General features: G+C 33.3%; 4 protein-coding genes and 1 pseudogene across 4 annotated transcripts; 2 read left to right on the top strand and 3 right to left on the bottom strand.

Moving 5' to 3' along the window:
• Nucleotides 1-502: 502 nt before the first annotated feature.
• LOC134237397 (uncharacterized) lies at nucleotides 503-1,277 on the bottom strand. Its single transcript, XM_062719502.1, has 2 exons — nucleotides 970-1,277; nucleotides 503-888 (listed from the first exon to the last, which is right to left on the bottom strand). The coding sequence occupies exons 1-2, from the start codon at nucleotides 1,261-1,263 to the stop codon at nucleotides 616-618; spliced, it is 567 nt and encodes a 188-aa protein (XP_062575486.1). The 5' UTR covers nucleotides 1,264-1,277; the 3' UTR covers nucleotides 503-615.
• A 12,166-nt stretch (nucleotides 1,278-13,443) lies between these two features.
• Nucleotides 13,444-15,123, top strand: LOC134237394 (uncharacterized). The gene is made up of 3 exons (XM_062719499.1): nucleotides 13,444-13,639; nucleotides 14,240-14,480; nucleotides 14,631-15,123. Exons 1-3 carry the CDS (start codon nucleotides 13,444-13,446, stop codon nucleotides 15,121-15,123), a joined length of 930 nt encoding a protein of 309 aa, XP_062575483.1.
• Nucleotides 15,124-24,406: 9,283 nt separating this feature from the next.
• LOC134237393 (tRNA pseudouridine synthase Pus10-like) lies at nucleotides 24,407-50,499 on the bottom strand (annotated as a pseudogene).
• On the top strand, nucleotides 31,174-34,198 carry LOC134237396 (uncharacterized). Its single transcript, XM_062719501.1, has 2 exons — nucleotides 31,174-31,210; nucleotides 32,444-34,198. The coding sequence occupies exon 2, from the start codon at nucleotides 32,460-32,462 to the stop codon at nucleotides 34,143-34,145; it is 1,686 nt and encodes a 561-aa protein (XP_062575485.1). The 5' UTR covers nucleotides 31,174-31,210; nucleotides 32,444-32,459; the 3' UTR covers nucleotides 34,146-34,198.
• A 789-nt stretch (nucleotides 50,500-51,288) lies between the features above and the next one.
• LOC134237395 (tRNA pseudouridine synthase Pus10-like) lies at nucleotides 51,289-55,008 on the bottom strand. Its single transcript, XM_062719500.1, has 5 exons — nucleotides 54,935-55,008; nucleotides 54,412-54,529; nucleotides 52,313-52,455; nucleotides 51,983-52,082; nucleotides 51,289-51,374 (listed from the first exon to the last, which is right to left on the bottom strand). The coding sequence occupies exons 1-5, from the start codon at nucleotides 55,006-55,008 to the stop codon at nucleotides 51,333-51,335; spliced, it is 477 nt and encodes a 158-aa protein (XP_062575484.1). The 3' UTR covers nucleotides 51,289-51,332.
• Nucleotides 55,009-55,227: the final 219 nt, after the last annotated feature.

Genomic DNA, 55,227 nt, shown 5'->3' with positions numbered 1-55,227 from the left:
ACAAGTTAGGAAAACTTAGATATTCATCTCTAAACTGTACTCTAAACTGTACATAAAATCTGAATAGCCATACAACATTTACTATTAAGTTTTTTACAATATAAAACCTGTACATAGAAGAACAACAACATTTGTTTGGTTCTTTTTATAACTGAAGAATATCAATTTATTTATATTTAAGGAATAACTGTCTTTTTCTTGGGATTCATGATGTGATCAATGGATGGGCTTGCGTGATAATTTGCATAAACGCCGAAGGCGTTTATGCATAAAATTATCACGCAAGCCCAGCCATTGATCATCATCATGAATTCCAAGAAAAAAGACAGTTATTCCTAATATTTACATGATTTTCTCGTGATTCCGTAAATCACGTGCTCTACGACCTGCCTATTTCTCTCTCTCTTTCTCTCTCTCTCGCCCCGCCTCTACTTACGTCATGCAGTTGACACATTTTTTTAAAAAGTTCTGGTTAATAAAATATAAACATTTAATAAGTATCAAAGGTTCAAAATTTATTGAAAATTTTAGCAATATAAAAAAAACACAAATACTGTACTTTAAATTGGTTGATTTCAAAACAAACAAGTTTGGCCTTATTTCTGTCGCGGAAGTTTATTCTTTGCAAGGATTCACATTGATGGTAATTTTACAGTTCTCAAACCGGGAGCTGTTTAAAATTCCAGATGAATTGGCTTGCATAGTGGATACGTTTAGGACATCAGTGGTGGGTAAATTTGAATGTGGAACGATTTGAAGATTGTGTGAATCACGGTCTGGAGTTTCTAGGAGATTTTGATCCTCGCGTTCATCTAACTTTTCGCCGAGATTTTGGGTACTGACGGTAGTTCTAGACATTGTTGACAACGTTGCGCTGGCAGTTTTTTTCTGTGAAGTAGATAGTTCTCTATTGTAGCTTCTGATAGACGCTTCGTTTCTATGTCCAGAGTAGTACATTATATGTCTCACCTCAAATCCAGCGTCATTCATTGTTTGTATGGCTGTCGCCCGCAGACAGTGTGCAGTGTACCGCTTACATCCGGCAGCCTTGCAAATTTCAGGAAGGAAATTTACAAATGACCGTTGTTTCATAGGCTGATCTGTATACCATACATTACAAGTATTGAAAGAAGAAGAAAGGGCTTCTTTGGTGCACTTATTGAAAAGGTGGGTTGCGTTTTGATCAGTTTTTGACATGAAGAATTTTAGCATTTCCACCGGACACGTCCTGGATTTCGTTGCATACATTCTCTTGTCGTTCATCGCTTCAACATTCTGTAGACCGCCTTGGTAATTTTTTTGTTTTGTTTCATGATTCAAACATACGTATGTTGAGCCCTCTTCGTCGACTTTGAAATTGAAGGAATCTACTCTGAGTTGGTGATGGAACTCCAGTCCCCTGGACACAAAATGCACGGCAATATTAAACCAAACAGCCAAACGTAAATTTATTGGAGATGAATACGCACTTTCAAGGTAAGCAGATATTTTTTGTAAATCACTTTTTGGAATGACCTCCGTATGAGTTGTTGGGCGAGAGTTTCCTGTACTCATTCTTTGCTTTAGAAGACCGGTCAGATATTTATTAGCCATTTTAAATGCTTTGTCATTAACTATGTCAATATTTCGACCAATGTCGGATAGATGTCTGTTGATGGCGCCTCGCATGGATTTCATAGTGTTTTTGTGGTACTCAGTATGTTTTTTCTTTGGGTCATGTTGTGGCTTTGCCTCACAGTAAAATCGACCTAGTTTTTCTGCCAGTTCTTCCTCCCCGACTGTAGCCATATCAAGGGGTACACCAAACGTTTCTATGTGCCAGTCTACAAATTTAATATACACACAATGATGCTCATGTTTTGACAGTTATGTACTTGAAAATAATAATTTAACTGCATAATATGGGTTATTTTTGTTGTGTTATATGCTGCAGGAGAAATAATCACTACAATACTTGTTAGGATCTTTAACCCCCATCTGGTATTTATCTTTGTGGCTCTCGATTGATTTAAATCTTTGATCTGAGCTAATTCTTCTTCAGTTACTCGTTTAAATCGCAGTTTTCCGTTGCTTTCTGGAACATCCGGAGGTGGTAGAGATGAGTCTACGGGTTCAGGATTTATTACACTGCCTTTTGTGGCCTGATCGGGTTCGATCTCTGTTATTGAATAGTTAGATAAGAAATTGTCAAAATCGGAATCCGACATTTCAAGAATGTCTATGTTAGGATCCAAATCAAAACTGCCAAACTTAAACTGATCATTGGATGCTTCCTCTGCCATCGCTGCTTTTTTAGAAATGATCGATTAATCAGACGATTGTTAGAGATTAACAGACGATGAACAGACTACCATAGATTAATTTTCTTGGGAAAAAAATTCTCTAAATTTTATCAAAAACATAACAAAGGTCATATGAAATTGATTTTTATTAGTGTTGTATGCATCAAAGACAAGATTGAGAAAACACTAATTTTTATATTGTGTATTACTACGCCAAACACAGCGAAAGGGGGGTCCATCACGTGATTCTTTCTTTTTTAAGCCACGCCCATCAAGGAACCAACAGCTTCATGAAGAAATGAATTACATTTACAATTGGTAATTTTATCTCGGACAAAGACATTGGAAATGTAAATATTTAATAATATTGATCAAATATCAAGATGATAAAATGTTGATCTTGTTTTAAGTAATAATTTCTATAGATGATAAAATGCTGCTGCTATTGTTTATAATCTTGTTTTTTGAAAATAACGTTTTATTTAAAAACAATGCTGTTATTTCATTAATTAAAAAAAAGGAGACTACAGTACTGTAAAAGATGAAGATACGGATATTTCAAGGAATAAAATAAAAAAAATCATTAAAATTTGGTATTAAATGTATGAATCTGTGGAGGAAAGTATGTATATGCATAGGTTCATACAGAATTTAATCATATAGATATCACATAGATTTCATAAAAACATATTACAGTGTATATACATGAATTAATTGTTTTCTTGGGGGAAAAAAATGGACCCTCCCAGAAAAAAAATTTATATAATACATCTTTATATATACTCACAACAAATATTTATCAATATATACATGTATATTAAATTATCATTGCATATATACTTTTTTCTATAAGTGCCATTTTGACCAAGTGCCGTTTTGACTAAGTGCCGTTTTCATTAAGTGCCGTTTTGACCAAGTGCCGTTTTGCATAATCCAGGTGCCATTTTCACTAGGTGCCGTTTTTCCCAGGTACCGTTCGAACCATAATTCCTCCAATATTTCGATGCAAATATTTTTCATCATATATTGCAATGAAAATTTTTATAGAAATTGCATTTGATTTTTTTTTAACAATTTTTCAAGAAAATAATCATTACTTATCTTCCTCTTAATCACCGGTCGATTAATCTTTAGAACTAGCTACCGGCTGTCATTATTTATACATTGAAATTAAATATGTATATTTCATTTACATCTGAAAATTCTTCTTCTTTTTTTTTTTTTATTTCCACATTTTAACTTTCAAATAACAGTATACATGTATGTATATAATCATTGTGGATTTTTATTAAACATTCACTCACTGATTCTTCCACCTCACTCATCCATTTCAGTATCACCTATTTATGAATTGTACAAAAAGATGAAACAATATACATATATATGCATGTTTACATATTACACTGTGTTTACTATCACTATAAGTATATTTATAAACAAGAGGCCCAGGGGCCACAGCGCTCACCTGAGCATATCGGGCTTGAATTTACTCCCCCACCCCTTCCAGGCGTTCATCATTTGAACAAACTAGAATCTACACTACCTGAGGATGATTCCATATAAATACCCCGGGTATCACTAATCATAGCTTTGAAGTACTTGAAAAGAAGATTTTAAAAGGTTTCCCTATATATCCCTATGTAAAACTTGGGTCGGCCATTTTGGCCCCACCCTATCCCCAGGGCCGGGGGTCATGATTTGAACAAACTTGAATCTACACTACCTAAGGATGATTCCACATGAGTTTCATCTTTCCTGGCCCAGTGGTTCTTGAGAAGAAGATTTTTAAAGATTTTTCCAATATATTCCTATGTAAAACTTTGATCTGCCATTGTGGCCCCACCCTTACCCCAGGGGTCATGAATTGAACAAACTTGAATGTACACTACCTCAGGATGAATCCACATGAGTTTCATCTTTCCTGGCCCAGTGGTTCTAGAGAAGAAGATTTTTAAAGATTTTTCCTATATATTCCTATGTAAAACTTGGGTCGGCCATTTTGGCCCCAACCTTGCCCCTGGGGTCATGAATTGAACAAACTTGAATCTACACTACCTGAGGATGCTTCCACATGAGTTTCATCTTTCCTGGCCCAGCGGTTCTGGAGAAGAAGATTTTTTAAAAATGCCATTAATTTTTAACAAATTCATGATTATCTCCCCTTGGAAAAGGGCGTGGCCCTTCATTTGAACAAACTTGAATCCCCTTTACCCAAGGATACTTTGTGCCAAGTTTGGTTGAAATTGGCCCAGTGGTTCTTGAGAAGAAGATGAAAATGTGAAAAGTTAACGACAACGACGACAACAACGACGACAACGACGACGACGACAGACAACGGACAAATTTTGATCAGAAAAGCTCACTTGAGCCTTCGGCTCAGGTGAGCTAAAAAGAAAGAAAAAAACCAAACAAACAAAAGTAAAAGTTACTATGTCCTTTTATGAATGTTATACAAAGCTGATCATTTTTCAAATAGATTGTCTAACAATTGCCATCTCTTTTTGAACTGGGTGTCTTCCATATTTAATGCAAACAAGTATTTTTCGAAATTATAGTATTTATATATTACATTTTTTACTTCGTTGAATATCAAAGGTTTACAGTTTCTAGATTTTTGGTATATATACTGTTTTACAATCAATATAATGACATTTAAAGATGAAAGATGTGTTTTCTTTGCCAGAAATACCTAATATAACAGAAGTTGGGTCTAAGTTAATATTTTTTCCGGTTTTTTGTAAAATCCATTCTTCTAAACAATCCCATGTTCCTTACCCCCCGTTCACACATAGACGCCGCTTCTACTACGATCAAAGTGTGGTCAAAAGCGTGGCCGATCGTGACAAATCGCAGGAGGAACGTCGTGGGGTCGTCAGAAGCGTAGTATGATCGCAGTAGAGTCTTCATGATCGGAGAGCTCTACGCTCTCATCACGCTTATTTTGAACATGTTCAAAACAAGCGTAGAGGGATCGTGGCCAACAAGAATCGGGGTGAAGTCGTAAAAAGAGCGTAGTAGAAGCGTCGTAATCGTACAAGCAGCGCGGAAGCATCGTAGAGAGATCTTCATGATCGTAGTAAAAGCGCGGTGAGAGCGTAGGAACTTACCAAGCACGCTCATACAACGCTCCCTCTACGTTCGTACTACGTTCTCACTACGATCTCTCTACGTTCCTGAAGATCCTACGAAGACCTACAATGACCTTCCGCCGATCATATCACGACCTATTAGACAAGAGTTTGTACTTATACCGCTGATATTTGACCAATCATCATCTGTTAACTACATGTAAAGGGTGATACTATACTTGATGATCATTTACAATTGAGCATTTTCACATCTTGTTACAGTTATAATAATTGAAAATGCCCTAAACCATGTGGTATTTAGGCCGGAAAAAAACTGCGGTCGCAAAATATGTATCATCGCTAAAATTGTACTACAAAAATCTTCAGTTTCAAGATATATTTACATCATCACCAAAATCGTACTAGAAGCGTAATGCAATCGTAATATGATCGGCACCACCGTAGTGACATCGCGGTACAATCATCTAGGTCTGTGTAGCGTCGTAGTATGGTCTTCAATGTCGTAGTGGCTGCGTAGCGTAAACGCACTAAACACGGCTGCTTGTCGGCAACGGTCTGCGTAACATCGTAGTAGAAGCTTGTAAGCAGCGCGTTTGACGTAGGGACATCGTAGTATCGTCGTAGCGAAGACCATAATTTGCCAAATTGCTCTATTTAGACGCCGATCGGCTGCGATCTGCCCCGATCCAAAAAAAATTCAGATCGTGGCTTGATCGGGATGATCGCCGTAGAGTCGCAGTTCTGTGTGAACGGGGGGTTAACAGGAAGACAGTAATAAAAAAGATACTTCAACGTTTCCTGTTCAAGATTACAGACAGTGCACAGTGGATTATCTTTAATTTTAGATAAAAACAACAATTTACAAGTTCCAAGAATTCTATGTATGATCTTATAATTAAACCATTTGAGATTTGAATCTTTACTTGTGTTTGTAAAAAGATCTCTCCAGTTAAAGTCATTCTGCAAACATAAATCTCTTGTCCATTTTGTGACACATACAGGTTGGTTATAGCGCTTAGTTAAAAAGAAATTGTATAATGATTTACAGCCGGAATCATCACGACAAAGGACCTGAATATGTGTAGGAATGTATATTCCAATAGCTGATGTTCTACATTGTTTAACTTCAGGCCATTTTTTCAGAATGGAAAGTCTAAGCCCTTCATAATTAGTAAATGGGATTAAAACATCATAATTAATTGACATACAATTAAAGGATAACAAATTACCTTCGGTATACATCTGAAAATTCTTACTTGTCAACAATTTGTAAATCCCTGACTTTGATATCAGCTGACTTGTTGATTTCCTGAAGAAAAAAAAATACTAAAAATTAAACATCAGCTTTAATTTGTGTTCAAAAGTCACTTTTTGGTTATAGGAAATATGTGTAGGATAATTTGTACTATGAATGTGTTTATCATTTTAAATTTTAAAAAACTGGATATATGAGTATTTATTTTTGCTCCCCCCCCCAAAAAAAAGCTTCAAAAACTTTCCAACAGCTAATAAAATAAGTATAAACGAATAGCATAAAATCAAAGTAGCACTTAAGTATTGCAAAAATACTCTAGGGTTATTGAACTTATATTGGTGAATATTATCACAAGTTGGCTAAGGTCGTGCATTTGTAAGCCAACGAATGCCAATGTTCACCAATTTAAGTTCAATAACTCCTTTATTATATAGCTAAAATATTTCCTCATAATTTGTAGTAATTATTCCAACTAAAAAAAAATATTAATGATTTTTAGTTTCTGTATTCAAATTAATGCCTGTCCTGTAAGTGTTCAATGTCGCATTATTTCAATGACCTTAATATCGAGCCTTATGATTTGCTTATTTAGGTTTTAATGGGTCTAATACATTTCTTAACTCATCTTACCTAGATGCCATTTCCTTTCTTTAATTTAGTTCAGAATTTGACCAGAGGACTTGATACTGAACATCTAAAATTCTCTAGATTTTTGGTAGTACTCTATTAGAGACTATTTGTTACATGTAGCTATTTAATAAATATATTTAAAATAGAGCTAAATTAAAGTAAGGACGTGGCATCTAGGTAAGATGTATTTATTTTTCACATAAAATGAAATTATATATTAAAAATTAAGTACGTATTAGACCTATAAAACCTGAATAAGCAAATCATATCGCTCGGTAGGGTCATCGGAATGATGCGATATTGAACGTTTACAGGACAGACGTCAATTTGAATACTGATACTAAAAAGTCATTATTTTGAGTTTTTTTAGTTGAAATAATTAAATATAAATTATAAAGGCTCGTCCATTTGAACAGCCAACTTGTGCCAATATTCACCAATAAAAGTTCATTAACCCTATAATATTGCCTTTTGTATATCCAGAATATCTTTAGCCAAGAATTCAACTCGATGGGGATCATCCATTTCTACCACAAAAGGCCTTCCTGCAAAAAATAAAAAGGTTTTAAAAAACCATTATTATTATAATAATTAAGCTTACATATAGAAAGCAAGTTCATTAATGCCTACATGACTGTATGCTTCATGTAGTTTTATTTGTCTGAACTCTAAAATGCATACTCTCAATTCAGAATTCAGAATTTTCAATGAAAAAATCACATTCTTTATATTTAAAAAAAAAAATTAAGTTTTAACAAAATGTTGAAATAATTTTAGGATTAAAATATTTTTACAGTTATAACTACAGAAAAAGCTGATAATTGCTGCACTGCCTTACTGTAACAGTGCATTACAAATTTTTGTAACTGGCAAGAAAAAAACTAGTTGTCAACTGCCCTTCTTGCAGAACTACATATAGCTCTCTGCTTAAGAAAATTTGGACATATATGTCTGAATTTTCTGAAACAGAGAGATACAATTTTGAAGCTAGATGTGTCCGTGTACATGTATGTTTCCTTTGAAGAGTTTAGAACTTTTAAAATTATTTTCCCATTCAAAAAGGTCCCAGATATCCATCAATGTCAACTACATTCACATTCTTCACTTTAATTGTGAACTAATATCTTATTTCAAACATGACATTGCAATGGCTTAAAATTGCTTAATATTATGTTTCCATATGTTCTAAAATACTTTTATTAATACGTAACAAACAACTTTTTAAATTCTTTCAGAGAATGCAAATCTTTGACAAAAAAGAGCTTGAGATGAAGAAGTATGTCTATTACCATAACAACAAATTATAAACATTGTTTACATGAAAACTTAGCTAACTAGTACAGTATAATAAAGGTACAAAGATTTTAACAAACTATTATGATTTGACACAAATGAGGCTTTTTGCTCATTTACCAGTACCAGAAATTGTCTCTCAATTAATTTGCAATATAATTTAGAGACATGTTAACTTTTCTGTTCTATGGGTATTGTGTCAAGCTGCATTTGATAAAAAGAAATAGGGGGAAAAACCTTCAATGTATAATGGGCATCATTCTTGATCATTTATAAAAACACAAAATTGTACAAAATTATTATACGTACTTAAAGAATTTTTTTCTTATACTTTACCTTTCCCTAGCATTCTTACATCAACATCTTCTCGTCCTGATGAAGAAAAATGCTGTTCTGGAAAATATCGAAATTGAAGTACCATTATTACATGTACATTCAGAATTTGCTAGAGACCTATAGTAAAATTCATTTAGTACGAACATCGATATATTGAATTCATGGATATAACGAATTTTCTTGTGGTCCCCGGCCAAATTCTTTAAAATTCTTTGTAAAATTTTACAGTTATAAAGAACTCTGATATAACGATTTTATGGATATAGCGAACTGATTTTGAGTTCCGTAGAGGCTAAAATTAGTGAAATGTTTTTTTTGATAATACTCTTACAGATATCTGAGTATAACATACCGACCTGTAACAGGAACCAGATGTTAAATCTTTTATAACAAATTTTCAAACATCTTGAAATTTCATATATTGAACTGACTTTATTTTTAGTAAGTGTTTTTATATAAAATTTAATTCATTAAAAAAATAGTTATCCAAAATATGTCATGTAATAGTTTCTTCACTAACATATTTGGAAGTAAAACGTCAAGGAAAATGTGCATTTTGTGAATTCCCTATAAATAGTTATAAGAATTTGTATACATTGAATTACGGATATAGAATATTAAATTCACAGGTCCCAAGGACTTTGCTATAACAAAGTTTTACTGTATTGGTTACAAAGCTCGCTAGAATCAAAATCACATTTTTCTGATAGAAGAATATATCTGATTTTAACAATTTTGGTGTGCCTCAGTACATGACATATTCAATATTTTAAAACATATTTTACATTTTTTTTTACATAAAGTTAATATATGTATAGGGATTCACTCTGTAGTTTGATGGGTATGCCAGGTCATTACATGTAACTAAAAGTTGGAAACTTGGATTAATTTATGGGCTTCACTTTAATTGATGCTTGAATTTAGTTATAGATTTGAAATATATTTATCATACGAGTAAGATATAGAATATTTACAAAGCTTGGCAACTTTACAATGTTTAATTGGTTGACACTTGAAAACAAGCTATAGGTATATTTTTTCTATATTTCATAGTAATAATTTTTGACCCTGATGAACTAGCTAACACTAATCAAATATTTCCATTTCTAATTCTTCTCTCTGTGATAACTTTAAAAAGTTAGTGGAGTTAATTCCTTGATAATTCTACCGGAATGTAAATTAGGCAGGTCAATGGGTCAGAAGATAAGAAGGCATAATATGCGTGCAAAGCTCGTGAGCATCTGTCTCTGAGTCTTACGCTAAGGAGGCAAAATATGCATGAAAATCTTGGTGGCTGCAGTTGTGTTTGACGTCAGTGGGCGAGGACTATATTGAAATTGGGATGGGAATCCTCGTGTAATTTAAATCTATGTCTGCATTGTAAAGTCTAAATTTACAATTTTATTTTCACAATGAAATGGAAATATAAGGAATCACTGTCTACTTAGTATATCGTGTGCCAGGGACATCAACAATGCCCTGGCATACTATACTAACTAGACAGTGATTCCTTAAGGAAATTGTCTTAATAATCCACAAGAAATTAATAGTGAGTATTAGTAGTACTTTGCAACCAATAATAAAAAGTGCACATGTATATATCATGTTAGCAGGGTACATATTCAAAGAGTGACTCGTGAAACTAAAATTCCCATGTAAACCAGGCAATATAAACACCTTACAACAGGTAGATAACACAGGTATGGAGATCACATGATCTCTGACTACAGGTAGATAACACAGGTAATCACATGATCATGTGACTACATAGAGAGGATCAGTGAGTTGACAGAGAACGCCACTACTGTCTAAAACCAGGTAATAATTATGGATTTAAAAACAGATAAACTTATATGCATAGTATTTTACAATTACATATTTTCATCTTTAAAAATACTTTGAATCAGCAGAATTTCTCAAGAAAAGGGGATTATTTTTTTCACTTTGTATTTTCTTTTTAAATTCACAGTGCATTTATTTTTGAAAATACGAAAACATCAGTCTATTTTGTAAAGTTTTTGGCTTACAATCATTACTTAAAGGCTTTTCACAAAAGCTGAACTCTTTCAGAAAAGTAGTTCAATGACCTAGTCACTCTTTCTTTTGTTTTGTTATTAAGGAAGTAATTATACAATAAACACCCTAATCACAAGTTACAGGTACTATAGTCTGTTCCACATGAGACAAACATACATGTACGTATATTTACATTACACGTGTTTCCTGCATATAAAGTATTTGGAAAACTGTTGCATTCGAAACGCCATAAAACGGACTGGGTGCCAAAAGGTTAATTAAGGCATGCGTTTTAGTTTGACATCACAATTGTTTAACGCCGTGTAACGGGTTATTTTAACTGTTGTCAATTTTTACGAATTTTGGCTAAAATATGGTGATTTATTGGTGTGTGCAAACAAATTGAGTAACATGCTTGTGTGCATTTCTTAATTTGCCTCTGCACACTTTTGCAGTTATGAGACTATATCTTTCAAAAGATAAAGATTCGTTACCACGTTACTCAATTTGTTTGCACACACCGTTGCGATTATGAGACAATATCTTTGAAAAAATAATGATTTATTGCTTGAATATTATAAAACACTTACAAACCTGCTGCTTTAGCCAGATTGTATATAATTATACAGCTTGAAACAAACAAGTATGACATTATTTTTCAAAGTCTTTGGACATGATCAGTGTAAATTACTGATTACCAGTACATGATTCTGAACATGTACTACATTTCCTTTGCTGGTTATTGACTACAAGCAATGGAGAATGATGATGAATCCTTTTCTAAAGCGACAGTCACTTTTACTATATACTACTACTACTATACTAATACTATATTAAATTTCAGTCAACTTAGCATTGCCATCATGTTAATTAATATATTTATTGAATCCAAAGAATGATTGAGAAGAAAAATGATCTATTGAATGAATCTATTTTGAAATCGAAGGTAGTTACGTTTTTTTAGACTTACCTGTAATACAGAAAGTGATGCTCTCAGTTACGAAAGCCCAGAAGGCTCATTCGAGATTCAAGTTTCGAAATACGAGATTCAAAATTCGAGATTCGAAATTCGAGTTTCGAGATTCAAGATCCAGATTAATCAATCAAAAGGCTCATTCGAGATTCGAAATACGAGATTCGAAATTCGAGTTTCGAGAATCAAAATCCAGATTAACCAATCAAATGCGGGTTCAACATTGATTACTCCCCTTTATTATGTTTAATCTATCAATAAATCGTTTAATATATTTATAACAAATGAGTCATTTGATTAAATTACAATGCAAGAAAGAGTGTTATATATATTAGAAGGAAAGTTAAATAATCATTTAATTTTTGATCAGCAAGATATACTTCAATTTATATTATGACTTCTTAAATGTTAAATAGAATACATATATCAGGAATATATATATTTTTGCATTGTCTACTTTATATAAAGGGTTGTTGACATAATAATAAAGTTATAAATAGTGACAAAAGATTAACAAAATCCTTGTAGCCTTGATAAATAAAAACCGAGTATATTTTAGTCTTTGACCATAACGCTATGGTCAGAGACTAAAATATAAAACCATAACGCTATAGTTCTGCAGCTAATTTAGACTAATCTACTGTTTAATATCAGATAAAATGAATGCTGCATTTATTCTAATTCATATTTGCAATCTGTATTGTATATATAATTGTTTTAACTTAGTTCAAGAAATCAAAGCCTTAGATGAAGATAAGTAATTAAAAGCTTTATTTTAATGTATTCCCTTTATTAGGAAAACTAGCGCGGTTTTTATTTATCAAGGCTACATTGCCTTTCAAATTTTTAAAGTAACATTTTCAGTGTCGTAAAAAATATGCAGGTGTTGCGGGTAGGGGTGGGGATTTTGTTAATCTTTAGACACTATTTATAACTGTATTATTATGTCAGCAACACTTTATATACAGTAGACAATGCAAAAATATATATATTCCTGAAATATGTATTCTATTTAATATTTAAGAAGTCATAATATAAATTGAAGTATATCTTGCTGATTAAAAATCCAATGATTATTTAACTTTCCTTCTAATATATATAATACTCTTTCTTGCATTGTAATATAATCAAATGACTCATTTGTTATAAATATATTAAACGATTTATTGATAGATAAAACATAATAAAGGGGAGTAATCAAATGTTGAACCCGCATTTGATTGGTTAATCTGGATTTTGAATCTCGAAACTCGAATTTCGAATCTCGTATTTCGAACCTCGAATCTCGAATGAGCATTTTGATTGGTTAATCTGGATCTTGAATCTCGAAACTCGAATTTCGAATCTCGAATTTTGAATCTCGTATTTCGAAACTTGAATCTCGAATGAGCCTTCTGGGCTTTCGTACTCAGTACCAATGGACAGACTATACATTTAATTTACCAATTAATTGCTGGATTAGCTAAAATTAATAAGGCTGCCATTTTTCTCAGCTACTATGCTGGTACTTTAAGCAATTACAAATACTGTATATTTTTAACTCTATCTTTCAGAGTCACAATCTTAATAATGGACCCCCGTACCAGAGCCCAGGATGTGATGCGATGTGACCTGTGTGAGACCGCTATGGTAAAGATACACTGTGATACATGTCTTGTCAATCTGTGTACAGCTTGTGTAGGAATACACTTCTCTGCTGATTTTGCAAAACCTCATAAAATTGTTGATTTCAAGGACAGAAAATCTACCCCTCTCTATCCTGGATGTAAATTGCATAAAAAACAGCAATGTACAATGTACTGTAATCAATGTGACATTCCTGTCTGCACTAAATGCATTGCATCGGATCAGCATAGAGGTCATAAGGTATCAGAAATCTTACAAGTTGTGGACGAGAAAAAAGAAAAGATTATCAAAGAACAAACTGAACGACATGAAATAATTTATCCAACCTATCAGGACATTGCATCTGATGTAGAAAACAGAATGAGTCAGTTAGAAAAGGAATATGGAGATCTCTCAACGGCCATAACAAAACATGGAGAAGACTGGCACAGAGAAATTGACAAACTTGTCCAGAAACTTAAAACTGAAGTTGACGAGATGAAAAACACACAGTTACAAAATCTACAGAAACATCTGGATGAAATAAATAAGAATATTTCTAACATTAGGGATGAAATCAATTCAATTGATTTTGCTTATGATTCTAACAACATTTCAAAACTGTTTAATATTACAATCAATGTAGAGAGATATAAAAATCTTCCACAACAAATTCTGCCACCTTTACCTAAATTTTCCACAGGCAGAATTAATGAAGATCTTGGTAAAATATTTGGAACCTTGTGATTGAGATCTTTAGCTTCAGATAAACATGGATGCAGCATGAAGACAACACAGAAATCACCAGAAGCTAGATCCTCTCCTCCGGTCAGACAGCTGCTTGATCAACCAGAGACTGTCACCACCATAAACATTGGGTATGAATTCCTTTTTAATGTGGTCTGTCTAAGTGATGAAGAAATATGGACAAAAGGAGTTGGCAACACCATGAAACTCTACAGCATCAATCAGGGATCACTGCTCAAGTCAATCACAACAAAGTCAGGATATGAGCCATGTGACATAGCAGTGACAAAAAGTGGAGATCTAGTTTATACTGATCCCTTGAAAAGAACTTTGAACATTGTGAAGAATGAGAAGATAGAGGAGGTGATCAGACTACAGAACTGGAGACCTATGGGTGTCTGTAGTACCTCCTCTGGTGATCGCCTAGTTATCGTGGAAAGTATTGATTACATGCAAACAAAAGTCGTCCGTTACTACGGTTCCACAGAGAAACAAACCATTCAGTCTGATGATAAAGGTAAACCTCTCTATTCATCTGGTTTTTGTAATATCACTGAGAACAGGAACCTTGATATCTGTGTGTCTGACCCTGAAGCTAAAGCAGTAGTGGTGGTCAATCAGGTCGGGAAATTGAGATTCAAGTACACTGGACATACTCCTGCTCCAAAGAATGAACAATTCTATCCACAAGGAATCACCACAGACATTCAAAGTCACATCCTTACGGCTGATAATAGCAATAAGTGTGTCCACATCATAGACCAGGATGGACAGTTCCTCCGTTACATAGACTGTGGACTGGGTGATCCCTGGGGACTGTGTACAGATACAAATGACAATCTGTTTGTTGCTCAACTTAGGAAACAAAAAGTGAAGAAAATCAAATATCTCCGCTGAAAACCTACTTCTACTAAATACAAGTAAAATTCTAGCATGTGTGTGCATCTTAAAATTATTCATAACTCCGTTATACCAATATTGTAATACAACGATACTTGTATTATAATATCATCAATGTCATATCCATGTTTTATTAAATAAACATGTATGTCTCAAGAATTTATAAATGTTTACAATTTACTGATGTTAATAGAGCTGAATAGGGATTTATTGTATGAAAACTACAAAAGAAAAACTTTTTTTTTAATTTCATAAAGTATGCAGTATCACATGGAGTTCAGTGTATCATCAGGAGTTTTGACATATTGCTATAGATACAAATATTTCAAAGTATATTGTGACGTCGTGTAACGTCAAAAATGTTGCGCTTTAGAACAGTTCATTGTGATGTCATCACGTTACGTTCTTGACAAATAATGCGGGAAAATTGTAAATTGTCTACTATGACAGGGCATTTAGCTTTGGTTGAAACAATAAAAAAAATGGCCTAATGGCCGACCAAAGCTTTTCCTTGGTTTCAAGTTCTTTTTCGGAAGTCTTGTTGTAGAACTTGTATATAGGAAACACTGTAAAATTAGGAAAAATGGTTTCAGCTGATATGTCCGCTCACGGCAGTGCACTGGTATTCAGTTTGACGATGCCGTCTTTGTAGCCTGGTCAGTTCTCTGTTTTTTATTCATAAATGAACTTTTTTCTAGTAAACTTAGCCTTCTTTGTAAAATAAATTCAGTATTTATTGACCCCATATACAAACCTAATGATTATATTTGACACATGTCAGAATCTCATGATCTTAAAAATATGCCTGTAAAACAATTTAAGTGGCTTGACCTTGGTTTATAATCACTTGCAGAAAAGATGAAACTCCTGTGGAATCATCCTTTGGTAGTGTAGATTCAAGTTTGTTCAAATCAAGACCCCTGGGGGTAGGGTGGGGCCTAATGGCCGACCAAAGTTTTACATAGAAATATATAGGAAAATTCTTTAAAAATCATTTTCTAAAAAATAGCAAATCCATCATTTGTCATGGGACTTCTTTGGATTTAAACTTTACAATAAAAACCATTTTCTACTTTTTCCTAGCCTTTGTGCTCAGGTGAGCGATGTGGCCCATGGGCCTCTTGTTAAAAAATCTTCTTCTCAAGAACCACTGGGCTAGGAAAGATGAAACTCATGTGGAATCATCCTCAGGCAGTGTAGATTCAAGTTTCTTCAAATCATTTTTAAGGAATTTTCCTATATATTTCTATGTAAAACTTTGGTCGGCAATTTTGGCCCCGCCCTACCCCCGGGAGTCATGATTTGAACAAAGTTGAATCTACACTACCCGAGGATGTTTCTCCATAAGTTTCATCTTTCCTGGCACAGTGGTTCTTGAGAAGATTTTTTAAAATATGCCACCAAATTTTCAGTTATTCCCAATTATCTCCCCTTGAATGAGGGTGAGGCCCTTCATTAAACTTGAATCCCCTTCACCCAAGGATGCTTTGTGGCAAGTTTGGTTGAAATTGGCCCAGCGGTTCTTGAGAAAAAGTCGAAAATGTGAAAAGTTTACAGGCAGACAGACAGACGGACGCCGGCCAAAATGTGATCAGAAAAGCTCACTTGAGCTTTCAGCTCAGGTGAGCTAAAAATGCTATTAATTTTTCTCTAATTCATAATTATCTCCCCTTGGAAAAGGGCGTGGCCCTTCATTTGAACAAACTTGAATCCCCTTTACCCAAGGATACTTTGTAGCAAGTTTGGTTGAAATCGGCCCAGTGGTTCTTGAGAAGAAGATGAAAATGTGAAAAGTTTACAACAACAATGACAACGACAACGACAGACGACGGACAAATTTTGATTAGAAGAGTTCACTTGAGCCTTCGGCTCAGGTGAGCTTAAAATGTTGATGCAGTTGCACAGCTCTCATCAATATCTATCAGCATATGAAGTTTGATGAAAATATCTTGAACAGTTTCTTTGAAACTTAGCTTTGAACAGAGCTAAATGCAAAGTGTGACGGAAGGACGGAAGACGGACATGACAAACACTATATGCCTCAGCCATAATCAAGGCGGGGCTTAATAAAAATTTCCTATGTTCCTGATGTCCTATGACATTTGCATTTTGTTTCGATTTAAAGAATCTAGACATACCAACAACTCTCATTTTATCCTTACATATAAAACGTACAAGGATACGGGCCGGTGTCGCATAATATTTGGTCCGCCTCGTTTAAAGTTCCGGCCGGACCTAATACGATAATATATTTGGTCCGCCTGGCTCTATAAGAAAAGGTCCCCCCTCGGTCTATTTTACAAATTGTATGCGTGTGTTCATTCGATATTAATTGAAAAACTATTGTTTTAAAATTAATTGGGGATATAAAGTGGTATTAATAGCAAGTGTTTCCTCCAAGATAAAGTAGTAAACAACAAGTAAGAAATTAATACATTGTATACTTATAAATAAAGGAATGTACATATAGATGTATTGATCGTGTTTCCTGTCGGGAAGATGGGACATGCTTATTTTGTCGTTTAAATACACTAATGTCAACATCATTAAAAAAATATATTAAATGTTCATACATTTACCTTCACCGTCTGTTTACTAGTAGATTAATCAGTATGCAATGAACAGATGAATGTTCGTTAGTCCAACACAGATCATTTAGTTACACCTCTTTCCAATAAACATGATAAATGTCTGACTTCACTCGCAAAAAAATCACATCTTTCAAAATATATTTCTTGATGATATTAATAAAAAAATCTGTCATTCTTTACGTTTAATATTGTTGTCAATAACTGGAAGGTCACTGTGACAGGGGATTATGTCACGGTGTACTACCCTACACCGTTATTGTAAAAACAACATGCCTACGGATTGGCAGTTGGGGGTTAGCCTATAATTGTCGTTTAAGAAAACCTAAAGTACCACATCCCATGTGTTTTTATAAGTTAACACTGTTTCTTACCTATTCAAAGGCTAATTACTATATCTATTAGATCTTTGCATTTCATTTCCTGAATTTTGCATTGCATTTTCCGACAATTTTTGTTATTATTTCGGAATCTTACATTTTTATTTTCATTTCCGACATTATTTAGCCCCCCCCCCCCACATTTTGGTTTTTTTTTTTTAAAAGAGATACCTTTATGGCAATTTAAGATTATACATATATAATAAAGATGGAAATGGATTTTTAACAGGGTATTGTATATATGTATTATATAATATTATTTATTTTAAATCACAATTTTTTGAATTTAATCATTACATACACTCTGTATGCAATATTATGTCTAGTTATAAGAAAAGGAAAGTTCACAATACCTACATCTGCTCCAGGGTAAAATCAATTAAATTTCTTGACAGCTTTAAGCAAAGCCTTTTATATTTAAAATATTTTCTTTGAATATCTAAAATATTTTACTTTAAGAATTTTTATAACGGAAGTATGAATTTTTTTTTTCATTGCCGAAAAAATACTGACATGAATTTGACAAATGTCGGAGATTAAAACTTTAAAAATGTAAAAACTGTCGAAAATGAAAAATTCATTTTTTTTTTTTTTTTTTTTTTTTGGAAAATTCTGAAAATGAAATGCGGCCTGTTTACTAAATATTACTCCGGGACAAGGTAAATGTGCATTAATTGGTGAAATTAAACCAAAGTCGATAAATTGCTGGATTTATAAATGCCTTTATCATTCATATTTAATATATACATGTTGCTCATATAAAATCTCTTTGCACTGCATGTATAGGTTACATCATAGAAGCCGAGTAGTATTGTTTATATCGTTTTCATGGGGCGTGGAAATCGAGGGCGCGGAGCGCCCTCGATTTCCACGCCCCATGAAAACGATATAATCAATACTACTCGGCATCTATGATGTAAGCAACTTGTCGCATGTCTGATGACGTAAATTTCATTGAGAGTGTCAAAATTCAAGAATAACAAAAAGATTCATTTCAAGCTAGCTCTCCAACATGTCGGACGTTCTTAGTGAATTTGACTTTGAGTTTTTAACTGAGTTTTAAGATTTTGACAATTTATTTTTGAGCCAGGCACTCGACAGATATGAAATCACAGAAACAAATGAAATAGCAAGGAGTTTAACGATAAAAAGTTTGGAGATTTTACCGTAAGTTTCAAATTTTCAAAATGGATTAATCTTTTGAACGACTGGGAACTTTAGACCGAGTTAAATACATGTATTTTAATTTAGTTAAAGACTAAGAAATAGCTATACATGTTCATTTTTCTGTGGTTATGAACTTGTGAAATAAAATCAGTTTTTTTTCTCATGACCTGATTTCTGCCTCCTGCAGTGATATATGAAGGGGCGTGGAAAGTATTATCGCATATGTGATATGGGATATATCACCACAGAAAGATCAAAGAAAATCACCGCAGATATGCGACAAAAATAATATACTTACACTGATGTCCCTTGGACACGAAGAATATCGGTATTGTACATATATATCCCACATTTTTTTTCCAGAGAAAAGAGCAACGGGGGGGGGGGGTGGCCCCTGCCCCCTCCCAACTTTTTATCCCAACTTTACTTCTTATATTGGAAATGTTCATTGAAAGGCTTGTTGCCCCCCCAACCCCCAACCCCCAGCCCCACTTTATACTAGAGGTAATTGGTATGGTTTGTTCCCATCTCGCCTTAACTGTAAAATTTAGCATTCCCATTTCGCTTTAGTAAGCTCTCGGGTGAATTAAGGTGATGAAGATTTAACATGTTATATAGCATAAAGTATTTTTTGGTATTTCACGTATTATTTTATTCACAGTATTCATAAATTTCTATTAATTGTTAAATCCAATCTAAAAATTTTTATCATTTACAGTTTTAAGTCAACTTAGTAGTAATATTTACAAATACACTGTACTAAACTTTTTAACTTTTTTTTTACCTGTGTTTCACAATCAAGGCGAAATAAGAACACACCATTGACATCATTGAAATGTAGTATTGGATGCAAAAAATTGGTACTGAAAGAAGTAGGCCTTGAAAAATGTTGGCATTCTGAAATACAGAGGGCGGACCTTTTCTGATAACAGCGTTTTAGGTCCGCCCTGCCTCTTTCTTTAGTTTTTAAGCTACGAAAATAAACCCTGTCCAAAAATTTCCCTTTATGACATGAAGATATCTGAAATACAGAGGGCGGACCTTTTCTGATAACTGCGTTTTAATGTCCGCCCTGTGTCTTTCTCTATTTTTTTAAGCTATAAAAATAAACCCTGTCCAAAAATTCCCTTTAAAACATAGAGATATCTGTAAAACCGAGGAAGGACCTTTTCTGATAACTGCGTTTTAAGGTCCGCCCTGTCTCTTTCTCTAATTTTTTTAAGCTGCGAAAATAAACCCTGTCCAAAAATTTCCCTTTATGACATGACGATATCTGAAATACAGAGGGCGGACCTTTTCTGATAACTGCGTTTTTAGGTCCGCCCTGTCTCTTTCTCTAGTTTTTTAAGCTATGAAAATAAACCCTGTCCAAAATTTGCCCTTAAAACATAGAGATATCTGATAAACCGAGGAAGGACCTTTTCTGATAACTGCGTTTTAGGTCCGCCCTGTCTTTTTCTCTAGTTTTTAAGCTACGAAAATAAACCCTGTCCTAAAATTTCCCTTTATGACATGAAGATATTTGAAATACAGAGGCCGGGCCTTTTCTGATAACTGCGTTTTTAGGTCCGCCCTGTCTCTTTCTCTAGTTTTTAAGCTACGAAAATAAACCCTGTCCAAAAATTTCCCTTTATGACATGAAGATATCTGAAATACAGAGGGCGGACCTTTTCTGATAACTGCGTTTTAAGGTCCTCCCTGTCTCTTTCTCTAGTTTTTAAGCTACGAAAATGAATCTTATCCAAAAATGTCCCTTTATGACATGATAACTGTGTTTTAAGGTCCGCCCTGCCATGTTCTCTTTTGTTAATTATAGAATTTGTACCCGTCCATAATTTTTGCTATGCAAGAAGACGATATCTGAAGTACAGAGGGCGGACTTTTTCTAATAACTGCGTTTTAAGGTCCGCCCTACCATTTTCTCTTTTGTTAATTATAGAATTTGTACCCCGTCCAATTAATAACTGCGTTTTAAGGTCTGCCCTACCATTTTCTCTTTTGTTAATTATAGAATTTGTACCCCGTCCAACTAATAACTGCGTTTTAAGGTCCGCCCTACCATTTTCTCTTTTGTTAATTATAGAATTTGTACCCCGTCCATAATTTTTGCTAAGCAAGAAGACGATATCTGAATTACAGAGGGCGGACCTTTTCTGATAACTGCGTTTTAAGGTCCGCCCTGCCATTTTCTCTTTTGTTAATGAGAGAGAGATGTGCCCTGTGGCAGCGTTGTATTATATTTCTCCAACCAATATCGGATATAGTCAATATATAAATATCTAAAATTGTATTAGGTAATATTCGGAGCAGCACATGCGTAATTTTTAGCATATGTAAAAATCGACCTCAAGAATTTCTCATGGACCAGATTGTATTGGTACTTAACATGATAATTAGTATATTCTGTTATATTGTCATTTAACCAATCAAGCCACGCTTCCCTTTTAGAGTATGTCAAATCAATGTATTCTTACTGTTTTCTGTGTAAAATGTTGATAAATTTTTTTATAAGAATTCTACATTGGATATCACTCTCCACCAGCTTTATTTATAAAAGAACTAAGTATAATAGATGAAGATAAATTAAATTATTTCAATTGATTTATTAAAAAATGGACTGTAAAGGGTCGATAACATGTAAATGTACAAATTAGTTATTTTTGCAAATTTGTAGCTGAACACTTGGCACGTCACCGGAACACACGCAGTCAGTTTATTTCTGGGTACTGTTGCGGGGGGGGGGGGGTGCACAGATTCAAAATACACAACATATGAAGAGGAACATTAGTGATGCCATGATGGATCCAACTGTAAACACATGTATATATATGCTTTATTGTTTTTTTATCATACTGATTTTCCCCTATATAAAATTAAGTGATTACATCTGAACAATTCCCTAGAAATCGCTGTGCATCGGCTAATCCTCGTGCGTTTTCTTCTTCTTTTTGAGCTAATCCCTCAGTCGAAAGCTAGTCATGCTAATTCGCGGTTATCCGTAATCCTCTAGTTCTTCAATAAAAACAGTGATAAATGAAGGACCAAAGTATGATTATAAACGGAAAACAAAGGTAACTGTAAAGACTACAAGAAACCAGAGATTTACATTCTTTATTCTTTATCGGTCTAAGTATTACACTCTAAACTTGGGATAAGAAATTTCTTTAAAGTCGTATAGGGCATATTTTTTTTATAAGTTCAGACTAACTATTATAAAATAGGTCTTTCTATTTATTCTGGTATATACTTTTTATAAAGATGGGACCGCTGCATTTCATTTCTGGAATTGGTATAGCATTAGTATGTAGAAATGGAATTTTGAAAGAATTTATTACACACATGCATAAACATCTGCATAAATTTAAATTTAAAACCTGATATCTATATATGTACTTGAAGCACGAAGTCCAGTAAACAGAGTTTAATGAGCATGTAGTTTTTTCATCACATTTAATGTTCACTAAATTAAATATCAAAGACTGCTCCGAACTTATGTCTAAGACATTTGATTTACTATACAGTCTATAATTTATCATTTAAAATTTTTCATTACCGAAAAGCACCTCCTGAAAAATTGCACTTTAGAATGTCGGAAATGAAAGCTTAAAATGTCGGAAATATAATCAGAAAAAGTTGAAAATTTAAAAATAAACAAATAAATAAAATTCCGGAAATGCAGCCTAACACATTGACAACGAAACAATGAAAACCACACAATTTGAATCAATCACGTTTCATAGATATCAGAGATTTAAAACAATGACTGATTTTATATCGACTCATAATTTTAATTACAGGCACAGTTTAAAGTCAATTTGACCAATAGAAACGTGTGGATATTAATAAGAGTTCAAAATCAGTGAAAATTTAATTTGAACGTAAATATCAAATCTCGTGTAAATCTACGCTTAATCTCGTATTTTTTATTTTTCAGCCCAGATACGCCATATTTAGCTATAAATTTTCAAATAAAGACTTTACATGTATATAATTATTTATTAATATAAATGTCACAGTTCTGGAGTGAACGCATGAATATTTTGTTCCCTAATAAAAAAGAAAATCTACATATATGCAGGGGCGTGGTATCCGGGGGGCCAGGGGGGGGCCTGCCCCCCCCCCCCCCCCCACTTTTTTTCCCAACCTTACTTACACTATAGGAAATGTTAATTGAAAGCCTGGTTGGCCCCTTCACTTTTAGAAATGTACCAAAAATGTAGTATAAGAATTGGTACTAAAAGTAGTTGACACTGAGAAAAAGTTAACCTACCCCCCCCCTCCCCAAGAAATAGGATTTTCGACTTTGGGCAACTTTTACCTGTTTTTTTTTTTGTTTTTTGTTTTCTTTTTTTTTTTGCTTGTCAACTTTTTCAGGTTAGTAAAAATTTTTTTTTCTCTGCCTGGCCCCTCCACTTTCAAAAACGATGCTACGCCACTGATATGTAAAGCAATTACATGACCATAAGGTTCACCGACCATTCAATGACAGCGCCATCTGCCGCGGGCTCTACCTGTGGGTACCTGTCAGGTATACAAATACGTCACACACCCATTGTTTTATTAGCTATACACACCGACAGATTTAACACCTTTATTCGTACTGGTGTTTTCCCACTTAGCCAACATTTTGAAAAAATACGGGTAAAACACAGGTAAATCTGTGTTGGCTAAGTGGGAATGGGGTGTAGGTGGAGAACAAAAGAAATTAATTACAGGTAGACTATAGTCTGTTTTAGCTATATGCTAAATAAATAGTAAATAATTATTCGTACTAATTTACACAAAGCTTATTCAAGGGAAAAACAAACACTCGCATAATAATGATGGCATTATTTTTTAAGAAATCATGGCCCTATACGGCACTGCTTAAAGCACACTAAACGAAATGTAGATTCTTGTCCTAGAGATACGTTGTACAAAAAATAAAACACATCAGGGTAAATTCTTGTTTTATCATTTACTAGTCTAAACAAACTCGTTTTAATTTCATATGATTAAGTCAAAATTAAAACATTTTGAACCACCCGGACCTTAAAACATAGGCGGACCTTTTCTTAGACGGACCGGACCTTTTCTTATAAAAGGCGGACCAAATATGTTATCGTATTTGGTCCGGCCGGACCTTTAAACGAGGCGGACCAAATATTATGCGACACCGGCCTGTGTTGAGAGACTCAAGGTGGAATGAAGGTCATCTATTTTCTCCGCTGACACACTGTACACAATTCTCTCCCTTGTCGCCTGAGGGCGCCGGTGTAGGACTCGAATCGGAGTCTTTTGATAAATGACAAAAAATTGAATGCAAACAAAAATAACTGATTTTTAACTGAGAATCCTTGAGCCAAGAGATCTTGCCATTTCATATATTCTTGTCAATATTTTTGTACTCAGCATAAAATTACAAAGGAACTTTAAATAATTTGTAACCTAATAGAGTTTGATATTTCGTACTCTTTCATTAAACTGGTGCTATACAGGACCCAGTAATTTGTTATACATCCTCAACAACCAGGTACCAAAGAATGGTGTTAATAAATTAATGAATTTGTCAACAATGTTTTACAAAGTTTGACACAATTTACTATGTTATGTTATTTTCGTAATTTTCATTGGCTGAAAGAACGTCACGTGATATTCCTCCTATTATAATATTATATAAGGAAATTATTTTCGTTATTTTCATTGACTGAATGGACGTCACGTGATATTCATTCTTATGTGATAACGAAAGCGCATCGGCGGAAAATGATAACGCATGACACAGCGTTTGGTTGCACTGAAGTTACGTAAAACATGATGTCAAAGTATGAGAAGCGTGTTTTTAACCATTGTGACGTAATGACAGCCAAGTCTGTTTAGTTAGGACTGTGTTAGTGCATTTACTTTGAGTGAATATATAATATATCTATTATGGACTTCAGTGAACGGTCAATATGTGGTTATAAGGACTCATGGCAATTGATATTGACCTCAGACACAAAAAATGATAGCGACCTCGCAGGCTCGGTCGCCCTAACCACATATCAACCTACATTGAAGTCCATAATTGTATAATATCGGCACGAAAGTGCAACCATGGAAAATGATATCGCATAATACACCATTCGGTTGCATCAAAGTTACGAAGAATGTGATGTCATAATATAAGAAGCATGTTTTAATTATTGTGACGTAATGACAGCCGAGTCTGTCCAGTTAGGACTGTGTCAGTGCATTCACTTTAAGTGATTATATAATTTAACTATTATTCTCTTCAGTGCCTCACAGGCTCGGTCGCTATCTTTTTCTCTGTCTTCGGTCAACATCAAATGCCACAAGTCCATATAACCACATATCGACCTACAGTGTATAATTATATATTTGTATAATATAATTGTATAATATAAACCACTGCTCAATACTGCAAAATACCTTGAAACAATCTTATATATTTACATTTGTTGTTTTTCTACAAAGCAATCAGTGAAATTGATTTGAATACAATTTTGGTCTATACTCATGCGTAGAAATATACACTGAGAAACGCGCGTTAACGTGACGTCACATTGAGGCTACAGCAACATTAAGTAAATGCTACAAAATAGGGCAGTGAGAAATTCAAATATTGAGTATATTTTTGGTGCTTCAAAACATGTAAAATGTAAATATAAGGAATGATTTTAAGATTAATATGGATTATTGGTGTGTAAATCACACAAACTTGCACGTAGGCATATTTTCATGAAGTGCTAGCGGGCTTCATGAAATATGCCTACGTGACAAGTTTGTGTGACTCACACACCAATAACTCACACTAACTTAACAAGAGGCCCATGGGCCACATCGCTCACCTGAGAAGCTTTGACCATTCTGTTCTTTACTAGATTTCCCCCTTGTAATACATATTGTGACCCCACCGTACCCCACTGATCATAATTTAGACAATTTGAAATCTACACTACCCCAGGATGCTTCCACATAAGTTTCAGCTTTTCAAAGATTGTCCAATATATTTCTATGTAAAACTTTGATTCCCCATTGTGGCCCCGCCCTACCCCCCCCCCCCCCCGGGTCATGATTTGAACAATTTAGAATCTACGCTACCTCAGGATGCCTCCACATAAGCTTCAGCTTTTCTGGCCCAGTGGTTCTTGAGAAGAAGATTTCTAAAGATTTTTCCTATATATTTCTATGTAAAACTTGGATTCCCCATTGTGGTCCCGCCCAACCCCCGGGGGTCATGATTTCAACAATTTAGAATCTAAACGACCCAAGGATGCTTCCACATAAGTTCCAGCTTTTCTGGCCCAGTGGTTCTTGAGAAGAAGATTTTTAAAGATTTTTCCTATATATTTCTATGTAAAACTTGGATTCCCCATTGTGGTCCCGCCCAACCCCCTGGGGTCATGATTTGTACAATTTAAAATCTACACTACCCCAGGATGCTTCCACATAAGCTTCAGCTTTTCTGGCCCAGTGGTTCTTGAGAAGAAGATTTTTAAAGATTTTTCCTATATATTTCTATGTAAAACTTGGATTCCCCATTGTGGCCCCGCCCTACCCCCAGGGGTCATGATTTCAACAATTTAGAATCAACACTACCCCTGGATGCGTCCACATAAGTTTCAGCTTTTCTGCCCCAGTGGTTCTTGAGAAGAAGATTTTTAAAGTTTTTTCCTATATATATATATGTAAAACTTTGAATCCCCATTGTGGCCCCGCCCAATCCCCGGGGGTCATGGTTTTAACAATTTAATATCTACACTACCCAAGGATGCTTCCACATAAGTTTCAGCTTTCCTGGCCCAGTGGTTCTTGAGAAGATTTTTTAATAAACCCACCCTATTTTCGTCTTTTCTTGATTATCTCCCCTTGTTAAGGGATTTGGCCTTTCATTTTAACAATTTAAATTCCCCTTCACCCAAGGATGCTTTGTACCAAGTTTGGTCAAAATTGGCCCAGTGGTTCTTGAGAAGAAGTCGAAAATGTGAAAAGTTTACCTACGGACAGACGGACCGATGGACGGACGACGGACACGATGTGATCAGAAAAGCTCACTTGAGCCTTCGGCTCAGGTGAGCTAAAAACATTCCTTAAATATTTACATTAGCTGTGTTTTTCTACTAACCCAAGAGTGAAATTGAATTGATACCATTTTCGTGTATACTCACACGTAGAAATATACAGAGAAACGTGCGTTAATGTGACGTCACAATGAAACTGCAGCAACGTTAGTAAAAATGCAATGATATAGGGCAGCAAGAAATCCAAATAATAAGTATATTTTTGATGCTTCCAAACATGTAAAATGTAAATATAAGGAATGTTTTTAAGTTTAGTGTTAATTATTGGTGTGAAAATCACACAGACTTGCACGTAACGCGCTTCATGAAATATGCCTACGTGACAAGTTTGTGTGATTCACACACCAATAATTCACACTAAACTTAAAAACGTTCCTTAATTGAACACAGACTCTACCTTGACTTTCTGAAGCTTGTTAAGTTGTTCCTCAGACAGAGATTCTTTAGACCAGCACAGAGCAGAATAAGTCTTTGTTTTCTCTATTTCACCTTCCTTCAGTTTATCTACATCTTTTCTTTTAATGAAAAGTAAAAATAAATACAGAATTTCTTCTAACATTTTATCACCAAGGTACATTATAACTCTGTTTTTCATATCTCAAATACATGTACTCTAATTTGATGCCTCAATGAAAACGATTTTCAAGAAATACAATATTTTAATGCAGGTATTTTTTACCATACACTGCAAAAAATTGCATTTGATTTATCATAACAATTTTCAAAAGAAGTAATTATTTATGTTCCTCATATCAAAGGGTCAATTAACCTTTAGACTGAATATTTCATTCACATCGTAAAATTCTTACTTGTCAACAATTTGTAAATCCCTGACTTTATTATCAGCTGACTTGTTGATTTCCTGAAAAAAAAAGCACTACAAAATTATACATCAGCTTTAACGAGACCCAATCTACTTGATCTACTTGATGTGCGCATAAGTTTTCATACAGCATCTTTTCAGGCACGTCACAGTACACTTGACTGCCGTCACAATTGAATATAAAAAAAGTCACAGTTAATATGACGTCATACTGTGCTAAAATGTTTCGCTAATTTTGATACCTGGTAGCTCTATAGACTGTGCAAGTTAATTCTTGCATTTCTATTACTTACATGCTTTAAAAAATAAATTCTGTGATTTATAAACATCTTTGGAGTATAATTTAATTTGAGGTATCAATTTCTAAGTACGTATAGTTTCATTAATTTTATCTTGTTTTATTTAAATAAGTGAGTTAAAAAAAACAACACTGCAACCAAAAGTAAACGATTTTAGTCTTTCTCCTTGAACATGTTGAAGTGTTTACTGACCCTTTTTGTTTTGTTAAAATTTTGTGCATGGATTAGCTTGACTTTAAAAAAAAAATAAACAACTCTATGAATCATTTAAATGCCACCCCCAAAATATTTTATTTTTCTATAAATTACTGTACATGTACATGATATTAGTAAAATTTGTAATTTTGTTGCCTTTTACCCCCCCCCCCCCCTTTCCAAGTAAAACAGTGTATTCAGAAAAATAAAGGATGAAGAAAAAGCTATTTCATAATGTAAGAATTATAGAATTTTTAGAAACTAATACAGAATTACAAGCATTTGTTGATGTTCTATAAACCCATGTATGAAATATATAGTGTGATAAAATAGGTCCTATTTTGTGTTTTGATATGCACCCTTTTCACTACAATAAAGGGCAATTTCTTTTCATTTTTTGAAAGATGAATGGAAATTGCATGATATATGTGAAAAACAAAACATTTCATCATTTTTTTTTAATTTGTCCATTTCTTTGTTTATTGTGGAGTTTTTGTATGTATTTATGTATAAAAACACAAAAAATGGCCCATATCTTGCAAGTGCGCCTGTTTCACTACAATTAAGGCAATGTAACAAAAGTTCATTCTAATTTTCCTTAAAAGAATACATACAAATATATTTCCAAGAATTAAAATTTTTTATCAATCCATTTTCGTAATTTCCAACTAGATTTGTCCTCGTTAATTTATTTCAAAAGTCACTTTTTGTGGTTATAGAAAATATGTGCAGGATATTTTGAACAATAAATGTGTTTCTTATTTTAAATGAAAAACATTTTTTTTTTTTGCTTCCCCTCTCCCTTCCAAAAAAATATGTCTAGAGACTTGCCAAGAGCAAATACAATAAGTGCAAACTAATAGCATAAAATTGAAATACGAAGTCTAACTTAAGGTTTGTAAAATTATATATGTATATACTGCCTTCTGTATTTCCAGGATATCTTTTGCCAAGAATTCAGCTCGATGGGGATCATCCATTTCTACAACAAAAGGCCTTCCTGCAACAGGAAAGGAGTTTTTTGTTAAATGGACAAAATGAAATCACTATATTGAATTGATAATTTTACATAGATGCAACTCAATTACACTAGCAATATAATTTTTAGAAACATGTTTTCTTTTTATGAAAATTGTGTCAAGCTGCATAATGAAAAGAAATAGGGAAACCCACCTTCCATTTATAAGGGGCATTAACCTTGATTTATAAATGATGCATAACTGTCTTGATAATTTATAAATTCTCCATAATTGTCTTGAAGAAAACAATAGAAATGTTCACTTATATAAATATCTTTAAAGTTAAATATATTTGAAGTATAAATATTATACCTTATACAAAATTTAACCTACACTTTACCTTTTCCTAACATTCTTACATCCACGTCTTCTCGTCCTGACGAAGAAAAGCGCTGCTCTGAAAAAATATCAAAATCAAAGTACCATTATAACAAGTACATTCAGCTCAGTAGAATAAAATCCACATTTATTTTGTGATAGAGAAATACACCGTAAACGTATTACGTTTGGCGGTGTATTCTTTTTAGCGCTTTTGGCGGAAAGATACTTCCGCTAATTCAAGTTCATCGCTAAATGTCTTAAACATTGATACATGAATAAGAACATCAAGAAATGCGCTAAATCAAATCTCACTAACTTGTTTAAAAATAATTTTCCGCTAGATATCGTACACACCAAATATAATACATTTACAGCATCAAATCCTGATGTTAGTTTAAGACCATGCCTTTTAAAAAAAAATTGTGTGCATCAATATACAAATATTAACATTTCCAACTTCTTTCCTTTTTGATAGCTCTTTAAAAGTATAGCATGTTACAATGTAATTTCTCGATATTTACAACTGTATTGAATGTTAATTTCACCAAGTAAATGGGAAAACGCCTAATTAATAATGCACTTCCAGCTCTCATTATATCCAACATAACTATGCAGACTATGGAAATACATGTAGAATACTTTATATATTTTTTATTATCTAACATTTTAAAAAAATATTCTATTATCTATTCAACATTTTTAGAAAATATATTTACATTTTCACTTAAGGGAATCACTGTGTAGTTTGTTGTGTGTACATTAATTATGTGTAACTAAAAGTTGGAAACTTTTCATAGGTTTGTTTGTATATGTTTCCAATAAGACCCTAATAGGCCAATGATTTGACAAAGCTTGGTCACTTTACAATGTGAGACTTAACACTTGAAAACAAGACTATAGGTACCAGAGATAGGTGTTTTCTATATTCCAAAATAAAATTTATTGACCCCTGATGGACATACACTGATCCAAAATTCCACCAGAAATGAATTTTATTAGTTCTTTGCAACCAAGAAAGAAAAAATGTACATGTATATATATATTAAACTTAGAAGGGTACATAATCTAAGAGTGACTCAAGAAATTTAAATTCCCAGTACAGGTAGACCAGGAAGTATAAACACCTGACAACAGGTAAATAACACAGGTGTATAGATCATGTGATCTTTTATACGTAGAAAGGATCAGTAGTTTTATTGACTGAGGACGCCATTACTGTCTAAAACCAGGTATATGTATTAATTATGGATTTAACAACAGATAAACTGATGCATAGTATATTAGGAATACATATTTTCAATGACATATCTTAAAAAATACTTCAAATCAGAAGAATTTCTCAAGAAAAGAGGGGATATGTTTTTTTTACTTTGTACTTTCTTTTTAAATTAAGTGTATTTTTTTTTTAAAAAGTATGAAAACATCAGTCTAATTTATACAGATTTATTACTTACTCACTCACAGAAGCTCAAGTCTCTTTTAAAGAAGTAATTCCACGACCTAGTCACTTTTTCTTTTCTTTTGTTATTAATGAAGAAATTTTATACAATAAACACCCTAATCACAAGTTACAGGTACTATAGTCTGTTCCTCATGAGACAAACAAATATCAGTTAACATTTTCAAACTGCTATTTTAGCCTGATTGTATATGATTATACTGTATACAGCTTGAAACAAACAAGTATGACATTATTTTTCAAATACTTTGGAAATGAACAGTGTAAATTACCAGTACTGATTACCAGTAAATGATTCTAAACATGTACTAAGTCTTGGTCATTAGCTGGTTATTGACTGCAAGTACATTAAATTTGTGTAAACTTAGCATTAATAATATACTTGCTGAAAGCAAAAAAAAAGATCTATTGTCAGAATGAATCTATTTTGAAATTGAAAGTATTTACGTTTTATTTTAGACTTATACTTAAGGTATGTCACTCGTGAAATTTGTTAAATCAAGGATTTTTTGAGAAGTATATTTATGATAAGTACTCATATAGTGTAACTCAAAATCAAAGAGAAAATAGAGGGTCAGTGTGCATCTTACTGATCTATGGTACAATTAAGTTGACCTTTTTGCGCTTAAATTTTAACTCTTTGGTTAATTACTTTAACCTTTATTATATTTTATCAGATGTAACCATGGCAAAAAATATAATTTTACTTTACGGAAAATGGTTTGAATAATTTTTATCATTGAAAAAATATTGCAAATTAATGCAGTAAATTTTTGTGTGACCTTTTTGCACTAAAAAGTAACATATTCGGAGATAATAAAATCTACATAAGCAATAAAACACTTTCTGATGACTTAAAAACTGTTGGACAGACAATATATATTCATTTCATCAACTAATTGCTGGATTAGCTAGCAGTACTAAGGCTGCCATTTTTTTTCAACTACCAGGCTGGTACTTTAATCAATTACATGTACTGTATACTGTTAACCTTATATTTCAGAGTCACAAGTTTAAATATGGACCCCCGTACCAGTGCCCAGGACGTGATGCGATGTGACCTGTGTGAAACCGCTGTGGTACAGATGCACTGTGATACATGTCTTGTCAACCTGTGTAAGGCCTGTGTGGGAGAACACTTCTCTGCTGATCTCTCAAAACCTCACGCTATTGTTGATTTCAATGACAGAAAATCCACTCCTTTATACCCTGGGTGTAAATTTCATAACAAACAACAATGTACAATGTACTGTAATCAATGTGGCATTTCTGTGTGTACAAAGTGTTTAGCATCTGATCAACATCTGGGTCATAAGTTATCAGAAATCTTACAAGTTGTGGATGAGAAAAAAGAAAAGATTCTCAAAGAACAAACTGAGCTAAATGAAATAATTTATCCCACCTATCAGGACATTGCCTCTGATGTACAAAACAGAATGAGTCAGTTAGAAAAGGAATATGGAGATCTCTCAACAGCCATAACAAAACATGGAGAGGACTGGCACAGAGAAATTGACAAACTTGTCCAGAAACTTAAAGCTGAAGTTGATGAGATGAAAAACACACAGTTACAAACTCTACAGAAACATCTGGATGAAATAAACAAGACAATGTCTGACATCAAGGATGAAATTCATTCAATTGATCTTACTGAGGATTCTAATAACATTTCAAAACTGTTTAGTATTACAATCAATGTAGAGAGATATAGAAATCTTCCACAGAAAATTCTGCCATCTTTACCTAAATTTGTTCCAGGCAGAATTAATGAAGAACTTGGTAAAATATTTGGAACTTTGTCGCCAAGTACTCTTACTTTAGATAAACATGGTTACAGCATGAAGACAATACAGAAATCACCAGAAGCTGGATCCTCTCCTCCAGTCAAACAGCTGCTTGATGAACCAGAGACTGTCACCACCATAGACATTGGGTATGTCTACCTTTACAATGTAACCTGTCTGAGTGATGAAGAAATCTGGACAAGTGGAGATGGCAAAACCATGAAACTCTACAGCATCAATCAGGGATCACTACTCAAGTCAATCACAACCAAGTCAGGGAATTCACCATATGACATAGCAGTGACAAAAATTGGAGATCTAGTTTATATTGATAACAGTGATAGAACTTTGAACATTGTGAAGAATGCGAAGATAGAGGAGGTGATCAGACTACAGAACTGGAAACCTCAAGGTGTCTGTAGTACCTCCTCTGGTGACCTCCTGGTTATCATGTATAGCAATGATAACATACAAACAAAAGTTGTCCGTTACTCTGGCTCCACAGAGAAACAAACCATTCAGTTTGATGATCAAGGTAAACCTCTCTATTCATCTGGAGGTAATTTCAAATACATAACAGAAAACAAGAACCTGGATATCTGTGTGTCTGACAATATAGCTAGAGCAATAGTGGTGGTCAATCAGGCCGGGAAACTGAGATTCAGGTACACTGGACATACTCCTGCTCAAAAGAACAAACCATTCAGTCCACGAGGAATCACCACAGACAGTCAGAGTCACATCCTTACAGCTGATGATTACAATGACTGTGTCCACATCATAGACCAGGAAGGACAGTTCCTTCGTTACATAGACTGTGGACTGAGTGTACCCCGGGGACTGTGTACAGATACAAATGACAATCTGTTTGTTGCTCAATTCAGGAAACAAGAAGTGAAGAAAATCAAATATCTCCAGTGAAACCCTACTCCTACTAAATACAAGTAAAATACTAGTAGGTGCATTTAAAATTCTCCCGTCGCCTCATTATACTCTATTATTATTGTAATATGTACAACAATACTTGTTTTATAATACCATCTATGTTTAATCTAAGTTTTATTAAATAAACATATATGTCGTAAGAATTTATTAATCTTCGCATTTTACTTATGTTGAGGAGGCTGACTGGCGTTTTATTGTATGAAAACTACAAAAGAGAAACTCTTTAATTTTATAACGTATGCAATTTACATTGTACATGCCAAGTTTAGGAAAAATCTACCGTCAGGGTATTTTTAGAGAATTTCTCAGTAGTATTGCGAAATGAAAATCTTCTGCATGTCAGAAACAATTTTTATGGGTTTAACATTTAATATGTTTTACGGTGTGACCGTTGGGGCGAGTGCAGCTATGTACTATAAAAAAAATCTACCTACCAACACACCCACCCACCCAACCACACACACACACACACGCACACGCACACGCCCGCCCGCCCGCCCGCACGCACGCACGCACACACACACACACACACACACACACACATATACACTGGACAAAATTGCTAACGCACCACCAAATGAAAGTAAAATTTTACTTTTCAAAACTTGTTTAAGTTGTATTTGATATATTATTATGCTACAAAATCAAATATAAAGCATTTGAATGTCTTAATTGATAAATAACTACAATGTTCACTGATGTGTGACCATTTAATAAAAAACGTGAAAATCGTGTCTACACTAATTTGGAGGGATAAATTTCTAATTTTTTCTTGGCATTTTTGTTCTTTATGTTTGTACTAATTAGAAAATCAGAAATAAAATTATACCGTATGCGGCATTTGATCCCAGAAGAGCGTGATAAAACAGACAATATGGTGCCTGAAGGGGGGTTCCTTTCGAAAGATATGTGAAAAATTTAAACAATGAAAACAATATCTATTCTTCTGGTGAGAAATTGTTGAAAATAGATTAGAAGACATAAAAATGTTCACTCTAGATAGCCAAGCCATTAAGTAAACACCACACAACAATTTCAATGTCGTTCCACAAAATTGGTGTAACCGGAAGTTGAGTGGACTGGGCGTGGAAGCCTAGGCATTGGATGACTAGCAGGCGATTTAATAGTCAAATGCTGCATATTATTCGAATTTTTTAAAGTGGGAGACTGTTTCTCTTGTAACCTCAAGTACCATCATCTGTAATTATATAGCAATACACATATCTGGGCAAAAAAGAGGCACGCAATGCATGTCGGGAATTGGTTTTGGGCAAGAAGATCATTTTAAGGTTTTGTTCTGACACCAAGACAATTCCCAATCTCATTGTATTGGAAAATATGACGTGTTATATATACTCATACCGATTAGGAAAATGTTCAAATCACAAAGAAGAATTTAAAGTGGTGCTTTAGCAATTTTGTCTAGTGTATATATATATATAATGCCTATCATTCAAGAAAAAGAAAGAAAAAAGAAGGAAACAAAATAATAACAAGCTAATTCAGAGAATTCGTGTCCCCCGCTTAGGGAAAAAGTCGGCTCCTCCTGACTGAATTTGTAGAATTATTAAATGTATACATGTATACTGAAGGAAATAAAATACATGTATGTCAATATGCATATAAAGATTTGATTGCTTATTCTTTATTATGTGTACAGAAGATTTTTTTATATGGAATATTTATCACACTGTAATGATGATTTTATAACCTCATAAATTTTTCATTTCACATGCTGAATACTATCATTTAGTAAAAAAAAAAAGTATTTAAAAAAAAAAAGAAAGGTTCGACCGAGATTCGATCCCGGGACCTCTCACATTTGAAGCGAGAGACATAACCACTAGACCACGGAATCGCTTTACGCGGAGTGAAGTATATGCAGAACTGAAGTCACATACATGTATATATTCATGTTTTCATGTTCGGTATTCTCAAAATTTTACACAATCCATGGTGTTTGATTTATTTAGCCTTTATTAAACAGTTATAATAGATGTAATAAGAACATAAAGTCCGCCGAGAACCTGTTTTATACGCAATAACTCTCCTCGTGCCCCTGCGCTAAAAATAGCGACATGTAATACTATAAATACTAATAATACAAACGGGGCGGGGCACTTTGATAGGGGCGAGAGACGTCCTAGGGAGTTTTGGTATAAAATTACATTGCATAAGCTCAAAATCTTCTTGAAATATCGCCCGGAAATGATAATGTTACACACAGACAGAATGTATAAATTTACGACCTTGAACTTTGACCTTTTGACCTCAAAATCAATAGGGGTCTTCTTTAGGCCACAGGGAGTTGTTATGTAAAATTTCATTGCAATAGCTCAAATGGTTCTAGAGATATCGTGTGGAAACGAAAGTGTTTTAACAGACAGAATTTGCTTATTTATGACCTTGACCTTTTGACCTCAAAATCAATAGGGGTCTTCTTTAGTCCATAGGAAGTTGCTGTGCTAAATTTCATTGCAAAAGCTCAAAGGGTTCTCGAGATATCGTGTGGAAACGAAAGCGTTACAGACAGACAGAAAGACGGACGGACGGACGGACAGACGGACGGACGGACGGACGGACACACAAACCCAAATTAATATCCCCCACTTTTCAAGCGGGGGACAAAAAGAAATCACTTCCTAAAAATCGGGATCGAGATTCCGAACTTCTTCGAAGTTTCCGACAAAATCGGAAATACCTGAACCGTTAAAGTGACGAAAGTATGACGTCAGATAAAAAGTCTTGTTGACTTAGGACACAGACGTAGTTTATGGCATGGAGATTGTATTAAATCGTTGTTTGTAATTTTTTTCAAGTAAGTTGTTGCTATGTTTTAGCTACCCTGTTGCTATGCACCGCAAAGGATTAATGGGAGTTTGGAATTTTTTCACGTGGACTCATAAAAATTTCTTGGAACAATGTGCACGGTGTAGTACCTAAACGGCTGCTATCGGAACAAAATCGCGTTCATTGTTGCTATTCGAAAATTGTACGGCTGCTAGCAGAAATAAATATGTTGAAAACTCTTGGAACAAGTTGTAAAACTGTAAAATCATGACCCCAAATCAAGATAGTCTCTGAAAAGTCCGGGTGCATGGAACAAGTAAGGTATTTGTATAGATGTTGTCATGTGTAATTTGCAGAATAGCCCTCTAATAATTTAGAATTAGTAAAATTTCCGAAGCCTGTACCAAATCTTAAGTCAATAAATACCCAGTTTTCATGCTTTTTAAATAATCTATTATTCAGATTGTGGGTATTTCGGTTCTTGAAGATGCGTCAATCTATAATAATACTTAGAAATAAATTTAAAAAATTGAAAAGTGTATTTTAAAAGAGATTTTTAGATGAAACACGATTTTTTGAAGTTACGGTTTTTATCAGAGTCTTAGCATATGTTGCACCGGTTAATAACTGAAAACATCGCATCGGCTGCTATTTGAAAATTTTCCTTATATTAACAGAGATATGAAACAAACTTATGGCAGCAAATTTCTAAAATATACATCTTAAATATCCCAAAGTGCATGTGAAATAAGATGTCTATATATGCAGTTGACTTTTACCAACTTAACTCATGGGTGTAACTTCGATTTTGAAAAGGGGGGCAGAAAAATTCAAATCTATATTTAAAAAAATCTGACATGTAAAAAAAAAAGGGAAATTTTCAAACTTCTTTCAGAGCCATTTTTTTCATGTGCTACCGCCTACCCTTCTTTGACTATACTGCAATAAAAAGGGGGGCTTCAATGAAAAAATTTCAATATATTAAAAGTTACGCTTGGAAGAAAGTAAACAGGTCTTTAGGTCTTTCAATGAACATTTTACAAAGTAAAGGTTATGCTTGGAACAAAATGTGGAGGGGGGAGGGGGGGCACGCGTCTGTAACTCAAATGTTTCGTTTTTTGCAAAGTAGAGCTGATCTTTGAAAAGCATTGCTACACAATTCAAAAAGAAAGCTTTATGAAAGGACACGTAAATCAATTTGAAATAGCATATAATATATATATATATATATATATATATATTCTTTTAAACAATCATTTCTTTATCTTTCTCAAGTTAGAGTCTTTGGGGCTTTTTGTAGCCAACATGTACACTTAAACATGTATAATATCTAGAAAAGTCAAAGTATAAGCTTAAATTGTCAAATATTTCTAATTCCATATTTCTTTTTCGAAGAACGGTGATGCATTGGTTCGTTGTACGACTAACATGCAATAATTAAAACATCGACCCTCTTTCCCCCCTCGCCCCATTAGGCTTTTAGGAGTTCTTTAAATTATATAGGTAAGAAAAGACAAGCCCCCCCCCCCGCAACGGAAGAAAGCGTGGTTTTTATATTGATGTTTTCCACTTCTTTTTACTGTCAAAGGACCTGGGTGAACATGACGTGAGATAAGCCCACAGCGCAACAAACATGAAGGTGAAAAATTTAATCTCAATTACATGTATATCAAAATTTTCCTTAATATTTCATCTTACATTAAAGTATACTTTATGTAAAATCTCTACAACTTGCATAAATTTCATGAAGGTTGAAGTTATTTGCTTATGAAATACTGTACACACACGAAAGAGGCTAAAACGAGTCATTTTTTCACTCTATAACACTATTTTTCGATATAAGTGGGTCTTCTCTCCATTTTTTTGAGAGTTAATCCTCAAAGTTTGCATACAAACATACATATGTTGGTTTCCAAAATTATGGAGCAAAGACCCACTATACCTTAAAAATACAATGTTATGACATAACTTTCGTATCTTTTCAAGAAATACTTGAAATCCCTTAAGTCAATGGTCATACCACAAACATGATTTAAATGCTACACTTCATCAGGACTTCTGTAGCGTAGTGGTTATGTGCTAGTCTCAATAGAGAATGCAACTCAGGATTTTTATTGCCAGGGTTCGAACCCAATGGATACCACATTATTTTTTGTTAATAAAAGAATAAATTTTAATAAAAAATTTTTCTCAAAACATTTTGTTTATCATGATTTCATAAAAAAACAATGATAAGAACTTTACTCTAAATACTAAATTCACAATTTGAATATGATTTTTATATGTCTGAAGCTAGTGGGCTTTCTGCACGCTAAGTTCACCCATCTCCTTTCTTGTAAATCGACTTAATGTGACTCTGGGAGTCTTTGACAATACTACAGCAAAGATTTCTTTTCTAAATCACAGAAAATTCTCTTAACAAAAAGGTTGCAAAAGGAGCAGACCTACCCCCCCCCCTTTTTTCCCTTCAACGTGCTTTACCCGATGTGCATGCACAGTTTATGAACGTCCTACGTACATAAATCGTAATACAGTGGACCTTCAGATATCCGGACGCCAGATATCCGGATGCTTCAGTATCCGGACGATTTTTCATCGGAACGAAATTTGAAAATGTTATTCTGTCTTGTTGAACTGGTGATTCAGATATCCGGATGCTTCACATATCCGGACAAATTGTCTGGGAACCAAAGCGTCCGGATAAATGAGGGTCCACTGTAAATGTAAGCTCCTATGAACATACTACTATATAACTTTATGTGAGCTTTATTCATTTTTCAATTCATATTTTTTTAATCAGATAAAGAGATTGCTAATTTGTAGGTTTATGTTTGGATTTGTAGAGGTGGGTTGCGTAAATATTTGAGACAAATTATCTCTCGTGGTTTGTGAATCGATAATTATGATTTTGTGAAAATTCCACATCGTAAATTTAATCAATCTGGCACAATTACATAGCTGGAATATAATAAATTGAATGGTCACATGGTTAAATGGATAACACAAAACAGACACATGTGTGTGTGAGGGTGTTTGTGTGTGCATGTGCCATAGGCGTCGGAAGCAAATTGAAAGTTGGGCGGGGGGGGGGGGGGGCTACACCAATAAAAAAAAAGATTAGCATAGGTTTTCAGTGCATATATTATGTCTACATGTATCTTTGCAAAAAAAAAGTGGGAAGGCTTAGCCTTCCTCTGTTCCAAAGCCTTTGTGTACAGGGTACAAACTCCACTATTTACACCATACATATAAAAATACGATTAATTCATTATATGATCGAAAGGAACATACATGACGAGTCAATTATTTAGAAAGAATATATATATAGTTTTCTTACTATAATTGCATAGCATATGTAAATTGAGGATGTGATTTCATGAAATTTGAAAACTTAAACCTTTTCCAATAGTTACCGGTGCCGTTGTCTAATAGTAGCCGTAACATAAGATTCTCTTAATAAAAACACTCTGGCTTTTCAGAAACCCATCGAATTGGACAATGATATAAAATAACCAATAATATTTACAAATACACAACAAACTGTCAGTGGCGGATCCAGAAGTTCATGTGGGGGGGGTTTGAGGCCCAAAGGGCCGAAGGGGGAGGGCATGGGAGGGGGTGTCCCCCTCCCATAGGTGGGGGTTCGGCCTCCCCCGAGAAAATTTTGTTTTAAATGGTTCTAAATGGTGCATTTTCCAGCATTTTGGGGGTACTTTTTGTAGCTTTTTTAAGGACTGATCATCACAAACTTTTAATAAAATGTTTTCACTTTAATTTAACTTAACTTTAATAGACTTTGCTTTAAGAAAATGTTAAATCAGACAATTTTAGGAATGCAAGCAGTTGATTTCAAGTTGTCTTAGTTTACTTTAAATGCACCTACAATTAATTTAGTCCTATGTCAAGCTGACTTCCAAGATACAACTAATATACCAAATTTTTATTAATAAACACTATAAAAAATTAAAAATTGAATTCTTTTCAGAATCCCTAACCTGTGCTTTTCAACTTACTTGAGTATATACTTTCAGTATTATTTGGAATATAAACACACGTGTACAATTAATGAAATTTCAAACTGTCATAACTGAAGTAAAAATTTACATAAACTGGAGAATCTGTCAAAACTATAGAGGGGTTTGCTAAGCCAACCTGGTTTTGTAAAAAAAAATTATATTAATTTAATTTTAAAACGGTAAAAAAAACCCTGAATAATAGTTTATTCATAGTTTAAAAAACATGCATTTTATCAGCAAAAGAATATTACTGAGCAGCACCGTAACTTTGCAGTTTTCTGTTGTTGGTACCTGATCACATTGTACTGTGACCTTGTGACTTCACTAGATGCACAGACTACCCGATCTCTCTGTTGATAACCTGTGTATTGTGTGCGTTCAAGCGGAAAGTGATTTCCTGTTACGTAGTGGATGTATATTTCACAGTTGTACAAACAAAGGGTTCATGTTTATTAGAGTCTTATCAATGCAACAAAATGATAAAATGACACTTGTAAAAAAAAAAAAAATCAATGAGCGGGGGGGGGGGGGGGTTTCCAACCCCCCCCCCCCCCAAACCCCCCTGAATCCGCCCTTGACTGTCGATTCATTTTTATCAAATATCTAAAACTTCTGACGCAATTTTAATATATTTCTTACGGGCATGTAAATGTGCCAAACGCTTTCGACAGTTTTCGTCTTATATATCAGCATTCCTTTAAGGTAAGTCACTCGTCAGCTTTTTAGAAAAGTTTACGCAGAAGCTTTTACTTCAAAACTACTTATTAAAATTCAATTTTTATTACATATTTAAATTAAACAATGTAATTTTTTTAACATTCAATGAAAAAACTGCTCAAAAATCTACAAAGAAGCAAGATTTCTGAGGGACTATTTCTTTTGGTGGAAGGATATTTAGCAGAAAATTTTGCAAATCTGCACTTTTATAAAATTTAATGTAATGGAAATTTAGCCTCACATACTTTTACTCGGGGAATATTTTCCGTTTTGATATTGCTAAAAATATTTATATAGGTCTTAATTTATATTTTTAGACCAAGTTTTACACCTTCCCTCAACAAACTTTTCCAAAAAATGAAAATATATTGAAGAAGTCAAGATCAAATTTACACCGTTTTTTGCCTGAAAATCACACATTTTGACAAATATTTCAAAATTAACATCACTGACCCCGCCTTTTTCTTTCATTATTTTAAACTACTCCTTACTTGTGACTGATCAGCACTTAAATCGTAAAAAGTTTGATATAAGAAATTTTTTTATTGCCTATTAAGTTTTTTAATACCCCAGATATGTTTTTTTAGTGCAAAAAGGTCACACAATAATTTACGCGCATTAATTTGCAAGATTTGTTTAATGATAAATATTATTCAAACTATTTTACGTAAAATAAGATTATATTTATTGCCATGCTTACATCTGATCAAATATAATAAGGGTTAAAGTAATTAACCAAAGAGATGAAATTTAAGTGCAAAAAGGTCAACTTAAAAGTACCGTAGATCAGTAGGATGCACACTGACCCCCTATTTTCTTTGCGATTTTGAGTTACACTTTATGAGTACTTATCCAAAATATACTTCTCAAAAAATCCTTGATTTAACAAATTTCAGGAGTGACTTACCTTAATTCATTAAAATTCTTAATATACATGTTAGTATCAAAATGTATGTAACGTTCCGTAAAGGTGAAATTGAAAGGAAATCTCCCTAGTTAATTTCATGGTGAGGATACGTGAATATATACCCAGGATTTTACCTGTAAATCTAAACTTCTGCTTCAGTGGTCCACAGATTTCTTCCTCCACGGATGACTGACTTTTCCTGCCTCCGGCCAGAATCCACGGAGTCTGACTCAAAGTGCGGCTGTACTTATTGTATCTACCTGTGGAGGAATTAATATTAATAAAAGATATGAATTCACAGATTTCAATCTTATTTCTATTTATTAATAACTATATACATGTAGATCTTTAGGAATTGTAAGCTGTTTTGATTTTTAAAAATTTTTAGCCTGTGACCTTCAACTTTTATAAATAATTTTAGAATAAGGTCAAGCCACTTTTATTTTAGAGGCATTTTTTCCCATCTTGAGACTCCAATATTTGCCCATAATAATCATAAGGTCCATATGCAAAGTCAATATATACATGTATGTGCATTGGAATTTATCCTGCAAAGAATGCTTAACCCCCTTCCCCACAGTCACGCATTTTAACGCATATACCGTTGGCCCACAATCACGCATTTTAACGCATATACCTTTACCCCACAATCACGCACTTTAACGCACATTGCGTTTTTTGACGTTTTCTGCTCTGATACCGCGTAAAGTTTTGATGGTATGACAATAAATGATAAATAATATATTTTTTAATTCCATTCTAATATAGTTCGCAAATAAGAATATTTTTACTCGTTTTGATATGTCCGAGTCGTTCGATTTATTAGACGAAACTTGGGATGCGAGACAAATTTAGAAGGTATTTCTTTTGACACTAAATAAGCTCACAACTTGAACCACTGGGTTGGTGATGTAGATATCACCAATCTTGTGTGATATGGGACTCTTGATCCAGAATTTATCAAATTCAACAAATGAATATTTTATGTAATAAATTGATAAAGTGCGTGCAAAAATCGACAGAAGGAACGGATAAATTTACAAAAAAAAAGAAAGATTTAAGTTAATTGATACTCATACAACTGAAGAGAAAAGATAATTTTGCTCATAAAATAAAGCTTTATTTTAATTTACGATTAATCTTATTTCTTGTTCGATTTAAATTCAAATTCGTGAAAATACAACCTTATTGTTTCTGCCTTACACAGCAATAAAAAAAATACATACACAATTAATTGAAAAGGAAAAAAAATAAGAAACGGCAACATCGTGTTGAAAAAGATGTAGGTTAATTTAAATTTGGAAGATTTCGTTACGAGTCAACGTTTCCAATTAATATTCTTAAAAAAGTGTTGCACTTACTCGTATGTATTGATTTTTAAAAATATACGTACATGTATATACATAAAACAAGGTAATCGGGAAAATTTCATGCAAGTATACTACACGCTTGTTTGATATTTTTTCAAACGGGACTTGACAAACAACTAGTATGTGAGCCAATGTTCGCTAGTAATACCCCGCTATGATGTGAAAATACACTGATATGTTATATGTTAATTAAAATTTACACAAGTTCAGTTACGGGCATATGCACGGACAAATAGGAAGCTGACATCAGATTCATACAAAAATAAATCCCATCATATAATATGCCACAACAAAGTATGTGCTAAAATTTCAAGCATCTGCAAAAAAACTGCGACGGAAATGTGTTATGTATTGTACGACAGACGCACGGATTAACAGGCAGTTAACATCAGATTTAAAAAAATGGATCCCACAATATAGCATGCCTCAGTGGAGAATGTGCGAAAATTTCAAGCTTCTGTGATGAGTAGTTGCTGCGAAAACTGCGATCAAAACTTACGGACATACACACAAACAGCTAGACAGACGGACAAACACACAAGGGTAAAACAGTATACCTCTCCCGCCTAGTTTTATGAGTGGGTAAATAGTTCCTTAGGAATATTTTTGATCCGCCTTGAGTACGTTTATATTGTCAGTATATTGAAAAATATTCACTCATCCGCTTTCGCATGTAGTTTGAGAATATATACATGTACTCTGTAGATTCAAGTTTGTCATCACTGCATACACTAGACATGATTGGTTTAAGAAAAACTTAATAGGGGAGTAAACTTTCCATAAGAGGACAACGATGTGGTCTGATGCGATTCTTCCACCGGCTATATGTTTACGTTATACACAGAAAAAAAATCATAAATGTCGGAAAATAAAAGTTAACTAAAAATTGCCAAATAAACTATGAAATATCGGAAAGAAAAAGTAGTAAGAACACATTTTTTCATTACTGAAATATATTGAGATAATTTGTTTATTTTCCATTCTGATTTATATGAACATTTATTTCGGTCAGAATTGCATATCTTTTACAAACACAATCAATTACTTTTTATGCCGTTAACTTGTATATTTTGATAATATGATGATCATAGGGATAACCGAGCAATCACAAAAGTATAGATATTGAAAAATCTGTGTATCTACTATGCAGCAACTCCTGATAGATCCTGAGTGATTGATTAAATTTCATTGTGTACCATGTTTCTTAATCTGACTATTTTCTGCAAGTTTTTTTTAGATACACTATTCTTTTTCTAAAAGTGGACAGGTTTTCGTCTGCATCGACGCTGCATGTTCATAAAATTCATCGTGTTCAATATGATAAAGAAGGCAAAATGAAGTAATTTCTTTGACAACACTTGGAAAAATTGTGGAAATACCTACTAATATTAATTTCTCAATACCTACAGCTACCATTAATGCATTTCCAAAGAAATCTTTTCAGAAGCACTCCTTGATTTGATCCACAAATAATCGGAATACTTCGGGCACCATCGGGAAAAATGTCCAGTACTGACCGCTACGTCCGAGAAGTTCTTTGCCTCTCTTGTAAACTATTACATTGTTTTTAAAAATGTGTTAAAATTCCATTCTTAAGAAAAGAAATATTGCATTTCGATGGGTTTTTTTTTTTATTTTTTTATTATTTATTTATTCTTTTTTTCTTTTTTGCAAATTCACCTTTAGCCAATAAAAAAGTTTTTTCTTTATTTCATGGCTTTTTATTTAGTAATCCACGTGTACCTGTAGGTGTAAAGATTCCTCAATCTTCGCTAGCCAAGGGTTTCCAATCTACCACAGTAGATTTCGGATCGAAAAACCTTGACTAGTAAGGATTAGATACCGTATAACGCTAATTTTAGACTGATTATCCGACGGCAGTATTTGATCCGTATATCAGTCAAAATATTAAAAAGATGTGATCAGTTAAATTTTAAAGCAATATGAGCTGCATGTTTGACATCGGAAAATTTTATTGCAAATTTGTGATTAACTAATTTAATGACAGAAAAATAAATCATTTATAAACTTCTTTTGTTCATATTTGCGATGGAAAGTTTTTTATTAGCTTTGATTGAAGCAAAATTTAATTATTGTCGTCCTGTACAATAATAATTTCTTATATAAAACTGTATATTCGCTTGTACAGAAATATTTCATCTGAAAAAATTTTAAACTTTATTTTGGGCTTATTGGTCATAAGGGTTTAAATTACATTCAACTTAATCATAATAGCACATTTTACCAGCAAAATAAAATTTTCAAAGATACAGCTCATATTGCTTTAACTTAAAAAATGAAAGTTTCCCTCGACAATCAATACGCTACTTTATTGTTCAATATAGAATTAAGCGATATATTCCAACAATATTTGTTTTGTAAAAACAAATAACTCTTAATAAAAAAATTTAAATATGTTGAAAGCTATAACTTCTTTTTTGTCCTACAAAATTGGTAAAATAACTTTTATAAATATCTTCACAAGTGATAATCATTCTTCTCAAGACCTCATTTCTATTTTTATTTATAGTTGAAGATTCTGCAAGTTTCGATAAAATCGTTATGCATGGACCAAAGAAATAAAAAAAAGGGGGGGGGGGTCCTCGTTGTTTAACACGAGCATAAAATGACACCTTGTCTGAAAAATCAAATAATTATTTTCATTGAGGTTTTAGGTTTAAATTTGAAATTTAAAATAAATAAGTTGTAAGCTAATATAATAAATTTAGTTTGTACCATTCCACATGAAAGAAATATTTAAACAAAATAAACAGGATAAAATCACCATAAATACTTGAATTCAACATTAAAGATGGTTGCATGGATATTATGGCGATATATACGACAACCATTGCTACATACATCGTGTGAATATTCATCTTCAAAACCACGCCTTTTCAGCACGTAATCGCAAGTGCGCTGTGGGGAAAAGGATAACGTCATCAAACAGTAACAAATGTAATGCTACTATTACGTCACAGACGGCGTGATAGGCAAAGAGTTAACTATGGAAAAAAATCATTATGAAAGAAAAATAGAAATCTAACCAGCTACAAAGACAGCGTCATGGATACACTTGATTTCATCACATTTACAGACACTGTTCTCATTGCTCTTTGGGACGCTGTAGTTCCTGTTAAATAGATAATAAATCCTTGATATCTTGCACCCACCAAGAATAACAAAAACAAAATAAAAGAAATACATTTTAAAGAACTTTTAGCACTTATATTTTTTTCATTGACAAATAATTTTACAGAAATAAGGTCAGATCCAGTATCCCAAGCAGGATTGATAATGTGCATTCTTAGATGCATCATCCAAACACGTTTGGTATACATAGCACTACAGCAAAACTTGCTATATTCGTAATTCGTCTAAAAGATCAATCCTTGATTCATACAGCTGGGGATTCAAGATGACTTCCCTATATCTGTGAATTCGCAATATCCGTGTTCATACTAAATGAGTTTTACTACAATAGTTACTTCAGAATGGAATTACTCCAAAAACATTCATACTCAATTACTCATCCATGAAATCAAGGCAAGATCAAGCCTCTAAAGGAAGTTTGGAAATTTACATTCCCCAATACATCATCCATGAAATTTTTTTCTAGGAAAAGCTTATAATTACTTGGAAATGAACTTGTTCCCAAAAACTTTGGCATGGATGCTGTAGAGGGGGTATAACTTATAAATCATTGCACAAACCTCCTGAAATATCCATCTGTGATGTCTGATAAAACTTTGGCTACATTAGTCCTTGTGTAGGTGTCTCCATAATTCTATAAAATTGAGGAAAGTTTGCATAATTAATATTCTTAATAAAAATATAGATATTTTTATCACAACCAGCATCATATAAATATTCTTGAGCACAATTTCTTATTATATATTTTTCCCTTCCTCCTTAGTAAACTAAACATATGACTATTGTATATTTCCAGCATGGCCAAAATGATCACCACAGTACTGCTGACATTGTTGGTGATAATTCAATTACACTAAACCTGCATTTATAGTCAAACTCACCTTTTGTTGGTATTTTTCCTTTTTCTAAATAATGCTGGACTGTGGTAGGACCTACAGAAATTTTATAGTTGAATATTGTAAGAGTAATCAATGTTGAAAAACTACTTTCACTTGTATGTGTTAGATGACCAATATGTTATTGAATACGTAAAAAATGTGCATTCTTTGTTGTCGGACTTGTCGAAGGTAAAGTTGAGAATTATGCAAAACTTGCTCTACAAAAATAATTACATAAGTAATCAAATGTTACAAAGCTTGCCTTTTGATGTTCCTAAAATAATGTAAAGTTAAACTCTGTTCTGTTCTGGCAGTGTGCATCCCTAAATACAACACATTTCAGGTAAGATCTATAGATGCTGCAAAATTCTCCACAATTTGTATACTTAATGTTGTGTTCTTCTTGTCTGCTGCTGTTTAATTCATTGGATGTGTAAAATTAACCTTGAATTCAAAAGGTGCATTTAGAGCAACTGCTAAAATAGTACCACTCCTCCATTTCCACACATCCTTAACTGACATTATGACCTCTATCAACTTACACTCCTACAGAGATCTGAAAACAGACATATAGTTCTTCTAAGTAACCCAAGCCTCATATCACAATCAGGGATAATGGAATGGACACAATGATGGAGAATTCGGAAATGGCCAGGTAAAATGTACTCACTTAAACTTTTCATTTAGCAGCAGAAGGAAAGCATGCTAAGACAAAAGATAGAGGTTTTATAATGAAACAAGTTAAAACAACTTTTTTCCTGTCGCATCATATACAAATTATATGTATATGTAAATGAAATCCTTTAAATCTATAATATTAGATATATACGAGGGGTTATCAAAAAGTTCGTGGACTAGCGCCATAAAATTAAAACCGCATTAGGTACATCGATGAATTTTAAAATATCTGGTTAGCATCCTCTTTTCTATGTATAGAATAAACCGCAAATCATAAATTTTATTCTTTAATAAATTAGTAATGTTTTTGTAAGCTATGGTATGTCCAGGCGGCGCAACCTCGAATACGACGTTTTTTCGACCAAAGTGTAACTGAGAAAAACTCTTTTGGTCTAAACATTTGACATCCAAAAATCTCGTTAATTCATGTATATGTTGGGACACTATTGCTTCATAAAATATGAAATTTTCACCTCATTCTGAAAGTTTTATGAAAATTTATCGTAAATTTGACATGGAGTGTCCAAACAAATAAGTCCTTGAAATTGACGTCAAAAGGGGGAGGGGTTTCATTTTCCAACATTCTATAAAGTTTTGGCTCTGAAAAAAGTGGTATAGACCTAGGAAATGTTTAAACTGGCTATGGAAAAATTAAATGCATCCAGAGAATTTGTTTTTTAATGCCAAAAGAGATTCAGAGAGAAAAGGGATGCACAGATAATGTCGATTTGTAGTCAAGGTGTGAAAAATCAATCACGTCAAAAAATGACGTTGATCATATGTTGTAGATATTAAACTCCCAAAAGCAAAATATGCTGGCACAGTCGAGCGAGGATCTCTCTGAATGTATAAATTCATTTGCAATATTGTATACATTTAAAGCCGCTGTTCCTGACATCGTAAAGTCATATAAATAAGATGGGTTTAAGTCCTTACTCAACTCCAGGGAATCGCATCAAATTAAGTGTATGAGGTAGAAGAAGCGGACATTGAAAAACAATGACGTTGTCGGACGTCATGAAACTAAACGGCAACGGCGCCGGTTAATCATATATTGTCGTTTTTATTTTATCATATTTTAACAAATAATGAACGAATCAAGCTAAAATTTCCAACATTTCTTTATTTTTTGTTGTTTTATGTCCCTTATAAATTTTGAAAGTACAGACTACATAGTACTAATTTTATAGCCTCAGTCCACGAACTTTTTGATAACCCCTCGTACATGTATATTAAATATATATCTTGATCTTCAGTTACATACCTCTCTAAGAAGTGAAAACACGGGTGTGGTCGGTGAAAAAATGTATGTTTTGAACTGATGATCACTGGATTTAACTGTCTCCACGATCTGTTCAAATGTGGCAAGGGAAAATTTATAGACACTTCATATACATGTAGGTACTATACAAATTTATATAAATTAGAATCTATTAAAATGTGGCAAGAAGAAATTTATTCAGGTTCTGCATACAAACAGTGAAGTTTACTAAGGATGGTTTAACTCAAGATCTTGTCACTTACTCTGTTAAGAAACTCTTCCTCTAGGTACACCTGTAGAATCCCCAGACAGGCAGGACAAGGGAGGGAGGTAAAGAGATCCTCCTGGCCATCTGTCAGTGATATCACTTTCTGGGCCAATTCCCAGGAGGGTTCCATAACATGCAGTTTATATCATTACCAGAAAACCTGCACTATTTAAACTTTCTAGTACCTTGGTTTTTTTCTGATTAGTGGTAGTATTTCTAGAAACAAAATTTATATCACTTGAATGATTAAATGTGTTCTTTAATACATACAAGAAGATGCTTTTCTTGTCCGATTTGTCTCAAGAAAATTTAATTTGAATAATGCCAAGCTTGCTCTACAAAAAAATAAAAACACTGGTGATCAAACATTACAAAGGTATTATCTATAAGCAAGACAAAATTGCTTGTCAAACAAATGTTCTGGTAGTATGAATCCCTAAATACATTTCTAATTGTTTGTTTCCGTTTAGATATAGATATAGATACTTGACAATGGATCTCCTCAAAGTACTTAATCTGTTCAATCAAGCTGTAAGTACAGGTCAGATCCAGATTCTATAGCATATCTTGCATTACTTTGATCCAATTAGGGCTTAACGTCTTTTGTGAATAAAAATGCTCCAAATTCTAGTCTATTCACTCATGTGGAAAATGTAAGTTATATTCAGCATCCTGAGAAATATGGTGGTGTGCATGAGCTCTATGTTGTGATGGAGTAAGTGGAATAATAAAAATATTTGTATGAAAGCACCAGTCAACACTGGATACAAAAACTGGTTGAAATTGTATCAACAAAAGGATTTGCGAAATGTCGACTTTAAACTAGATCGTTTATACCCATACAACATCAACTAGTTTTTCAATAATCTGCCTCAGTTTAGATATTGACAGTACTCTGAACAAACCTTAGTATATTGAATCAACTGGGAGACATTTATCACCATATGCAGTTGATAAATGGTACTATATTGCTACATAATTAAGAGAGTGGTGAAAGTCATTTGGTTTCTAGAATGTGAATGAAAATGTTTGCAAGCTTCAGGCATACAAACTTCTCTTTAAGAAAGAAAACACAAGGATTGAACTGGGGTATAAATTTTATTTAGTCTAAGATACAGGAATCTGTCAGCTTTCTTCTAAGCTTGGAGGCCAATCCAACTCAACACTCTATGAAATATAAACAAATAACAAGAATATAACAGCCGTTTGCTTTAATTTTTTAAACAAATCTGTGAATAATAACTCTCATTCAAGTCATACTCCAATCACCCTTCACTCATTGGTATGTAAAAAGACAGTTATTAACGTACCTAAATCAAAGACTATTTTATATATATGTCAAAATCTTATTGTTTTTATCAATATCGAGTAATTGTTTTTAAACGAAAAATAAAAAGTTAGAAATTTCTGGTATTTATCTTACCGGTATATAAAATTTTGAAGTCATAGTTGGATTATTCTTATCTCAAAAACACCATCTAACAAAACAATTGAATAAACAATACTTTGTGATATTTTGACTATTTATAGCCTTGAGGTTTGGATAAAGAAGTTTTATTTTAGGTTAATGCATATTTTTTTTCCTTTCTGCAAATCTTAATTTTCCTTGCTCCAATTGACCAAATTGGAATAAATTTTGAATCTGCATTTAATGTACTTAGAATATTATGATTATTCCAAAAACAATCTCTTCTACATACAATTTTAATCCAAGTTTAATCATATACCTCACAGTTTACATCTAGACTACTTCTCTTTGTTAAGTTCAAACTCACCTGAACATCCAGTTCCAGAATATCACACTCCACTCCAGTCAGGGTTCCAAGGTTTGGAGTGGTTCTCCCGAAATCTCCGTGAACAAACTCTTTGATGTAGCTTATGTTTAGTCAAGATTCATATATATTCAACACACCCGCATCAAGCTTTAAAATTCCATACTGCATGCTTAATAGTTAATTAATACACATACGTGTATAAACATTTCAAATTTGATTCTATATGTTCCTGATACTGTATAATTTTTGAATTTCTTTTTATTAAAGGAGACTAGAAATATCCAGATTCCTCATTTGATTTTTTATAAATACATGACCATACAAGGATACGTGCCCGCTTGTGTTGAGAGACTCAAAGTGAAATGAAGGTCATCTATTTTCTCCGCTGATATGCTGTATACAATTCTCTCCCTTGTCGCCAGAGGGCGCCGGTGTAGGACTCGAATCGGAGTTTTTTGATAAATAACAAGATCCTGGAAGTAGAATGCAAAGCAAATCACATTATTATATGACATTTATACAATTATTATTTAAGGAAAAACTGTCTTATTTTTCGATTTCATAAAGTGATCAATCGATTGGCTTGCATGACAATTTGCATAAACGCCGCAGGCGTTTATGCATAAAATTATCACACAACCCAATCGATTGATCAACTTCATGAAATTGAAAAATCTGACAGTTATTCCTTATTTTTACATGCTTTGATTCCGCCAATCCACGTGCTCCAAGCGCTGTTTCTTTCTAGCTGTTTGTCCCGCCCTGCACGTGGTTTTTTTTTTTTTGGAACCATGCCAATACATTGATGGGAAAATAAATTACATTTACAATTTGTATTTTTATCTCGAACAAAGACATTGGAAATGTGTAAATATTTAAGGATAAATAACACAAACTTTTTCAGAAATCCGTAATATTTCTCATAGATTTACTTATGTATTGAATTCATATTTTTGGCTGTCTTCGGTCCTATAACACACCTGGCCATGCCAACAAATTGAATACCAAGCGTTAGCGTGGTATGATAATTTGTCGGCATGGCCAGGTGTGTTATAGGACCGAAGACATCCAAAAATATTAATTCAATGCTTATATTTACATTCTCTAATTTTCCTTCTTCATAATTGATTATTTCGTCCATCTTAAATGTGATTTTAACGCCCTTCAAAACTGCTGTGGTTAATAGATGTAAGAGCCGTTTGTGAAGTCAAATGACGTAAATTGACATTTCAAAGTTAAATAACGCAAACAAACATTGCGAGGAAAAAAAGTGACAAATTAATTTTCTTAATGCACATAACGTTGATTTTTACGTCAATTTTACAGGGTTATAGTTTTTTCATCAAATTGAAATGAAACATTTAACATTTTGGTGTCCCTAAAGTATTGAAAATGCTTATAGTTCCTGCTGTGAATTCTAACACGCGGTGACAAGGTTTCGCGTGTGTCAAAAAATATATATCAATCCGTGCATCAATTTCTTTGTTTGTGCTAAGTAACCTTAAGTCATATTTCACTTTTAATATACAATTATAGCCTTTTGATGAGGTCAATCCCTAGATATATAGACCTTAAAGAAAGCATATTGACCGAGCACGAAGTGCGAGGTCAATATGCTTTCTCTAAGGTCTATATATCTAGGGATTGTACCGAATGAAAAGGCTACAATTGTTTTATTATTTTTTTATCAGTTAGAAATGTCTCAAAATCCATGTTTCTAATACTCAGTGTCTTCTCATATAAGGCAATTGTTATGTCATTTGCATTATGACGTTACAGTAATGAATAGCAGCTGAAGTATCTGTTTTTAGAAACATCCAGTTTATAAAGACTATTGTGACGTCAGCACTATTGTTGCTTTAGAAGAAAGTTTCCAATTTTAGAAACAGCAGGTTTATAAATTCTTGAAATAGAAACATCCAGTCTGTCACACTTTTTATACTTGATCATGTGGTCTAGTTTGAGCCAATCAGATAGGTTGAAACAATAGAGAAAAATAATAATTCCCATTATTTATTTAAGCAAAAATTAAATTTTAAAAAAGTCATTACATTGGTATGGAGATGTACAGATATATGATAGAACAATGTTTGATAAATGAATTAATGTGGGTAGGTACAAATTTAGGGCATTAGAGTAAGAAGATCTGATTATTCTTTAAAACATTTTGTCACTATTTTTGTACATAACATAAAATGCCAGGAAATTCAAAATAATCTGTCCATAAATAGTTTATTTTGATATTTCATACTGCTTCACTAAACAGGTTTTATATCAGGACCAGTCCATAATATATTCATGTAAACCTGGCACCAAAGAAGTTAAGCCTTTATAACTTCAAGGACACTTTATTTCTCATTTTACGAATTTTGACACTTACATAAATCTTATATAAATTATATAAATCACCGACCAATACAACACAGTACCTTGACTTCCTGAAGTTTGTTAAGTTGTTCTTCAGAGAGAGAGTCTTTAGACCAGCACAGGGCAGAATAGGTTTTTGTTTTCTCTATTTCACCTTCCTTCAGTTTATCTACATCTTTTCTATTGATGAAAAGTAAAAACAAGTACAGAATTTACACATGAAGGAAAAATAATCTCTTACATTTAATCATCAACGTTAATCAAAACTCTGTTTTTCAAGCCTCAAATACTCTCATTTGTTGTCTCCATAAAAACAGTTTTCAAGAAATACAATATTTTAATGCAAAAATTTTTACCATACATTGCAATAAAATATTCGAAAGAAATTGCATTTGATCTTATCTTAACAATTTTTCAAGAAAATATTTATTACTAACTTATCTTCCTCTTATCAACAGTCGATTAATCTTAAATAAGTATATCATATCAAAGGATCAATTTATCTTTAGAGCCTTGGCTGTTATTATTGATACATTGTCCTTGAAATTAAAGATGTATATTTCATTTACATCTAAAAATTCTTACTTGTCAACAATCTGTAAATCCCTGACTTTGATATCAGCTGACTTGTTGATTTCCTGAAGAAACAAGAGGCCCATGGGCCACATCGCTCACCTGAGCACCAAGGGTAGGAAAAAGTAGAAAATGGCTTTTTATTGTAAAGTTTAAATCCAAAAGTAGTCCCATGACCAATCATGAATTTGCTATTTTTTAGAAAATGATTTTTAAAGAATTTTCCTATAGATACCTTTAAAAACTTTGGTCGGCCATTTTGGCCCCGCCCTACCCCCGGGGGTCATGATTTAGACAAACTTGAA

Source organism: Saccostrea cucullata, unplaced genomic scaffold, assembly GCF_032062105.1.
Source record: "Saccostrea cucullata isolate Sc308-1 unplaced genomic scaffold, CSIRO_AGI_Scuc_v1 ctg4894, whole genome shotgun sequence".
Taxonomy (NCBI): Eukaryota; Metazoa; Mollusca; class Bivalvia; order Ostreida; family Ostreidae; genus Saccostrea; species Saccostrea cuccullata.
Note: the sequence above shows the minus strand (reverse complement) of the source record. Positions and strands in the feature narration are given on the sequence as shown.

Coding starts and splice junctions, on each gene's coding strand:
- LOC134237397 (XM_062719502.1), bottom strand. CDS start 1,263: ATGAACGACAAGAGAATGTATGCAACGAAATCCAGGACGTGTCCGGTG. Junction 889..969: donor TGAATGACGCTGGATTTGAG/GTGAGACATATA, acceptor TCTACTTCACAG/AAAAAAACTGCCAGCGCAAC.
- LOC134237395 (XM_062719500.1), bottom strand. CDS start 55,008: ATGGGCCTCTTGTTTCTTCAGGAAATCAACAAGTCAGCTGATATCAAA. Junction 52,456..54,411: donor ACAAACTTCAGGAAGTCAAG/GTACTGTGTTGT, acceptor TTCTACTTCCAG/GATCTTGTTATTTATCAAAA. Junction 52,083..52,312: donor CTCTCAACACAAGCGGGCAC/GTATCCTTGTAT, acceptor ACTAAACATAAG/CTACATCAAAGAGTTTGTTC.
- LOC134237394 (XM_062719499.1), top strand. CDS start 13,444: ATGGACCCCCGTACCAGAGCCCAGGATGTGATGCGATGTGACCTGTGT. Junction 13,640..14,239: donor TACCCCTCTCTATCCTGGAT/GTAAATTGCATA, acceptor TGAGATCTTTAG/CTTCAGATAAACATGGATGC. Junction 14,481..14,630: donor CTCAAGTCAATCACAACAAA/GTCAGGATATGA, acceptor GGGTGTCTGTAG/TACCTCCTCTGGTGATCGCC.
- LOC134237396 (XM_062719501.1), top strand. CDS start 32,460: ATGGACCCCCGTACCAGTGCCCAGGACGTGATGCGATGTGACCTGTGT.